Source organism: Rhinoderma darwinii, chromosome 12, assembly GCF_050947455.1.
Source record: "Rhinoderma darwinii isolate aRhiDar2 chromosome 12, aRhiDar2.hap1, whole genome shotgun sequence".
NCBI lineage: Eukaryota > Metazoa > Chordata > Amphibia > Anura > Rhinodermatidae > Rhinoderma > Rhinoderma darwinii.
In genome coordinates, this window is record NC_134698.1 from 34,798,225 (window position 1) to 34,859,172 (window position 60,948).

Consider the following 60,948-nt stretch of genomic DNA (forward strand, 5'->3'; position numbering starts at 1 on the left):
TCTGCAGTTTTTAGAAATATCCAATATGTGGCCCTAGTTTGCCAATTCACTGAAACACAGACCTCCAAAGCAAAGGAGCACCTAGAGGATTTTGGGTCTTTCTTTATATTCGAATATATTTTAGGCACCATGTCCGGTTTGAAGAAGTCTTGTGATACCAAAACAGTGAAAACACCCCCAAAAATACATCCCTCAAGGAATTTTTCAAGGGGTACAGTGAGCATTTTAACCCCACAGTTTTTTTGCTGAATTTAGTGTAACGCAGCGGTGAAAATGAAAACCTACATTTTTCCAATAAAACATAGACATTTTCAATTTTTACAAGGCATAAAGGAGAAAAAGAACCCAAACATTTGAAAACCAATTTCTACCGATTACGGTAATACCCCACATGTGGTCATAAACTGCTGTTTGGACACACGGCAGGGGTCAAAATGGAAGGATCACCATTTGGAGCTCAAATTTATCTGGAATAGTTTTTGGGTGACATGTCACGTTTGCACAGTGCCTGTGGGACCAAAACAGTAGGAAACCCCAAAAAGTGACCCCTTTTGGGAAACTACACCCCTTAAGGAATTTATCTAGGGGGTATAGTAAGCACTTAGACCCTACTGGTCTTTTGCAGAATTTATTGGAATTAGGCCGTAAAAATGAATATCAACATTTTTTTCCACTAAAAAGTTGAATATTTTTATTTCCTCAGGGATAAAAGGAGAAAAAGCACCCCAACATTTGTAAATCAATTTCTCCAGAGTACGGAAATACCCCACATGTGGTCATAAACTGGGCAGGAGCGCTATTTGGCATGCAGATTTTGCTGATTTGATTTTTGGGTGCCAGGTCGAATTTGCAAAACCCTAAGGTACCAGAGTACAGTGGAAGCCCCCAAAAAGTGACCCCATTTTGGAAACTACACCCCTCAAGGCATTTAACATTTGCCTGGACATATGACAGAGCTCAGAAGTGAAGAGCAACATGTGTATTTGAGGTCTATTTTGGTGATTTTTACAGCATTGGACCACAATTGCAGGACTCCGAGGTCAAATAGTAAAACAAATCCCCAAGTAGTGACCTCCATTTTGGAATCAATACCCCTTTAGGCACTTTAAGGGGTGTAGCTAGCATTTTGCCACCGCAGGTGTTCTTCCATTAATAATTAATGCGCAGCGAATGGTGCAAAGTGAAAATTGCAATTTTGCGCCGATATGCCATTTTAGTGCACAATATGTTGGGCCCAGTATGTGCCACCGAAGACTAATACCTCGTAAAACTGTTAAGCTGGTTGTCCCGGCTATGCCGATGCCATATATGTGGACGTAAACTGCTGTTTGTGCACGCTCTAGGGTTCAGAAGAGAGGGAATGCCATTTGGCTTTTGAAGCGCAGATTTAGCTTGGTAGTTGTTCTATTTGGAGTTTTTCTGGTATTTCAGTTTATAATGTGAGGGTATATGTAAGCTGTGCGGAGTACATCAGGGCAAAATAAGGGGGTATAATAATGCGGTAAATAAATATTTCAGAGATATGTGGTCAGTGTCGCACTGATAAATGGTACTTTATCTTATCCGCTTTTGGACACTGCACATTTTGTGTCGCCATAGTCTGAGAGACAGAACTTTTTTATTTTTCAGTCAAAAAAGCTGTGTAAGGGCTTGTTTATTGCGGGAAGGGTTGTAGTTTTTATTGGTACTATTTTGGGGTACATGGGACTTTTATTCCATGTTTTGTGAGGGGTGGCGATAAAAAAATAGTGAAAATGGCATTGTTTTTTTTTTTGGTTTTTTTTTTTGCGGTGTTCACCGTGCGGGAAAAATAACATTACAGTTTTATAGATTGGGTCGTTACGGATGCGGTAATACCAAATATGTGTACTTTTTTAACATTTTCATTTTTTCCTATAATAAAAGGCTTATTATAGGAAAAAAGTCAGTGTTTGTATTTATTAACTTGAAACTTTTGTTTTTACACTTATATTCAAATTTTTTTTTTCCCACTAGGAGACTTAAGGGGCCTGCACTTCTGTTCTTGAATCTAATGCGTAGTGCAATGCATTAGAGCGGTCAGTCATTCACTGACAGCAAGCCTATTAGGTCCGTCTGTGGGCGGGTATATTAGGCTATCGTACTTGGCAGACCAGGACACCATTATTAGGCCTCCGGTTGCCATAGCAAGGATCACGTCATGTCGATCGCTATAAACCACTAAGATGCCGCGATCGCTTTTGATCGCGACATATAAGGGGGTTAATGGCAGGGATCAGAGCTAGCCATTACAGCACGGTGTCAGCTGCAACATACAGCAGACACCAGCAGTCATCAGAACCCCGCAATTTCGTTGCAGAGTTCCGATCTGCTTGTAAACACCTCGTTGCCTGTTTTTGCCTGACACAGCCAATTTTTTTTAAATCTGCCGTGTCACTTTATGCTGTAATAACTTTGGAATGCTTTTATGTATCCAAGCGATTCTGAGATTGTTTTCTCGTGAAACATTGTACTTTATGTTAGTGGTAAAATTTGGTCGATGCATTCAGTGTTTATTTGTGAAAAACACCAAAATTCCACATTTTCTAAATTTAAATGTATTTGCTTGTAATACAGATAATAATACCACACGTTACTAGATAACATTTACCATATGTCTACTTTATGTTGGCATAGTTTTTTGAAGGTCTTTTTATTTTTTTAGGATGTTACAAGGCTTAGAACTTTAGCAGCAATTTCTCACATTTTCAAGAAAATTTCCAAAACTTATTTTTTTAGGGACCAGTTAAGTTTTGAAGTGGTTTTGAGGGGCCTATATATCAGAAAACCTCCATAAACCACCCCATTTTAAAAACGGCACCCCTCAATGCAGTCAAAACCGCATTTAGAACATTTTTTTTAACCCTTTAGGCGTTTCACAGGAATTAAAGCAAAGTTGAGGTAAAATTTACAAAATTATTTTTGCCGAAATTTCATTTTAATCCATTTTTTTTCGTGACACACAAGGTTTTACCAGAGAAACACAACTCAATATTTATTGTCCAGATTCTGCAGTTTTTAGAAATACCCCACATGTGGCCCTACTGCGCTAATGGACTGAAACACCGGCCTCAGAAGTAAATGAGCACATAGTGTCATGTCCATGGCCGCGGGCCGTCAGGCTCACTCACCTCCTGACGGCCGCAGCCATGGGTCTGCGAGCGCTGGCTCCAGTCTCCTCCTCAGGAGACGCCAGCGCTCACTTCCGCTTACCTTGGCCGGGTCCTGTAGGGTGCACCGGAGTTAAATGTCAAAATTAGCCCATGAGTACCCTGGACTATAAGAAGGGCCCAGCCCCTTCCTCCCATGCCTGAGCGTTGTTGTCGTACCCAAAGTTTGTCTAAGCAAATGGTCTCCTAGTGTCTCCTAGTGTTTCCCAGTTCCCAGTGTTCCCCGTTCCTGTACTTGTGTCCTGTAACCTGTATCCCGTGCTATCCTGGTCAAGTGCCGTGCTGAGCAGTAGTCGTGCTGTATACCACGCCTGTCCTGCTCCACAATGCCTGACGTCTACCTGCTGCCTAGTACCCAACGTGACAGACAGCACCAAACGCTGGGTTTCCCTTTGTGATGCTTTGCCAGGCCTTTACTGCAGCTGTCTTCAGTTGTTGCTTGTTTGTGGGTCTTTCTGCCTTAAGTTTTGTCTAAAAGCAAGTGATATACATGCTCGATCGGGTTGAGATCTGGTGACTGACTTGGCCATTGCAGAATATTCCACTTCTTTGCCTTGAAAAACTCCTGGGTTGCTTTCACAGTGTGTTTTGGGTCATTGTTCATCTATCTGTACTGTGAAGCGACGTCCAATTAATCTTGCTGCATTTGGTTGAATCTGAGCAGAAAGTATATCCCTGAACACTTCAGAATTCATCCGTCTGCTTTTGTCACATCATCAATAAACACTAGTGACCCAGTGCCCTTGGCAGCCATGCATGCCCATGTCAACACACTGACTCCATCATGTTTTACAGAGGATGTGGTGTGCTTTGGATCATGAGCCGTTCCAGGCCTTCTTCATACTTTCTTCCTCCCATCATTCTGGTACAGTTTGATCTTAGTTTCATCTGTCCAAAGAATGCTGTTCCAAAACTGGGCTGGCTTCTTTAGATGTTGTTTGGCAAAGTCTAATCTGGCCTTTCTATTTTTGAGGCTGATTAATGGTTTGCACCTTGTGGTGAACCCTCTGTATTTGCTCTCATTAAGTCTTCTCTTTATGGTAGACTTAGATACTGATACACCTACTTCCAGCAGAGTGTTCTTCACTTGGGTAGATGTTGTGAAGGTGTTTTTTTTCACTATGGAAAGGATTCTGCGATCATGCACCACTGTTGTCTTCCGTGGATGTCCAGGCTTTTTGGAGTTACCGAGATCACCAGTGCTCTCTTTTTTTTTTTTTCAAGGATGTACCAAACTGTTTATTTGGCCACTCCTAACATTTGTGATATCTATCTAATGGATTTCTTCATTCATTTTTTTCAGCCTAACGATGTTCTGTTTCACTTGAATTGAGAGCTCATTTGGCCTCATGTTGTGGGTTCACAGCAACAAATTCCAGACCTTTTACCTGCTTAATTGAAGATGGATTAACGAATAGCCCATGCAGCCCATTAAATAGCTTTTGAGATAATTGTCCAATTACCTTTGGTCCCTTGAAAAAGAGGTAGCTACAAATTAAGGAGCTGCAATTCCTAAATCCTTCCTCAAATTAGGATGTGAATACCCTCAAATTAAAGCGGAGTGTCTGCACTTTAAGCACATATTGATTATATAACTGTATATTCAATATGTTTTGGTAAACAGCTAAAATGCTAAAACTTGTGTCACTGTCCAAATAATTCTGGACCTAACTGTATTTTAGGCACCATGTCAGGTTTCAAGAGGTCATGTCGTGCCAAAACAGTGGAAACTCCCCCCAAAAAGGACACCATTTGGCACACTACACCCCTCAAGGAATTTAAAGGGAACATTTTAACCCCACAGGTTTTTTTCTGAATTAAGAGAAATTAGGATGTGAAAATGAAAATCTAAATTTTTTTCTAATAAATTTTCAATTTTTACAAGAAATAAGGGAGAAATGGCACACCAATATTTGAAAAGCAATTATTCCCAACAATGGCAACACCCCATATGTGGTAATAAACTGCTGTTTAAACACATGGCAGAGCTCAGAAGGGAAGGAGCGCCATTTGGCTTTTGGAGTTCAAGTTTTGCTGGAATGGTTTTTGGGTGCCATGCATTTGCAAAACCCCTGAGGGACCAAAACAGTGGAAACCCCCCAAAAGTGACCTGATTTGGGAAACTACACCCCTCAAGGAATGTATCTAGGTGTATATTGAGCGTTTTGACATTACAAGTTTTTTACAGAATTTATTGTAATTAGGCCGTGAAATTGAAAATCTACATGTTTTCTAATACAAAGTAGATTTAGCTCCGACTTTTCCATTTTCACAATAGATAAAGGAGAAAAAGCACCCCATCATTTGTAAAGCAAATTCTTCTGAGCACAGCAATATCCCACATATGTGGTAATAAACTGCTATTTGGACACACGGCAATGCTTAGAAAGGAAGGAGTGCCATTTGAAATTTGGAGCTCAAGTTTTGCAGGAATGGTTTGCAGCGCCATGTCGCATTTGCAGATCCCCTGAGGTACCAGTACAGTAGAAACCCCTGAGAAGTGACTCCATTTTGGAAACTACACCCCTCAGGGCATTCATCCAGGGGTGTAATGAGCATTTTGACCCCACAGGTGTTTCAAAGATGTTATTAGAATTGGCAGTGAAAATCAAAAATTTTATTTTTTCCAAAAATATGTCGTTTTAGCTCCCAATTTTTTTATTTTCACACGGGGTAATAGGAGAAAAAACACCACACAATGTGTTACTCAATTTCTCCTGAGTACGGCAATACCCCATGTGTGGCCCTAAACTGCTGTTTGGACACATCGCAGAGCTCAAAATGGAAGGAACACCATTTGACTTTTAGAGCGCAGATTTTTCTGGATTGGTTTTCCAGCGCTATGTCGCATTTGCAGAGCTCCCTTATGTACAAGAGTACAGTGGGAAAACCCTGAGAAGTGACCCCATTTTGGAAACCACACCCATCAAAGCATTTATCGTTTGCCTGGACATATGACAGGGCTTAGGAGTGAAAGAGCAAAATGCGCATGTGAGGCCTATTTTGGTGATTTTTGCAGCATTGACCCACAATTGCAGTGCTGATGACAAATAGTAAAACAAACCCCCAAGTAGTGTCCCTCATTTTTCAAACTGCACCACTCAATGCATTTTTTTTAAGGGGTGTAGTGAGAATTTTGACCCCACAGGGTTTTTTTTTTAATTAGAAATGAATTCTCAGGGGATGGGGCAAAGGGAAAATTGCAATTTTCCACTGATATGGCATTTTAGTGCACAATATGTTGTGTCCAATTTGTGCCAGTGAAGACAAATAACTTATAAACTGTTAAGCGGGTTCTCCCGGGTATGGTGATGCCATATACGTGGAAGTGAACTGCTGTTTGGGCACACTGTAGGGTTCAGAACGGTGGGAGCGATTTGGCTTTTGGAGCGCAGATTTTGCTTGGTAGTTGTTCTGTTTGGGGTTTTGCTGGTATTTCATTTTATAATGTGGGGGCATATGTAAGCTGTGCGGCGTACATCAGGGTATAACAAGAGGGTACAATAATGGGGTAAATAAATAATAATCCGCAGATATGTAACCAGTGTCGCACTGATAAATGGTGCCTAATCTTATCTGCTTTTGGAACACTGCACATTTTGTGTCGCCATATTCTGAGAGCCAGAACTTTTTTATTTTTTCTCCCGGGAGCTGTGTGTGGGCTTATTTGTTTTTTTTATTTTTTTTTGTATCACCATATTTTGAAGAGCCATAGCTGCTTTATTTTTTGTAAAAAAACTGTGGGAGGTCTTGTTTTTTGCAGGACGGGCTGTAGTTTTTGATGGTACAAATTTGGGGTACATGCCCAGTTGTCTATTAAGAAAGTCATTAGCATAAAGCTAAAATCGTTCATAACTCAACGTTCAAAAATGATCGTTTTTCTAAATAAAAAACACTGCTGTAATCTACATTACAGCGCCAATCACATTATGTAGAACATAGGCCACTTATAATGTGGTGACAGAGCATCTTTAACTTGAAACTTTTCTTTTTTTACAACTCTTTTATTAACTTTAAAGAGGCTCTGTCACCACATTATAAGTGTCCTGTCTCCTACATAATGTGATTGGCGTTGTAATGTAGATAACAACAGTGGTTTTTATTTTGAAAAACGATACATTTTGAGCAAGTTAGGCACAATTTTTGATTTATGCTAATTACTTTCTTAATAGACAACTGGGCATGTTTTTACTTTTTTACCAACTGGGCGTTGTAAAGAGAAGTGTATGACGCTAACCAATCAGAGTCATACACTTCTCTCCATTCATTATTAGCAGTCCAGATCGCGAGAACACGCTGTGCAGTCACATACTCCCACATTAAATTTACCGAAGTGTCTTGAGAGTGAATAGACATCACCTCCAGCCAGGATGCGATGTCTATTCACACTCCTGACAATTCAGTAAAGTTTCTGTGAATGACAGTAGAGCGTGATCTCGCGAGATCACGCTGTGTTCTGTGAGTAAATACCCAAGAAACTTTACCGAAGTGTCAGGAGTGTGAATAGACATCACGTCCTGGCTGGGGGCAATGTCTATTCACTCTCAAAACACTTTGATAAAGTTAATGTGGGAGTATGTGACAGTACAGCGTGATCTCGCGAGATCACGCTGTGTTGCTAGTACTGCTAAGAATGAAGAGAGAAGTGTATGACGTTGATTGGTCAGCGTCATACACTTCTCTTTACAACACCTAGTTGGTAAAAAAGTAAAAACACTCCCAGTTGTCTATTAAGGAAGTAATTAGAATAAATCTAAAATTGTGCATAACTTGCTCAAAATTGATCGTTTTTCAAAATAAAAAACACTGTCGTTATCTACATTACAGAGCCGATCACATTATATAGGAGATAGGGCACTTATAATGTGGTGACAGAGCCTCTTTGACTTTATTTTTGTCCCATTGGGGACTTGAAGGCATGAAGCCCTGATGGCTATTCTAATACACTGCACTACCTACATAGCGCAGTGTGTTAGAGCTGTCAGCTACTCACTGAAAGCAAACCTATTAGGCTTCGCCTCCACATGGGGCCTAATAGGCTTCCGTACTAGGCAGACCAGGAGGCCATTGTTAGGCCTCCGGTTGCCTTACCAACCATCGGTAGCCCCGCGGGTGCCGATCGTTGCCATACCAACCATAGGGTGCGATCTAACCACCTAGATGCAGCGATAGCTTTTGATTGCTGCATCTAAGGGGTTTATCGGCCGGATCGGAGCCTGGCTGGAAATAGTAATGAGTACTGCAGCCCTGCTTTCCTGAGTCTATTCTTGACTGTCTTTTTGTAGTTGCTTGTGAATAATCCGGGTATATTGATATTTTGGAGCTATTAAAGGCAAGGTCCACAATGTATCTTGCCTTCCGAAGTATCTTATCCCGGTCCCCTGCATTCATAAATTTGATCAAAATTGGTCTTGGAGGCGATCCTGATGGCCTGGCTTTTAGTGGGACCCTATGTGCACTCTCCACTAAGATAACTTCAGACAGCGAATTAGCCCCAAATTTCTCTAACAGCCAGTTCTTGACAAATAGAACACAGTCTGAGCCTTCTGAACTTTCCGGAAATCTGACCAGACGTAGATTAGCCCTACGTGACCAGTCTTCCAGATCTATGCTTTTTTACTTGTCATATCTTGGGTTCTCTTGTTTCAATACCCACATATCCTTTTGCAAGGTAGATACCGAATCCTTCACATCTGACATTCTGGTTTCCGCTGTAAGCATTCCCCCCTTAATTTTGGAAAAGTCATCTCTTATCAGAGTAACATCCAACCTGATGCCCCCGTCCCCCCCCCCATCTGTAGCGACAAATCAGCAACTGTCTCTTCATTTTTTTTAGGGTACCCAAAATATGTCAGAATCGGTGCACCCCCATATCTATATTCTGATCTTTTCTTACATCCTGCTCTGGTTCAGTTTGAGTCTTCATCAGCTCTGTTGGGCTACTATGTGACACTCCTTCTGCACCTTCACCACTTTTAACCGGAGTAACATGAGTATTCCTAGTGTTACTTGTATTTGTTGAGGAATGTGAGGGTGATGCTAAAACTTTATCCATCATTACGGATTTTATAGAAGGGCCTCCACTCATCCGTCTACTTGATGTTTCCTCTAATTTCTATCTTGGTAGCATTTTAATTAGATTTGTCCTTGCCCTTTACCCCACCCTTTTTCACTCCACCTCTTACCCTCCTTTACTCTGGTAATATAGCATGTATAACAGATATTATATAGAGCTCAGTGATCCATAGGTTTTATCAGGGCTTCAGATTGGGCAAATGATATGAGAGACATCATGGGCGGACATCAGAGATTAAGTAACAACGTACAAAAAAAACATAGGAACCTATCAGTAACATTAAAGGCTCTTGTATATACTTATAGCAGCAGCAGCATAAAATCATGAGACCAAAAGAACTTCAAAAAACTTCAGAGCTACAGAAATTGTAGATGGAGTTATATTTGCATTTACATTTGAGTACAAGTTGTATATATATTTGGATGCAAGTTGTATATATATTTGTATAAAGCTCCAATGCCAGTTCAATAAGAAAATGATGTTACAGATATATTTGGATTAGGCTTACAATTAAAGTTGCAGTGGACCTTACCCACACTAGAGGAGGGCAGGATATCCAACGTCCATTACAAGCAGACTGCCAGTGCTATAAAGCAGCATGCATCATCATCGTTCTAGGTCCCAGCCGGAGAATAGCGGAACAGGAGGCAAGGGCACCCAATTTACTTACAACTGATCTGGAGTACAGAGCACCAGGCAGGAGATATACAATGCTGATCAGGACGCTGAGCGATCAGCAACAAGAATAGGGGCAGAAGGAGGCACATCTGGCGAAAGTGAAGAGGCGCTGGAGGAAGCTTCACATGTCAGTACTCACTAGTGGAGGTGGGGGATGGGAGGTGGGGCGGACGGAGCATTGGCACGCACGTCCGCTCACATGCTCTCCCGGCAAAAACCCCTTAAGCACTTCTTTGATCGACTCAGATCCCTCCTTTCCAATTTAATTTAGAACAACAAACGGGCTACAATTTCACATTTATAAATGAGATAACACAAGTCGCGCGGGGGGAGGGGGTTTGGGGGGTGGCAGTGTGCCGAACATCTATGTATACTATAAAGCAAATCACTTGTCTAGACGGCTTTCTCTAGTACAAAATAAAGTAGTGCTCCCACATGTTCAACTGGAAAGAAGCCTACTTGGGGATGACAATCTAATATGTCTATGGTCACATCTACGTTTGCCCCAGTCAATAGATTGCTTCACTTTAAGGGGCACTGTCGGTGTCTACCAGTTTATCTCAACCCCACAAGTAACTAAAAGCCAATCCCCTCTTATACCGATAGATCTCATACCAGCCTTTGTCAATGGTAACCCCTTGCCGCTATCACTCCCCTGGTCTAAGCTCGTAAATGTAAGTGTTGTCCCTCACCTCAGAGATGCTACTCACATACCCTCTCTAATGTTGTTGGATGGAGAGCACGCCATAACCTACCTACATGACATATCTTTCAACAGTATGTGTCAACATTTTTTAGAATGCACCCCACCTCCTATGAGAGAAACTAGCTGGAATCCTTCCTTATATTGCACCAACTTCCTAAGGGATTTTTCCGGGTGTATTAAAAAATAGGAAAATTCAGTTAAAACCCTAACGAGATGGTGTAAAACCCTGTATCAGCTTAACATCATGGCCTACACTGAAGATGACAATTGTTGGAGATGTAACACAGATACCGGAACGATATCACATGTCTGGTACGATTGCGAGAAAATAGAAATCCTACTGGTGTGATACACAGCAATATCAATAAGATATATTCAACCTCCATCTCTTTATCCCCAGAATTAGTTCTGTTGTGGCTTCCCAATTCTCCCCCACGAAGAATAACTTCCCCACCATTTTGTCAACAAAAATCTATCATGAGCATACATCATACCATCAGATATAACTATCAGTAATCAAAGATCCAAAAATATACCTGATGCGCAAATAATATCAAATAGACAGCAAAAATAACAAATATAAATCTTTATTATCCCATAAGGGAAACATTACCCACAAAATACAAACGTTTAAAACACAAAAAGTTAAAAACACCCCGGATAGGAATGTCCACCATATCCCATAGTAACAGCCTTACAATGTAGCTGTAAAGGATCTGCCAGGCACTGCTTCAGGGTTAACTCCCAGAATTAATCAGTCAACACCTGAGTGTACATCCCTGAGACAGACACCAGCTTCCTCCACTCAGGCTGGCAGGCTTAGGAATGGGAGAGCCTATCGCAACCTGGCCAGACTCAGCTAGCTCCCGCCCTCGGTCTATTTAAGCCTGCTCTTCCTGTCCATCTGTGCTTGTGAATTCTTTCCTTGAGGTTTCCTGGCCCAGCTACAGCTCCTGCTACTTTTTGATCCTGCTCCATACAGACCCTGGCTTACCGACTACTCTTCTGCTTTTCGCTTTGTACCTCGCACTCTCCTGGCTTGACTCGGCTCGTTCACTACTCTGTTGCTCACGGTGTTTCCGCGAGCAACTGCCCATTTCCCTTGCTTGTGTTCCCTTGTTTGTTTGTCGTGTTTGTCATGCACTTACTGAGCGCAGGGACCGCCGCCCAGTTGTACCCCGTCGTCTAGGGCGGGTCGTTGCAAGTAGGCAGGGACAGAGTGGCGGGTAGATTAGGGCTCACTTGTCCGTTTCCCTACCCCCCCCCACCATTACAAATTCACAAGCCTTATACCTAGTCTACCCTGGTCCCTGACACCATTATGGAACCCCGTGAAACCCTGGCTCAGCAAATGCAGGGTCTCTCCCTACAGGTCCAGGCCCTGGCTCAGAGGGTCAACCAGCCTGATGCTACCTTGGTAGTTCCCCTCACCGCACCCCTTGAACCCCACCTCAAGTTGCCCGACCGGTTCTCAGGTGACCGGAGGGCTTTTCTCTCCTTTCGGGAGAGTTGTAAGCTTTACTTTCGCTTAAAGCCTCACTCCTCAGGTTCTGAGAGCCAGCGGGTGGGTATAATTATGTCCCGGCTCCAGGAAGGGCCCCAAGAGTGGGCCTTCTCCTTGGCTCCTGGCGCCCCTGAACTTTCCTCCGTTGATTGTTTCTTTTCTGCCCTCGGACTTATTTATGACGAGACTGACAGAACTGCCTTTGCCGAGAGTCAGCTGGTGACCTTACGTCAGGGTAAGAGACCTGTTGAGGAGTATTGCTCTGACTTTCGGAAGTGGTGCGTAGCTTCTCGGTGGAATGACCCTGCCTTAAGGTGCCAGTTTAGGTTGGGTCTGTCGAACGCCCTGAAAGACCTGCTAGTTAGCTATCCCTCTTCTGACTCCCTAGACCAGGTTATGGCTTTAGTGGTACGACTTGACCGACGTCTCAGGGAACGACAACGTGAACGTTTATGTGTTTTTTCCTCCGACTCCCCCATGATGCCTCCCGAAGTCCCGTTGCTTCGTTTGTCCCCTAAAGACTCAGAAATACCTATGCAACTCGGGGCCTCCGTGTCCCCTCAACAACGTAGAGAATTCCGCAGGAAGAATGGTCTCTGCTTCTACTGTGGGGATGTCAAGCATCAAGTAAACAACTGTCCCAAGCGTAAGAATGCTGCCAGAGAGCTCCCGCGTCTAAGTGATCATCGGGGAGGTCACTTGGGCGCACAGGTATTTCCCGTAAATATGAAACGTACTAAGATATTGCTTCCCTTTCAGGTCTCGTTTGGTGGTAGGTCTGCTACCGGCAGTGCCTTCGTGGATTCAGGGTCATCTACTAATATCATGTCTGTGGAATTTGCTATGTCTCTTGCTATGCCTCTGATTGATTTGCCTAAACCTGTTCCGGTAGTGGGTATCGACTCCACTCCTCTTGCTAATGGTTATTTTACACAGCATACCCCTGTTTTTGAACTCCTTGTTGGCTCCATGCATTTGGAGCAGTGCTCTGTACTATTGATGCAGGGATTATCGTACGATTTGGTTCTAGGTCTTCCCTGGTTGCAGTTGCATAATCCCACGTTTGACTGGAATACTGGGGAGCTAACCAAATGGGGTAATGAATGTTGTACGTCATGTTTTTCTGTTAATTCTATTTCTCCCCCTAAGGAGGTGAATACGCTACCCGAGTTTGTTCAGGACTTCGCTGATGTTTTCTCTAAAGAGGCCTCCGAAGTATTACCGCCTCATAGAGAATACGATTGCGCTATCGAATTGGTACCAGGAGCTAAGCTTCCTAAGGGTAGAATATTTAACCTTTCCTGTCCCGAACGTGAAGCCATGAGGGAGTATATCCAGGAATCCCTGGCCAAGGGTTACATTCGTCCCTCTTCTTCTCCGGTAGGTGCTGGCTTCTTCTTCGTAGGGAAGAAGGATGGGGGTCTTAGGCCATGCATTGACTACCGTGGCCTGAATAAGGTCACGGTAAGGAACCAGTATCCCCTTCCTTTGATTCCTGATCTCTTTAATCAGGTTCAGGGGGCCCAATGGTTCTCTAAATTGGATCTACGGGGGGCGTATAACCTTATTCGCATCAAAGAGGGGGATGAGTGGAAGACTGCGTTTAACACGCCCGAAGGCCATTTCGAATACCTCGTCATGCCCTTTGGGTTGTGCAATGCCCCTGCGGTCTTCCAGAACTTCATAAATGAGATTTTGAGAAATTACCTGGGGATATTTCTTGTAGTGTACCTTGATGACATATTGGTGTTTTCCAGGGACTGGTCCTCCCACATAGAGCATGTCAGGAAAGTGCTCCAGGTCCTTCGAGAAAACAAACTGTTTGCCAAAATCGAAAAATGTGTATTTGGGGTACAGGAGATACCATTTTTAGGTCAAATCCTCACTCCTCATGAATTCCGCATGGACCCTGCCAAGGTTCAGGCTGTGGCTGAATGGGTCCAACCTGCCTCCCTGAAAGCGCTACAGTGTTTTTTGGGGTTCGCTAACTATTACAGGAGATTTATTGCTAACTTCTCGGTCGTCGCTAAGCCTCTTACGGACCTCACTCGCAAGGGTGCTGATGTCCTCCATTGGCCCCCTGAGGCCGTCCAGGCTTTTGAGACCCTCAAGAAGTGCTTTATCTCGGCCCCCGTGCTGGTTCAGCCCAACCAAAGGGAGCCATTTATTGTGGAGGTTGACGCGTCCGAGGTGGGAGTGGGGGCCGTCTTGTCCCAGGGTACCAGCTCCCTCACCCATCTCCGCCCCTGTGCTTACTTTTCTAGGAAGTTTTCGCCCACGGAGTGTAACTATGATATTGGCAACCGCGAACTTTTAGCCATTAAATGGGCATTTGAAGAGTGGCGCCACTTCCTGGAGGGGGCTAGGCACCAGGTAACGGTCCTTACCGACCACAAGAATCTGGTTTTCCTAGAATCTGCCCGGAGGCTAAACCCGAGACAAGCTCGATGGGCGTTGTTTTTTACCAGATTCAATTTTTTGGTTACCTATAGGGCCGGGTCTAAAAATATTAAGGCGGATGCACTGTCGCGTAGCTTCATGGCCAGCCCTCCTTCGGAGGAAGATCCTGTTTGTATTTTGCCTCCAGGTATAGTCATTTCCTCTATCGAGTCCGATTTAGTCTCTGAAATTGCTGCTGATCAAGGTTCAGCTCCTGGGAACCTTCCTGAGAACAAGCTGTTTGTTCCCCTGCAATTCCGGCTAAGGGTACTTAGGGAAAATCACGACTCCGCACTATCTGGCCATCCAGGCATCCTGGGTACCAAACACCTCATTACCAGAAATTATTGGTGGCCTGGTTTGCCTAAAGACGTTAAGGCCTACGTCGCCGCCTGTGAGGTTTGTGCCAGGTCCAAGACTCCCAGGTCCCGACCAGCGGGCTTACTGCGTTCGTTGCCCATTCCCCAGAGACCTTGGACACATATCTCCATGGATTTTATCACCGATTTGCCTCCATCCCAAGGCAAGTCGGTGGTGTGGGTGGTGGTAGACCGCTTCAGTAAAATGTGCCACTTTGTGCCCCTCAAGAAACTACCCAACGCCAAGACGTTGGCTACCTTGTTTATCAAACACATCCTGCGTCTCCATGGGGTCCCCGTCAATATTGTTTCTGACAGAGGGGTACAATTTGTTTCATTGTTTTGGAGAGCCTTCTGTAATAAGTTGGGGATTGATCTGTCCTTCTCCTCTGCCTTCCATCCTGAAACCAATGGCCAAACGGAGAGGACTAATCAGTCTCTAGAACAATACTTAAGATGTTTTGTCTCTGACTGTCAATTTGATTGGGTTTCTTTCATTCCCCTCGCCGAATTTTCCCTTAATAACCGGGTCAGTAACTCGTCAGGGGTCTCTCCCTTTTTCTGTAATTTTGGGTTTAATCCACGGTTCTCCTCCGTTTCACCTGGTTGTTCCAACAATCCCGAGGTGGAGGTCGTTCATCGGGATCTGTGCACAGTCTGGGCCCAGGTTCAGAAGAACCTAGAGGCGTCCCAGAGCATACAGAAGGCTCAGGCCGATAGAAGACGTTCTGCTAACCCCCTGTTTGTGCTCGGGGATCTGGTGTGGTTGTCATCCAGGAACTTGCGTCTCAAGGTTCCGTCCAAAAAGTTTGCTCCCCGGTTTATTGGGCCGTATAAGGTCATTGAGGTCCTCAGTCCTGTCTCTTTCCGGCTGGAGTTACCCCCGTCTTTTCGTATACACAACGTGTTTCATGCCTCCCTCCTGAAACGCTGCTCCCCGTCCTTGGCCCCCTCGAGGAAACCTCCTGTTCCCGTCCTCACCCCTGAGGGGGTGGAATTTGAGGTGGCCAGGATCGTGGACAGCAAGATGGTCCAAGGCTCCCTCCAGTACCTGGTCCATTGGAGAGGATACGGGCCCGAGGAGAGGACTTGGGTACCCGCCCGGGATGTTCACGCTGGGGTATTGGTCAGGAGGTTCCACCTGCGTTTCCCCAGTAAGCCAGGTCCACTTAGAAAGGGTCCGGTGGCCCCTCATAAAAGGGGGGGTACTGTAAAGGATCTGCCAGGCACTGCTTCAGGGTTAACTCCCAGAATTAATCAGTCAACACCTGAGTGTACATCCCTGAGACAGACACCAGCTTCCTCCACTCAGGCTGGCAGGCTTAGGAATGGGAGAGCCTATCGCAACCTGGCCAGACTCAGCTAGCTCCCGCCCTCGGTCTATTTAAGCCTGCTCTTCCTGTCCATCTGTGCTTGTGAATTCTTTCCTTGAGGTTTCCTGGCCCAGCTACAGCTCCTGCTACTTTTTGATCCTGCTCCATACAGACCCTGGCTTACCGACTACTCTTCTGCTTTTCGCTTTGTACCTCGCACTCTCCTGGCTTGACTCGGCTCGTTCACTACTCTGTTGCTCACGGTGTTTCCGCGAGCAACTGCCCATTTCCCTTGCTTGTGTTCCCTTGTTTGTTTGTCGTGTTTGTCATGCACTTACTGAGCGCAGGGACCGCCGCCCAGTTGTACCCCGTCGTCTAGGGCGGGTCGTTGCAAGTAGGCAGGGACAGAGTGGCGGGTAGATTAGGGCTCACTTGTCCGTTTCCCTACCCCCCCCCACCATTACAGTAGCAGTATTGAAAATTTTTTAATATTCTAATAGAGTATCGCCTAAAGATCAGATATCTAGAATGATCAACTAGGTATGGCATATATAGTTACCATAACTCATATATGGGAATGCGAGGTCAAATCAGTGTCTAAATAGGCTATTTATTTACCTGGGGTGGACATGATGAAAAGGACCTAATCCGAGGACCACCTCGACGCGCGTTTCGCTTCCTTCGTCAGGAGGTGAGGTATGCTAGATGTTTCCCCCCTTAAGTACACCTCAAATGAGGTGATGTTAGTCGGCGCACGGCAGGTCACGCCCATCTCCACGCGCCAGACCATCCGCGTCACGGCCGGAAGTTGTACCTGGAAACCAGGACTCGTTCTCAGACCTGAAGACAACTTCCGGTCGGACACATAGGAGACCACGTGACCCGCATGCGCACCCATCACGTACCCAGTAAGTAAAACAAGAAGCATACTATTGATAGAGGAAAAGTGTCGTTTATAGTATTGGTCCATAAAAAGCCAAAGCTTATATACGTCAATATAAAATTACTTAGTGTATATCACAATATGCCTATATCAGTATTACAAGATACCATTAATACGTTCTAAATAAATAAATATCTGATCCATGACTGTACACATATTTCAATGCTACCCCTATCTTAGAAGTCTATATACATACCAAAAAACTATAAAATACTATATCACCAACTATTCCAAATATAAATATAATTAATTAATTAAAATCGTGATTTTGATTTAGGTCATAATTGCCAAGCCCTAGTATACAGTATAGTGACGTGTATATATAAGTATACAGTATAGTGATGTGTATATATAAGTATACAGTAGTGATGTGATATATAAGCATACTGTGTAGTGACGTGTGTATATAAATATATATATATATATATAAGTATATAGTATAGTGACATGTTATATAAGTATACAGTATAGTGACGTGTATATATAAGTATACAGTATAGTGATGTGTATATTTAAGTATACAGTAGTGATGTGATATATAAGCATACTGTGTAGTGACGTGTGTGTGTATATATATATAAGTATATAGTATAGTGACATGTTATATAAGTATACAGTGTAGCGCCTCCCGACCTCCCGACACCCGCAGCCATGGATCTGTGAGCGCTGGCCTCCGTCTCCCTCCTAGGAGATGCCAGCGCTCACTTCCGCTCCGTCCGGCCGGGTCCCGTAGGGTGCGCGCGCACGCTCGCGCCCGCTCTTGAAGGGCCAGCGCGCGCACATGAAAACAATGATCATTTACCCACGTGATTCCCTGCCCTATAAGAATGCCCCAGCCCTTCTGATCCTTGCCTGAGCGTTGTTAGTCTTTCCCTGTCTGTCTCGCAAATGGTCCCTTAGTGTCTCCCGTTCCAGCTGTTACCCGTGCCCTGTTACCGTTCCTGTATTCCGCATTGTTCCTGTGCCTACCCGTGTTCAAGTGCCATCTGCCACGTCAAGTGCCATCTGCCACGTCAAGTGTCATCTGCCACGTCAAGTGCCATCTGCCACGTCAAGTGCTATCTGCTCATCGGATTCTGCCCGCCACGTCTGGCGCCACTTTCCGCACCTGCCTCCATCCGTGCTGAAGCCACAGTCACCGTCCGGACTATTTCAGGTACCTAAGCATTACTGTCTGCTATCTTACTTTCACATAGACTGTGACCTGGTCAGCTGCCTCCCCGCTACGGCGGAGCGGCCTAGTGGGTCCACAAACCCAGTGTCCGTGACATACAGTATAGTGACGTGTATATATAAGTTTACAGTATAGTTTGTGTTTTATAGGATATAGTATAGTGACATGTTTTATAAGCATACAGTATTGTGACATATATAAGTATACAGTGTAGAGACATGTTCTATAAGTATACGGCATAGTGATGTGTTATATAAGTATACAGCATAGTAGGGTGTATATAAAAGCAAACAGTATAGTGATGTGTGTATATAAGTATACAGTATACTAAGGTGTATGTGTAAGTATATAGTATAGTGAGTTGTGTATATGTAAGTATACAGTATAGTGAGGTGTATATATAAGTATACAGTATAGTGAGGTGTATATAGCATAGTGAGGTGTATATATAAGTATACAGAATAATGAGATGTATATATAAGTAAACAGTAGTGATGTGTACAGTATACAGTATAGTGAGGTTTATATATAAGTATACAGTATAGTGAGGCATATATATATATATATATATATATATATATATATATATACACGCATAGTATAGTGAAGTGTATATATACAGTGGATATAAAAAGTCTACTCTACACACACCTGTTAAAATGCCAGGTTTTTGCATGCTACAAAATCAGTACAAGATGAAAAATTTCAGAACTTTTTCACCCATAATCTGTACAATTCCATTGAAAAACAAATTGAAATCATTTAGATTGGAAAAACAAAACTACTATAATGTGGTTGCATAAGTGTGAACACCCTCTTATAATTGGGGACGTTGGTTGTGTTCAGAATTAGCCAATCACATTTAAACTCATGTTAAATAGTAGTCTGTACACTGCTGCCATTATTTAAAGTGATTTTAAGTAACCCCATATAAAGTTCAGCTGATCTATTAGGATTTTCCTGCCATTTTCTTTGTTGAATGTGACAGCAAAAGGTGTGGTCCGTAAAGAGCATACAACACATCAAAGGGATCTGATTGTTGAAAGGCATCAGTCAGGAGAAGGGTACAAAAGAATTTCCAAGGAATTAGATATACCATGGAACACAGTGAAGGTGGTCATCAAGAAGAGGATTACATTTGGCACAATAGTGAAATTATCAAGAACTGGACGTCCCTCAAAACTTGATGAAAAGACAAGACAAAAATTGGTCCGGGGGGCTACCAAGAGGCCTACAGCAACATAAAGGAGATGCAGGACTTTCTGGCAGGTACTGGTTGTGTAGTGCATGTGACAACAATCTCCCGTATTCTTTATATGTCTGGGCTGTGGGGTAAGGTGACAAGACAGAAGCCTTTTCTAACAAAGAAAAATATCCAGGCCCGGCTATGTTTTGCAAAAACCTACATCAAGTCTGCCAAAAGAATGTGGGAAAACATGTTATGGTCTGATGAGACCAATGTTGAACTTTTTGGCCATAATTCCAAAAGGTATGTTTGGCGTAAAGCCAACACTGCACATCGCCAAAAGAACACCATCCCCACAGTGAAGCACGGTGGGGGCAGCATTATGCTTTGGGGCTGTTTTTCTACAGCTGGAAATGTGGCTTTTGTCAAGATGGAGGGAATTATGAACAGTTCCAAATATCAGTCAATATTGGCACAAAATATGCAGGCCTCTGCTAAAAAGCTGACGATGAAGAAGAATTTCCCCTTTCAGCACGACAACGACCCAAAGCATACGTCCAAATCAACAAAAGAATGGCTTCACCAGAAGAAGATCAGAGTTTTGGAATGGCCCAGCCAGAGCCCAGACCTGAATCCAATTGAAAATCTGTGGGGTGACCTGAAGAGGGCTGGAGATGCCCACACAGTCTGACAGATTTGGAGCGCTTTTGCAAGGAAAAGTGGACAACAATTGCCAAGTCAAGATGTGCCATGCTGATAAACTTCTACTCAAAAAGACTGAATGCTGTCATAAAGTCAAAGGCTAATTCAGCAAAGTATTAGTTTAACCCTTTAATGACCAACCTAATGACCAAGCAATTTTTTACGTTTTTCCATAGTCTCATTCAAAGAGCTATAACTTTTCTATTTTTGCGTCGTCATAGCTGTATAAGGTCTTATATTTTTTTATTATTAACAAAGAAAATAAAGTAAAATAGTTACACATATTTGGTATCGCCGCGTTCATAACGACCCCGACTATAAAGCTATTACATTATTTAACCCGCATGGTGAACGTCGTAAAAAATAGAATAAAAAAACATGCAAAAATTGCTGTTTTCTTTGAATCCTGCCTTAAAAAAAATGTGATCAAGTGATCAAAAAGTTGCATCTACTCCAAAATGGTACCGATAAAAACTACAAGTCGTCCCGCAAAAAAAAGCCCTCCTACAATTGCATCGGCGAAAAAATAAAAACTTTACGGCTCTTCAAATATGGAGACACAAAAACAAATAATTTGGAAAAAAAAAAGTGTTTTCACTGTGTAAAAGTAGTAAAACATACAAAAACTATACAAATTTGGTATCGTTGCAATCGCAACAACCCACTGAATAAAGTTATTGTGTTATTTATACCACACGGTAAACTGCGTAAATTTAGGATGCAAAAAAGTGTGGCGAAATTGCTGTTTTTTTTCTATTCCCCCCCAAAAAAAGTTAATACAAGTTAATCAATAAATTCTATGTACCCCAAAACGGTGCTATTAAAAATTACAACTTGTCCCGCAAAAAACAAGACCTTATACAGCTATGTCGACGCAAAAACAAAAAGGTAGCTCTTTGAATGAGACGATGTAAAAACGTAAAAAATGGCGTGGTCATTAAAGCGGCTCTGCCACCAGATTATCAAATCCCTATCTCCTATTGAATGTGATCGGCGCAGCAATGTAGATAACAGCAAAGTTTTTTGTTTTTTTTAAAACGATCATTTTTGCCCAAGTTATGAGCAATTTTATATTTATGCAAATGAGCTTTTCAATAGACAACTGGGCGTGTTTACTCGTTTTACCAACTGGGCGTGTATTGTGTTTTTACCAACTGGGCGTGTATTGTGTTTTTACCAACTGGGCGTTGTGAATAGAAGTGTATGATGCTGACAAATCAGCGTCATACACTTCTCATCGTTCCCACCCAGCTTCTTTCACTGCAGACACACAGCGTGACGTCACCCACAGGTCCTTCATCCTTGGCGTCGGACAGAGAAGATACATGGGCTCCAGCCGTCCGAGAGGGTAATATGCTCGTCTCTAGGGAGTTTACTATGCTTACTTGCACACGGTGATGCTGCTGCAGATTCAATTGTACTCTCTCGGACGCCTGGAGCCGATGTGTCTTCTCTCTTCCGACGCCAAGGTTGAAGGACCTGTGGGTGACGTCACACTGTGTGTCTGCAGTGAAAGAAGCTGGGTGGGAACAATGAGGTCACCCACAGGTCCTTCAACCTTGGCGTCGGAAGAGAGAAGACACATCGGCTCCAGGCGTCCGAGAGAGTACAATTGAATCTGCAGCAGCATCACCGTGTGCAGGTAAGCATAGTAAACTCCCTAGAGACGAGCATATTACCCTCTCGGACGGCTGGAGCCCATGTATCTTCTCTGTCCGACGCCAAGGATGAAGGACCTGTGGGTGACGTTAATAACCAGACGTTTGTAGCTAGAACAGTCATTTAGCACATTAACAATGTATAGAGTGCATTTCTGATTAATTTAATGTTATCTTCATTGAAAAAAACTGCTTTTCTTTCAAAAATAAGGAAATTTCTAAGTGACCCTAAACTTTTGAACGGTAGTGTATATATATATATATATATATATATATATATATACACACACCTCACTATATACTTATATATACACCTCACTATACTGTAGACTTATATATACACCTCACTATACTATATACTTATATATACAAACCTCACTATACTGTATACTTATATACACACCTCACTATACTATATACTTATATATACACCTCACTATACTATATACACCTCACTATGCTGTATACTTATATATACACCTCACTATACTGCATACACACACACACATATATATATACATACATACATACATACACACCGCACTATACTATATACTTTTATATATATATATATATATATATATATATATATATATATACACACACACACCTCACTATAATATATACTTATATACACACCTCACTATACTGTAGACATATATTCACCTCACTATACTATATACTTTTATATATATATATATATATATATATATATATAAACCTCACTATGCTATATACTTATATCTACACCTCGCTATACTGTATACTTATATATACACATCACTATACTATATACATATATATATATACCTCACTATACTATATACTTATATATACACACCTCGCTATACTGTATAGTTATATATATATACATATATATATACACCTCACTATACTATATACTTTTATATATATATATATACATATATATATATATACACACCTCACTATACTATATACTTATATATACACCTCGCTATACTGTATACTTATATATACACCTCACTATACTATATACTTACCCGTAATTTTTCTGACAATAAGACGCACCCAGGCTTTAGACAACAGAAAATAGGAAAAAATTTAATATTTTGCTACTTTTACAATGAAAATGCAAAAGATGTGTTCTGTTTCACCACATTCTGAGAGCCATAACTTCTATATTTTTTGGTTGATTGAATGGTGTGAGGACTTATTTTTTGCAGGACGAGCTGTAGTTTTCATTAGCACCATTTTTAGTTACACAATTTTTTTATCACTTTTTATTGAAATTTTTTAGCGCTAAGGTGACCAGAAAACAACGATTCTGGCATTTTACCTTTTTTTTTTTTTTTTACACCGTTCACTGTGCGAGTCAAATAATGCTATATTGTAATAGTTCGGACTTTTATGGACGGAGCAATACCAATTTTTTTTACATTTATTTATTTTTTTATATTGTGCGTGGAGAAAAATAGGAAAAGGGTTTCTTTTTAACTTTTAATATTTGTTTACACTCCTGAAAACGTATCTAACTTTTTTTTTACACATTTTATTAGTTCCCCTAGGGGACTTGAACCAGTGATCGTTAGATCGTTGGTCCAATACACTGCAATACAGGAATGAGTTACGGAAACAGCGTAACTCGCTGAGCTACACTGTTTCCGTAACTCCCATAGTAGTAAATGGCAGTTACAGAAGCAGCGTAGCATGCGAGCTACATTGTTTCCATAACTACTTTTCAATTCTATAGGAGCTACGGAAACAGCGTAGCTCAGCGAGTTACGCTGTTTCCGTATCTTGACCATGTACGCTGTTTTCGTAGCTACCGAGTTCCGAAAACAGCATAGCTCACAGTGCTATGCTGTTTCCGTAACTCCTATTCCCTTCTATGGAAGTTATGGAAACAGCGTAACTCAGCGAGCACTTGGCTGTTTCCGTAACTCCCAATCACCTAACCAGGAAGTGGCCCGAGATAGCGGAGCCAAGTAAGATAGAACAGGGTTTAGGGGGCCCCGTTCTAGAGATAGGTGCGGGTCCCAGAGGTGGGACCCGCATCTATCTGGCATTTATGACATATCATGGGAAAACCCCAATAAATGCCGCGGTCGCTATTGACCGTGGCATTTGACTAGTTAAATGGCCGGAAACAGCACATTCAATGTTTATGGCCGTTAGAGCAGCGTGTCAGCTGCAAAACACAGCTGAAACCTGCAGTGTATGGAGCGGGCTCAGCGCCTGAGCCCGCTCCAAACATCCCCTCCCCGATCCATGAAGCGCCGGCACATCATGGGTGGGGAAGGGGTTCAGTAAGGAAGCGGTCAGGGAGCAGCCGGGTCTCTTGACTGCTGACTATAAGACGCAGGGACTTTTTAGCAAGATTTTATATATACAGTGGATATAAAAAGTCTACACACTGTAAAAGTCTACAGTAAAAGTCTACTGTAATACAAGCTGAATAATTTCAGAACTTTATCCACCTTTAATGTGACCCATAATCTATACAATTCCATTGAAAAACAAACTGAAATCATTTAGGATCAGTTCGTACTTTTCGAGTTTTTTTTTATGCGGAAACCGCGTCGGAAAACGTGCCAAAAAATGTTTGAAAATGCCTCCCATTGATTTGTGGAAAAAACAGCTCGCGGGAAAAAGAAGCGACATCAATGGGAGGCAGAGAAAGCATATTTCGCTGCGTTTTTTCCCGCAGCGCTCAATGGCCGCGGGTGTAAAATCCAGCGAAAATCGACGTGCAGGCAGAGCAAAATCTGCCTCAAAATTCCAAACTGAAGTCAATGGGAGGTCAGAGGCGTAAACGCCCGAAGATAGGGCATGTCCTATCACCCCGACATTTGTAAAACAATTTCTCCCGATTACGTAAACACGCCATATGTGGTAATAAAGTGCTGTTTCGACCCACAGCAGGGCTTAGAAGGGAAGGAGCGCTTTTTGGCTTTTGGAGCTCAAATTTAGCTGGAATAGTTTTTGGGTGTCATGTGGAATTTGCAAAGCCGCCGAGGGACCAAAACAGTGGAAGCCCCCCAAAAGTAATCCCATTGGGGAAACTACACCATTTAAGGAATCTATCTAGGGGTATAGTGAGCATTTAGACCCCACATGTCTTTTGCAGAATTGATTAGAATTAGGCCGTGAAAATTGATATCAACCTTATTCCCACTAAAAAGTTGATCTTTTTCAATATCAAAAAGAATAAAGGAGGAAAAAGCACCCCAACATTTGTAAATCAATTTCTCCCGAGTACGGCTATACCCCACATGTGGTCATAAATGTTTTTTCATTAGAAAGTAATTAACCCTTTCCGAACTGATCCATGTTTTGCTTTTTCTTTTTCTTTTTTCCTCCCCGCTTTCCGAGAACCACAACTTTTAATTTTTCTGTCAATAGAGTGGTGTGAGGGCTTATTTTTTGCGGGACGAGCTGTAGTTTTCATTGGTACCATTTTTTGTATTAACGACTTTTTTAGCACTTTTTATTATATTTTTTGGTGGAGCCAAGGTGACCAAAAAACAGCGATTTTGCAGTTTAAAATTCCTTATTTTTCACAGCGTTCACCGTGCGGGTTCAATAATGGTATATTGTAATAGTTTTGACTTTTACGTACGCAGCTATACCAATTTTGTGTATTTTTTTACATTACTTTAGAGAGAAAATGTGAAAAGGGTTTATTTTTGGACTTTAAATATTTATTTAATTTTTTCCACTAATAATAACTTTTTACTTTTGTTTTTACACATTTTATTAGTCCCCATAGGAGACTTCAACCAGCGATCATTAGATCACTGATAGAATACACTGCAATACTAATGTATTGCAGTATATTGTGATTTTTACAGGCTCCTGTAAAAGCTCGATCGCTGTTTCTGTCCGTTAGTCACGGGTATCAGCTGTAATACACAGCTGACACCTGCAGCGTATAGCGCAGGCTCAGCGCGTGACATGCTCCATATATCAGCCCCCACACCATGACATGCTATTAAGTCATGGTGCGCGAAGGGTTTAATGCGCAGAGGACGGTGCAGAGTGAAAATTTTCCACCGATATGCCATTTTAGTGCACTATATATTGTGCCCAGTTCGTGCCACAAATACCTCATAAAATATTAACCGGGTTCTCCCGGGTATGGCGATGCCATATCTATGGACGTAAACTGTTGTTTGGGCACGCTGTAGGGCTCAGAAGGGAGGGAGCGCCATTTGGCTTTAGGGAGAGCAGATTTTGCTTGATAGTAGCTCTGGCGTTTTGCTGGTATTTCAGTTTATACTGTGGGTGTACATGTAGGCTGGACAGAGTACATCAGGGGCATAATAAGCGGGTATAATAATGGGGTAAATAAATAATAATCCGCAGATATGTGGCCAGTGTCGCACTTATAAATGGCACCCGAACCTATGCGCTATTGGAACACTGCACATTTTGCATCACCATATTCTGGGAGCCAGAACTTTTTTATTTTTTCACCACTGGAGCCGTGTGAGGGCTTATTTTTTGCGGGACAATCTGTAGTTTTCATTGGTACCATTTTTTTTTATCACTTTTTATTCCATTTTTCGGCAAGCAAGGTGACCAAAAACCATCAATTCTGATTTTTATTTATTTTTTACGGCGTTCACCCTGGGCTATAAATGACCATTATATTTTATTCTGCGGGTCAATACGATTACGGCAATACCAGATGTATATAGTTTTTTTTACATTTTGTAGTGTTTGCGCAATAAAATAACTTATTTATAAAATAAATAATTTTTTGTGTCACCATATTCAATATACAATAAAAAGTGATCAAAAAGTCGCATGTACGCCAAAATAGTACCAATAAAAACTACAACCTGTCCCGCAAAAAACAAGCCCTTACACAGCTTTTTTGACTGAAAAATAAAAAAGTTATGGCTCTCAGAATATGGTGACACAAAAAATTATTTATTTTATAAATAAGTTATTTTATTGCGCAAACACTACAAAATGTAAAAAAAACTATATACATCTGGTATTGCCGTAATCGTATTGACCCGCAGAATAAAATATAATGGTCATTTATAGCCCAGGGTGAACGCCGTAAAAAATAAATAAAAATCAGAATTGATGGTTTTTGGTCACCTTGCTTGCCGAAAAATGGAATAAAAAGTGATTAAAAAAAATGGTACCAATGAAAACTACAGATTGTCCCGCAAAAAATAAGCCCTCACACGGCTCCAGTGGTGAAAAAATAAAAAAGTTCTGGCTCCCAGAATATGGTGATGCAAAATGTGCAGTGTTCCAATAGCGCATAGGTTCGGGTGCCATTTATAAGTGCGACATTGGCCACATATCTGCGGATTATTATTTATTTACCCCATTATTATACCCGCTTATTATGCCCCTGATGTACTCTGTCCAGCCTACATGTACACCCACAGTATAAACTGAAATACCAGCAAAACGCCAGAGCTACTATCAAGCAAAATCTGCTCTCCCTAAAGCCAAATGGCGCTCCCTCCCTTCTGAGCCCTACAGCGTGCCCAAACAACAGTTTACGTCCATAGATATGGCATCGCCATACCCGGGAGAACCCGGTTAATATTTTATGAGGTATTTGTGGCACGAACTGGGCACAATATATAGTGCACTAAAATGGCATATCGGTGGAAAATTTTCACTCTGCACCGTCCTCTGCGCATTAAACCCTTCGCGCACCATGACTTAATAGCATGTCATGGTGTGGGGGCTGATATATGGAGCATGTCACGCGCTGAGCCTGCGCCATACGCTGCAGGTGTCAGCTGTGTATTACAGCTGATACCCGTGACTAACGGACAGAAACAGCGATCGAGCTTTTACAGGAGCCTGTAAAAATCACAATATACTGCAATACATTAGTATTGCAGTGTATTCTATCAGTGATCTAATGATCGCTGGTTGAAGTCTCCTATGGGGACTAATAAAATGTGTAAAAACAAAAGTAAAAAGTTATTATTAGTGGAAAAAATTAAATAAATATTTAAAGTCCAAAAATAAACCCTTTTCACATTTTCTCTCTAAAGTAATGTAAAAAAATACACAAAATTGGTATAGCTGCGTACGTAAAAGTCAAAACTATTACAATATACCATTATTGAACCCGCACGGTGAACGCTGTGAAAAATAAGGAATTTTAAACTGCAAAATCGCTGTTTTTTGGTCACCTTGGCTCCACCAAAAAATATAATAAAAAGTGCTAAAAAAGTCGTTAATACAAAAAATGGTACCAATGAAAACTACAGCTCGTCCCGCAAAAAATAAGCCCTCACACCACTCTATTGACAGAAAAATTAAAAGTTGTGGTTCTCGGAAAGCGGGGAGGAAAAAAGAAAAAGAAAAAGCAAAACATGGATCAGTTCGGAAAGGGTTAATTACTTTCTAATGAAAAAACATTTATGACCACATGTGGGGTATAGCCGTACTCGGGAGAAATTGATTTACAAATGTTGGGGTGCTTTTTCCTCCTTTATTCTTTTTGATATTGAAAAAGATCAACTTTTTAGTGGGAATAAGGTTGATATCAATTTTCACGGCCTAATTCTAATCAATTCTGCAAAAGACATGTGGGGTCTAAATGCTCACTATACCCCTAGATAGATTCCTTAAATGGTGTAGTTTCCCCAATGGGATTACTTTTGGGGGGCTTCCACTGTTTTGGTCCCTCGGTGGCTTTGCAAATTCCACATGACACCCAAAAACTATTCCAGCTAAATTTGAGCTCCAAAAGCCAAAAAGCGCTCCTTCCCTTCTAAGCCCTGCTGTGGGTCGAAACAGCACTTTATTACCATATATGGCGTGTTTACGTAATCGGGAGAAATTGTTTTACAAATGTCGGGGTGATAGGACATGCCCTATCTTCGGGCGTTTACGCCTCTGACCTCCCATTGACTTCAGTTTGGAATTTTGAGGCAGATTTTGCTCTGCCTGCACGTCGATTTTCGCTGGATTTTACACCCGCGGCCATTGAGCGCTGCGGGAAAAAACGCAGCGAAATATGCTTTCTCTGCCTCCCATTGATGTCGCTTCTTTTTCCCGCGAGCTGTTTTTTCCACAAATCAATGGGAGGCATTTTCAAACATTTTTTGGCACGTTTTCCGACGCGGTTTCCGCATAAAAAAAAACTCGAAAAGTACGAACTGATCCTAAATGATTTCAGTTTGTTTTTCAATGGAATTGTATAGATTATGGGTCACATTAAAGGTGGATAAAGTTCTGAAATTATTCAGCTTGTATTACAGTAGACTTTTACTGTAGACTTTTACAGTGTGTAGACTTTTTATATCCACTGTATATATAAAATCTTGCTAAAAAGTCCCTGCGTCTTATAGTCAGCAGTCAAGAGACCCGGCTGCTCCCTGACCGCTTCCTTACTGAACCCCTTCCCCACCCATGATGTGCCGGCGCTTCATGGATCGGGGAGGGGATGTTTGGAGCGGGCTCAGGCGCTGAGCCCGCTCCATACACTGCAGGTTTCAGCTGTGTTTTGCAGCTGACACGCTGCTCTAACGGCCATAAACATTGAATGTGCTGTTTCCGGCCATTTAACTAGTCAAATGCCACGGTCAATAGCGACCGCGGCATTTATTGGGGTTTTCCCATGATATGTCATAAATGCCAGATAGATGCGGGTCCCACCTCTGGGACCCGCACCTATCTCTAGAACGGGGCCCCCTAAACCCTGTTCTATCTTACTTGGCTCCGCTATCTCGGGCTACTTCCTGGTTAGGTGATTGGGAGTTACGGAAACAGCCAAGTGCTCGCTGAGTTACGCTGTTTCCATAACTTCCATAGAAGGGAATAGGAGTTACGGAAACAGCATAGCACTGTGAGCTATGCTGTTTTCGGAACTCGGTAGCTACGAAAACAGCGTACATGGTCAAGATACGGAAACAGCGTAACTCGCTGAACTACGCTGTTTCCGTAGCTCCTATAGAATTGAAAAGTAGTTATGGAAACAATGTAGCTCGCATGCTACGCTGCTTCTGTAACTGCCATTTACTACTATGGGAGTTACGGAAACAGTGTAGCTCAGCGAGTTACGCTGTTTCCGTAACTCATTCCTGTATTGCAGTGTATTGGACCAACGATCTAACGATCACTGGTTCAAGTCCCCTAGGGGAACTAATAAAATGTGTAAAAAAAAAGTTAGATACGTTTTCAGGAGTGTAAACAAATATTAAAAGTTAAAAAGAAACCCTTTTCCTATTTTTCTCCACGCACAATATAAAAAAATAAATAAATGTAAAAATAATTGGTATTGCTCCGTCCATAAAAGTCCGAACTATTACAATATAGCATTATTTGACTCGCACAGTGAATGGTGTAAAAAAAAAAAAAAAAGGTAAAATGCCAGAATCGTTGTTTTCTGGTCACCTTAGCGCTAAAAAATTTCAATAAAAAGTGATAAAAAAATTGTGTAACTAAAAATGGTGCTAATGAAAACTACAGCTCGTCCTGCAAAAAATAAGTCCTCACACCATTCAATCAACCAAAAAATATAGAAGTTATGGCTCTCAGAATGTGGTGAAACAGAACACATCTTTTGCATTTTCATTGTAAAAGTAGCAAAATATTAAATTTTTTCCTATTTTCTGTTGTCTAAAGCCTGGGTGCGTCTTATTGTCAGAAAAATTACGGGTAAGTATATAGTATAGTGAGGTGTATATATAAGTATACAGTATAGCGAGGTGTATATATAAGTATATAGTATAGTGAGGTGTGTATATATATATATGTATATATATATATATAAAAGTATATAGTATAGTGAGGTATATATATATATATGTATATAGTATAGTGATGTGTATATATAAGTATACAGTATAGCGAGGTGTAGATATAAGTATATAGCATAGTGAGGTTTATATATATATATATATATATATATATATATATATATAAAAGTATATAGTATAGTGAGGTGAATATATAAGTCTACAGTATAGTGAGGTGTGTATATAAGTATATATTATAGTGAGGTGTGTGTGTATATATATATATATATATATATATATAAAAGTATATAGTATAGTGCGGTGTGTATGTATGTATGTATGTATGTATATATATATGTGTGTGTGTGTATGCAGTATAGTGAGGTGTATATATAAGTATACAGCATAGTGAGGTGTATATATAAGTATACAGCATAGTGAGGTGTATATAGTATAGTGAGGTGTATATATAAGTATATAGTATAGTGAGGTGTGTATATAAGTATACAGTATAGTGAGGTGTGTATATATAAGTATATAGTATAGTGAGGTGTATATATAAGTCTACAGTATAGTGAGGTGTATATATAAGTATATAGTATAGTGAGGTGTGTGTATATATATATATATATATATATATATATATATACACTACCGTTCAAAAGTTTAGGGTCACTTAGAAATTTCCTTATTTTTGAAAGAAAAGCAGTTTTTTTCAATGAAGATAACATTAAATTAATCAGAAATGCACTCTATACATTGTTAATGTGCTAAATGACTGTTCTAGCTGCAAACGTCTGGTTATTAATACAATATCTACATAGGTGTATAGAGGCCCATTTCCAGCAACCATCACTCCAGTGTTCTAATGGTACATTGTGTTTGCTAACTGTGTTAGAAGGCTAATGGATGATTAGAAAACACTTGAAAACCCTTGTGCAATTATGTTAGCACCGCTGTAAACTGTTTTTCTGTTTAGAGGAGCTATAAAACTGACCTTCATTTGAGCTAGTTGAGAATCTGGAGCATATCATTTGTGGGTTCGATAAAATTCTCTCCAAATGGCTATAAAAAGAGAGTTTTCATGTGAAACGCGACAGTCTATTCTTGTTCTTAGAAATGTAGGTTATTCCATGCGAGAAATTACCAAGAAACTGAAGATTTGCTACAACGGTGTGTACTACTCACTTCAGAGGACAGCACAAACAGGCTCTAACCAGAGTAGAAAGAGAAGTGGGAGGCCCCGCTGCACAACTGAGCAACAAGACAAGTACATTAGAGTCTCTAGTTTGAGAAATAGACGCCTCACAGGTCCTCAACTGGCAGCTTCATTAAATAGTACCCGCAAAACGCCAGTGTCAACGTCTACAGTGAAGAGGCGACTCCGGGATGCTGGCCTTCAGAGCAGAGTGGCAAAGAAAAAGCCATATCTGAGGCTGGCTAATAAAAGGAAAAGATTAATATGGGCAAAAGCACACAGACATTGGATAGAGGAAGATTGGAAAAAAGTGTTATGGACAGACGAATCGAAGTTTGAGGTGTTTGGATCACACAGAAGAACATTTGTGAGTCGCAGAACAACTGAAAAGATGCTGGAAGAGTGCCTGACGCCATCTGTCAAGCATGGTGGAGGTAATGTGATGGTCTGGGGTTGCTTTGGTGCTGGTAAAGTGGGAGATTTGTACAAGGTAAAAGGGATTTTGAATAAGGAAGGCTATCACTCCATTTTGCAACGCCATGCCATACCCTGTGGACAGCGCTTGATTGGAGCCAATTTCATCCTACAACAGGACAATGACCCAAAGCACACCTCCAAATTATGCAAGAACTATTTAGGGAAGAAGCAGGCAGCTGGTATTCTATCGGTAATGGAGTGGTCAGCGCAGTCGCCAGATCTCAACCCCATAGAGCTGTTGTGGGAGCAGCTTGACCGTATGGTACGCAAGAAGTGCCCATCAAGCCAATCCAACTTGTGGGAGGGGCTTCTGGAAGCATGGGGTGAAATTACCTCAGCAAATTAACAGCTAGAATGCCAAAGGTCTGCAATGCTGGAATTGCTGCAAATGGAGCATTCTTTGACGAAAGCAAAGTTTGAAGGAGAAAATTATTATTTCAAATAAAAATCATTATTTCTAACCTTGTCAATGTCTTGACTATATTTTCTAGTCATTTTGCAACTCATTTGATAAATATAAATGTGAGTTTTCATGGAAAACACAAAATTGTCTGCGCGACCCCAAACTTTTGAACGGTAGTGTATATGCAGTATAGTGAGGTGTATATATAAGTATATAGTATAGTGAGGTGTATATATAAGTATATAGTATAGTGAGGTGTATATAGAAGTATATAGTATAGTGAGGTGTATATATAAATCTACAGTATAGTGAGGTGTATATATAAGTATATAGTATAGTGAGGTGTAATATATATATGTATGTATATGTATATATATATATATATATATATATATATATATATATATATATATATACAGTGAAGGAAATAAGTATTTGATCCCTTGCTGATTTTGTACGTTTGCCCACTGTCAAAGACATGAACAGTCTAGAATTTTTAGGCTAGGTTAATTTTACCAGTGAGAGATAGATTATATAAAAAAACAAAACAGAAAATCACATTGTCAAAATTATATATATTTATTTGCATTGTGCACAGAGAAATAAGTATTTGATCCCTTTGGCAAACAAGACTTAATATTTGGTGGCAAAACCCTTGATGGCAAGCACAGCAGTCAGACGTTTTTTGTAGTTGATGATGAGGTTTGCACACATGTTAGATGGAATTTTGACTCACTCCTCTTTGCAGATCATCTGTAAATCATTAAGATTTCGAGGCTGTCGCTTGGCAACTCAGATCTTCAGCTCCCTCCATAAGTTTTCGATGGGATTAAGGCCTGGAGACTGGCTAGGCCACTCCATGACCTTAATGTGCTTCTTTTTGAGCCACTCCTTTGTTGCCTTGGCTGTATGTTTCGGGTCATTGTCGTGCTGGAAGACCCAGCCACAAGCCATTTTTAATGTCCTGGTGGAGGGAAGGAGGTTGTCACTCAGGATTTGACGGTACATGGCTCCATCCATTCTCCCATTGATGTGGTGAAGTAGTCCTGTGCCCTTAGCAGAGAAACACCCCCAAAACATGTTTCCACCTCCATGCTTGACAGTGGGGACGGTGTTCTTTGGGTCATAGGCAGCATTTCTCTTCCTCCAAACACGACGAGTTGAGTTAATGCCAAAGAGCTCAATTTTAGTCTCATTTGACCACAGCACCTTCTCCCAATCACTCTTAGAATCATCCAGATGTTCATTTGAAAACTTCAGACGGGCCTGTACATGTGCCTTCTTGAGCAGGGGGACCTTGCGGGCACTGCAGGATTTTAATCCATTACGGCGTAATGTGTTACAAATGGTTTTCTTGGTGACTGTGGTCCCAGCTGCCTTGAGATGATTAACAAGTTCCCCCCGTGTAGTTTTCGGCTGAGCTCTCACCTTCCTCAGGATCAAGGATACCCCACGAGGTGAGATTTTGCATGGAGCGCCAGATCAATGTCGATTGACAGTCATTTTGTATATCTTCCATTTTCTTACTATTGCACCAACAGTTGTCTCCTTCTCACCCAGCGTCTTACTTATGGTTTTGTAGCCCATTCCAGCCTTGTGCAGGTCTATGATCTTGTCCCTGACATCCTTAGAAAGCTCTTTGGTCTTGCCCATGTTGTAGAGGTTAGAGTCAGACTGATTAATTGAGTCTGTGGACAGGAGTCTTTTATACAGGTGACCATGTAAGACAGCTGTCTTTAATGCAGGCACCAAGTTGATTTGGAGCGTGTAACTGGTCTGGAGGAGGCTGAACTCTTAATGGTTGGTAGGGGATCAAATACTTATTTCTCTGTGCACAATGCAAATAAATATATATAATTTTGACAATGTGATTTCTGTTTTTTTTTTTTAAATATAATCTATCTCTCACTGGTAAAATTAACCTAGCCTAAAAATTCTAGACTGTTCATGAGTTTGACAGTGGGCAAACGTACAAAATCAGCAAGGGATCAAATACTTATTTCCTTCACTGTGTATATATATATATATATATATATATATATATATATATATATATATATATATGCAGTATAGTGAAGTGTATATATAAGTATACAGCATAGTGAGGTGTATATAGAAGTATACAGCATAGTGAGGTGTATATAGAAGTATATAGTATAGTGAGGTGTATATAGTATAGTGAGGTGTGTATAGAAGTATATTGAAAAAGAAAAAGAAAAAAATGATCCAGGAATATAGCTAGGCACTCTTGGGTTGGATAAAATTTAACAAAATATTTTATTTATAAATCCAGATAATACCGGCAGTATAAATTTATACAACAACAGTTTAAAATATTTTTCTCCTGGCCAGGAAAAGAGACATATAATAGCACCCCTATGCTTCTATAATATCACCTCATAAGTATGTATGTAAACATCATATATGCATGGAACAAATTTGAGAAGATAACAATTTTCAAAGCAAAAACGCTGGGTTATGTTCACACTTGCGATTTTCAACCATATATGTTGTTTTTATCACTAAGTGGCCAGAGTTCCTATATAGAGTGGTTGGTAGTGGTGTTTTGAAGACATTCTTTTTATAAGAAGTATAAATCTCAGAATAGGAAGACAGTCCCATATGTTAAGGGGATATAATTTGCAGCATATCTTTTTCCCTCATAAGCGGATCCTTGATTTTTATGTATATCTTATGGTGATAGAGAGTCCTTTCACAGACCTGTTAAGGTCAATATGTAACATATAAATCTTATGGTGATAGGTAGTCTTTTCACAGACCTTTAGGGTCAATATGTAGCCCTCAATCTTGAGCTTTAGAGGTTTTTACCTTGAACAGCCAGCGAATGCCAGGAATCCTTGCATGAAAGCAGTCGGTCCAATAGATGGAAGGTCAAGATCTTCACAAAAGGGGCAAAATTCACCTGTATGGCCATACATTTCATTTAAGCCTCCAAATCTCCATCATCATATCAATTGAGAATTTTTTCCCCTCACCAGAATGAATTTATTATTGAAATGTTGGAATTTGTTTTGAATTATAATTGTTTTTCTTTTGATGGCAAATTCTATCGCCAGATCCGTGGAACAGCCATGGGATCCTCTTGTGCACCATCATATGCCTGCTTACATCTGGGATGGTGGGAAGAATTTATAGTATACCCACACCCCCTCTTTAGAAAATGTGCTTCCGCTTGGCTTAGATACATGGATGATGTTCTCTTATGTTGGAGGGGATCATTGGATTTGTTGGAAAGTTTCATTAGAGATCTAAATGTCAATAAGCTAAATATTCTCCTGACCTTCACTTATAGTGAAGACCATATTAGTTTCCTTGATCTTAATATCCATAGGGAGGGAAATAGACTAAAAACGACCACATATCGAAAACCAACATCAGGTAATACCCTGTTGGCAGCAAGTAGCCATCACTTTCCATCTCAAATTAAGGGGATCCCGATAAGTGAATTTCTTCGAATTCGTCGCAATTGTACTGATTTTGGGGATTTCAAAAGTGAAGCACAAGATCTGTCTTCTCGTTTTGAAAATAGGGGATACTCCAAAAAATTGATTAAGAAAGGATATAATAGGGCATCCAGACAGAATAGAGAGGAAATCCTCAAGAGAGGTAAAAAAGACGACAGTGACAACAGAGTTAGATTCATTTCGAGATATGGGTCCCATTGGGATATACTTCGAAACTTGATGATAAAAAATTGGCCACATTTGACTTTGGATAAAAAAATCAAGTCAATAGTAGGGAATGTACCGAGTATGGTCCCAAAAAAGGCCCCCACATTGAGGGATATGTTGGTGAGCTCGGAGTTTAAGAGAAGGACCCCAGGGAATGAGAACTGGCTACAAAAACGTCCAAAAGGAATGTTCATGTGCGGCTCTTGCAAATGTTGTAAGTACGTGTCAAAATCAGACAAATTTTTCGATAGTGAACACAGAAGGGAATTTAAAGTCCTTAATTTCATTAACTGTCGTTCGACTATGGTCGTCTACTCCATTGTCTGCCCATGTGGGAAACAATATATTGGTAAAACGAAGCGAGAGTTACACATTCGTATCAATGAACATGTCCGGGACATTATTAAAGGTGAAATAACAAATCCCCTAGCTGCACATTTTAAAACATATCATGCTCAATCACCGACTGGCCTAAAATTCATGGGGATCTACCAACTATTTCAAGATAGAAGGGGAGGTGATCTTAACCGAATACTTCTTCAAAAAGAAACCATGTGGATTTATACATTGGGAACTTTGAATCCTAGGGGACTTAATAATGAAATAAAATTTAATATGTTCCTCTGAGACTCTATCTCTTGGGAGCTAATGGACTTCCACTGGGATGGCTGCATTACCAGCGTCCGCAGTGGTCTCCAGTTGCTCCTTTTGGATCTTGGTATAAGTACGTTGAGCGGTCTTATCTTTGTGGTACGGTGCTCCCCCTTCGATTTTTTGTATTTTTCGAGCTACATAGCATTAGCAAACAATACAAATATATATATATACTCTTCTGAGAGCTCTATATTAAAATCGAATTTGAAACTCGTAGGTTACTTTATATATAAAAAAACTTTTCCTTGGAATCGGACATTAATGTCAACAGTGTGCCTCTGGTCTGGATGTCCCATTTCGTTTACATAATGGGACCTGTTCTTTGTAGAATGAATGTGAATGGTGTTCTCTCAATATAAAATATTCAATCAATTGGGTGAATGTAATAAAATAATATACTATCCACCCCTTGCAATCCTTTGCAGTGGGAGGGGTTGCTTATAGGTCCGCTGTGGGTGGTGGGGACTAGGGACCTAGTGCCCTCCGGGCATCCCTTGGGCATGTGATCCCTCTCCCTGCCCCCCCTAGGGTTCCTTGGCGGCTCCTCTCATGAGTAACAGCTATATATATCTAACAAAACGATCACGAGATCTAGTGGTAAAAGTGTTCCTATAGGATCCTGCCACTATATTGATGGATCATTGTTTTTGAACATTTTCTGGGTTTAGTGGGGACTCAGGTCCTGATGCCTTAACAGGTATGGGCCCTTTCTCCCTGCTTCCCCTGAAATACATTATGAATTCCATATATATATATATATATATATATATATATATATATATATATATATAAAGATAGCTGCAAATTGAACAAATTATTTGTTCAGTTTTGAAATACTGATCAATTTAGCTGATTCTTTTTGTATATAACTTATGATATAGCATAATTACATAAACTGCGTAGCAAGGGATTTCATGTTAAAAAACTTATTTCTCCATAATTCCGCCACAAGGTTTAAATAATAGCAATTTTGGCTAATTATATTCTTGGATAAATTAATATTGATAATTAGACCTAGGTAATATTAATATTCTTATGGAGGATTCATACTCAATTGGTATTATTGTTAAAACTGTATGGGGATGCAATATTGATTGCCCTCCCTATGAGAACACTAAATACATTCTCTATATATATATAAACTAATGGACAAATGTACTGTTTACTTGACCAAAAAAATGCCTCTATTTTCTATTGAAATTGATCATTGTATTTTATGAAAGATCTACATATGACTCCTATAATGCTTTTTGGATTATCCCCATGGAAGATTACCTGTACAACCATGGAACCAATGAATGAACTTTGGGATACTATAAAGGTATCATGTTTGGCAGTATCTGTCAAACGGCTCTGAAGAAATCCCGTACTGGGATGAAACGCGTCAGCTGTCTCAATCAGACAGGGCGGGTAGTGACGTCTACACTCTGCCCTGTGAATTCCTGTCCAGTGTTGGAGATACCACGTGGAAGGAGACATACGATAGGATTTTAAACTTACCTGGCTGCCAGCGTGTGATCCTGCCTTGCCGGGCCCGTGTCTCTCGGAGTGCAGTGGCGAATGCCCGTGGAGACCGAGGGGAAAAAATTCTCAATTGATATGATGATGGAGATTTGGAGGCTTAAATGAAATGTATGGCCATACAGGTGAATTTTGCCCCTTTTGTGAAGATCTTGACCTTCCATCTATTGGACCGACTGCTTTCATGCAAGGATTCCTGGCATTCGCTGGCTGTTCAAGGTAAAAACCTCTAAAGCTCAAGATTGAGGGCTACATATTGACCCTAAAGGTCTGTGAAAAGACTACCTATCACCATAAGATATACATAAAAATCAAGGATCCGCTTATGAGGGAAAAAGATATGCTGCAAATTATATCCCCTTAACATATGGGACTGTCTTCCTATTCTGAGATTTATACTTCTTATAAAAAGAATGTCTTCAAAACACCACTACCAACCACTCTATATAGGAACTCTGGCCACTTAGTGATAAAAACAACATATATGGTTGAAAATCGCAAGTGTGAACATAACCCAGCGTTTTTGCTTTGAAAATTGTTATCTTCTCAAATTTGTTCCATGCATATATGATGTTTACATACATACTTATGAGGTGATATTATAGAAGCATAGGGGTGCTATTATATGTATCTTTTCCTGGCCAGGAGAAAAATATTTGAAACTGTTGTTGTATAAATTTATACTGCCGGTATTATCTGGATTTATAAATAAAATATTTTGTTAAATTTTATCCAACCCAAGAGTGCCTAGCTATATTCCTGGATCATTTTTTTCTTTTTCTTTTTCAATATTCTTTATCAGGAATGGCACCGTGCTATATTATATTGCAATTTTGGGTATGTTTAGGTATGGTTTTGAATAACCACATCTTTTTTCTATAAGTGTATAGAAGTATATAGTGATGTGTATCTATAAGTATACAGCATAGTGAGGTGTATTGTGACGTGTTTTCCGAGGATATAGTATAACAATGTGCAGGGGCGCAGCTAAAGGCTCATGGGCCCCGATGCAGAAGTTCTTATTGGGCCCCCCCCCCCCGCAAACTCCTCATGGCCGACGGTCCGCAGCTATCAGCTGCATCGCTGGATCTCCTAAGTGACCCAACAATGCAACACTAGCAGCCGGGGCGTCACTAAGTCTGGGTTCACACACCCTATTTACGGACGTAATTCGGGCGTTTTAGCATTGAATTACGTCCGAAAATGCGTCTCAAAAGCGTTGGCAAACATCGGCCTATTCAAAGAAGTGCCTGTCACTTCTTCAGACGTAAATGGAGCCGTTTTCCATTGACTCCATAGAAAAACAGCTCCAATTACGTCCGTAATGGACGCAGCGAAAGACGCCTGCACATGCCATTACGTCTGAAATTCCGGAGCTGTTTTCTCCTGAAATCAACTCCGTAATTTCAGCCATAATGGACGCTGCCGTGTGAACATACCCTCAGGATTTAAAATGTCAGGGGAAATAGCCCCAATACATATGTGTCCGCCCAAAAAAAAATGTGTGTATAGGAGACAGCATAGCATATCTATAGGACTACGACCCTATAAACTATGGATAGGATTAGATACATTGGCTCAGCAGACAGTATCACACATGATCGGATTAGATACAGTGGCTGAACAGACAGTATCACACATGATAGGATTAGATACAGTGGCTCAGAAGGCAGTATCACACATGATAGGATTAGATACAGTGGCTCAGCAGACAGTATCACACATGATAGGATTAGATACAATGACTCAGCAGACAGTATCACACATGATAGGATTAGATACAGTGGCTCAGCAGACAGTATCACACATGATAGGATTAGATGCAGTGGCCCAGCAGACAGTATCACACATGATAGGATTAGATACAATGACTCAGCAGACAGTATCACACATGATAGGATTAGATACAGTGGCTCAGCAGACAGTATCACACATGATAGGATTAGCTGCAGTGGCCCAGCAGACAGTATCACACATGATAGGATTAGATACAATGACTCAGCAGACAGTACCACACATGATAGGATTAGATACAGTGGCTCAGAAGGCAGTATCACACATGATAGGATTAGATAGTGGCTCAGCAGACAGTATCACACATGATAGGATTAGATACAGTGGCTGAGCAGACAGTATCACACATGATAGGATTAGATACAGTCGCTCAGCAGACAGTATCACACATGATTGGATTAGATATAGGGCCCAGCAGACAGTATCACACATGATCGGATTAGATATAGGGCCCAGCAGACAGTATCACACATGATAGGATTAGATACAGGGCTCAGCAGACAGTATCACACGTGATAAGATTAGATACAGGACTCAGCTTGCTGACATTGCGGCTCCAGCGTTGGACCCAGGAAAGGTAATTTTGCTTCTTTATGTGTTACTGATTATTTTTGTGTGTTTGTGTTTTTTTACAGGTTCGGTTGTTGGACTTCGGATACGAGGACTTCAATGACGGCGTTTTTTTTTATTCTCAATAAAATGGTTAATGAGGGTTGTGTGTGTTTTTTTATTTCAATAAAATATTTTTTCTATGCGCTTGCATCTTTTTCAACTTTATTATCACCGCCTTAGTAATGGCCGCTGGCTGATTGACAACCTCCATTACTAAGGCGGGGCTTAATGTTAGCCGGTGCAGAGGCCAACACTAACCTCCATTATTACCCCGGTACCCACCACCACCAGGGGTACTGGGAAGAGCCGGGTACGAACCAGTACCCGACCATCTGCAGTGATGGTTAGGCACTCGGGAGGCCGCAGGCCGGTAGTATTAGGCTGGGGAAGGCCAAAAACAGTGGCACCTACCACCCTGGTAATGCTGCCTGCTGCTGCTGTGTTGTATCTGGCTGGTTATGAAAATTGGGGGGGGGACCCGACTTCGTTCTTTCCAATTATTATTATTTATTTTTTAAATGACGTGGGGTCCCCCCATTTTTCATAACCAGCCAGATACAATAAAGCAGCAGCAGCCTAGCATTACCAGGGTGGGAAGGGCCACTGTATCTGGCCTTTCCTCTCCTGATAATACCAGCCTGCGGCCATCCCAGTGGCCGACCATCACTACAGATGGTCAGATACTGGATCGTACCCGGCTCTTCCCAGCACCCCTGGTGGCGGTGGGTGCCGGGGTAATAAAGGGGGTTAGTGTTCGCCTCTGCATCCGCTAACACTAAGCCTCGCCTTAGCAATGGATGCTATCAATCAGCCGGCGGCCATTACTAAGGCAGTAGTAATATAGTTTAAAAAACAAAGACATAGAAAAAATATTTTATTGAAATAAAAAGAAAACCCACACAGCCCTCATTAACCATTTTATTGATAATAAAAAAAAAAGCCGTCATTGAAGTAGTCCTGGAATCTGCCGTAGTCCAACGACCGAACCTGTAAGAAAACACAAAAAAAACGATTAGTAACACATGTGTTAGGCTTAGATACCGGGGCCATGTGTGATACTGTCTGTGGGACCCTGTATCTAAGCCTACCACAAGGTAGGCTTAGATACAGGGTCCAGCAGACAGTAATCTTATACAGTATAAGATTACTGTGTGCTGGGGCCCTATATCTAAACCTCCAGTGTGGTAGGCTTAGATACAATTGCGACCGCTGCGACCCCTATAGCCACGCCAGTGAGAACCACCATAGCGTTTAGTGTCACGTGTAGGAGGTCTTGGTCAACAAATGAAGATTTGCTGCATGGGTGCAACTCATTTCTATTTTGATATTATTGCAGTCAATGTGTATGTATTTGCCGGTATCCCACTTGTGCGCTTCTCCTCCCGCCGTCCCTAATTTCTCACGCAGTGAATAAGTCTCCCTCCCCCGAACACACCCCGGCTGCGGTGATGGTCCGCGTTACCATGGCTACCAGGATATATAAAGAGCTTGGTCTCAAGAGGCCGGGTCTTCCCACAGCGGGGGACCTGGAGGACGCCAGGCTAGCTCCACACCGGGACAGTACAGCCTTTATTCCCTCAGCCTATGATGCTCCGTCCCCGGGACCTCCGGCGCAGCTCCGGCACCCGCACCTTTCTGGACGCCATGCACGGCGGTAAGGTGCACCTGGCCCGTTTCGTGCTGGACGCTTTGGATCGCAGGATTATAAACTCTCCCGCGGGCGATCAGTGCCGCACCCCGCTAATGTTCGCCGTGGTTCTGAGGGAAGCCGAGCTCCGAACTCGCTTTGTACGGCTGCTCCTCGACAAAGGGGCGGATGTGAACGGGCAGGACGAGGCTGGGCGCACGGCTCTGAGTCTAGCCTGCGAGCTTGGACACCTGGACGCGGTGAAGCTGCTGGTCCAGCACAGCGCAAACCCGGAGATCCCAGACCGGGACGGGAACAGGGCGCTCATGTACGCGGCTTCTTGCGGTCACAGCGCGGAGCTGCTCTTCCTGCTCCGATCCTATAAACGCTTCGGGCTCTGCCTGGACGCCACTAACAGAGAGGGAATAACTGCTCTGGATGCTGCCCGGATGGCCGGCCACTGGGAGTGTGAAAGAGCCTTGACCGGGCGCAGCGGTCGTAGCCCCGACTCAAGAAACGGAGAGACACCAGCCCGCAGCCCGAAACCCTTATCCCGACAGATGCTGGAGCGCTTCTCCCGGCCCTTCTCACACCGCAGGGAGGAGGACGGGCCGCAGTCCCGGGGGGTCCTCATCCGCTCCACTAGTTGTTCTCCCGCCCACACGGAGGACAAATCCCTCCCGGAGAAAGAAGCTCTGCGTATACCGGAGCTGGTTATCCAACGTGCGCACAGCTGGGACGGGCCGGTCACAGGGGGAACATTACTGTGCAACCGCCTGCTCCGCCGGGTTACGTCTCCGGACTTCTGCCTAGGACTGTCTGGGGATAATCTGCCCTTTTACCCCGGAGACTTAAAGATGGGGAGGAGGGACAGCAATTGCAGCCGGAGCCAGCTTATACCAAGGAGCAGGCAGGCCCTGGCATTGTGATACCTGCCAGAAATAGAAGAGGGTCTGCCAGCAAGCGGGGCATGATGACTCCCCTCAGAGGGTTGTTATGTGTCGCCACTGACCAGCGCCTGTAGATTATGAGGCGGAGGACATTTGGCGGGAGATTTAGTGGTCACATGACTTTTTCGTGACTGACAGACGCCAAATGTTACGGATGACCAAACAATGTGTGGTGGTCACATGACTTTTCCTTCTTTGAGAGCTGACATTTCTCGTTATGTATGGACTGTCACTTGACTGAAGCTTCTTGTATATATGTTATATGACATTTTCTGTGGCAAAACGGCACCAATATCTTAGGGTCCATATACCACCAGCCCAGAAGAGAATAGGAGGACCACTACAGTGATGATACAGGGCTATCTCACCATGCTATATTGTATATAGATTCTGAATATTATGTCACTATCACATACAGGGAGCCCTGCCCAGGACATCCATGCCACACTGCTGCGTATCTAGTAAGAAGTTTATAAAATATTTGCAGATAAAAATCAGAAAGGCAAGAATGGGAGCTCATGTGTCAAATTCTCAAAAAGTCTATGTACAAACACAATTGCACAGTTTATATAGATATTATCTACATCAAAAGTTGAATAACTTTATAAATACATAATATCACTTATCTAGTACGTATCCTGAGTTACAGCATGTGTTCACAGTTCTGCTGGTTGTCGTTGGAAACAGTCAACAAGCTTGTTGACATGCATCCTAACAGCTTTGCTAAGTTCCTATAATGCAGAGTGGCAATTAGTACAGGGGTGGAGATGTATCAACATTGTTACCAAAGAAATAAAATGCAGTAGTTGCCCATGGCAACCTATCAGATTCCTCTTATTTTCCAGAGGGCTTTTGTAAGATGAAAGCAGCAACCTAATTGGTTGCCGTCAGCAACTACTTGACTTTTCCTTTGCACCAATTTTTATATATCTCCGCCAGCATCTGGAGTGAAAATTACACTGTATAGATTGTAAATCACCCGATGAAGCTCTGCAGAAGGAGTGGTGGGAGATTTCAGCTCTGAAACCTGGAGAATTGTGAATGCAGTAAATGGACTAGCTCAGGATCTGTATCAGTTACCATTGTATTTACAGTTACGTGTTATGTTTAATCGCTAAAATACTGTTCAAAGGAAAACATGATTTAAAGGATTTTTTAGGGTTGTGAAGACAAAGACTTTCTAAATATAATAAACTATGGAATATACCTGCATAGCAGTACCCGTCCATTCCTGTGATGCAGCTCTCTGGGTTCACCCAGCTGGTGCTCTGTTTACTTCTATACATGACATCAGCATGGCATTCGTACTTATAGAGAGGTGGCACAGCAATAAGATCCTGTGATATCACTGATGTGTTTTAAAACACGTCGTAAGGCGCTGATCGCTAGAAACCCCTCTAAACCGTACAGCTGCCTGGTTTTGATCCTGGACGCTGGTGGAGAACAAACTAAAAATGTTATCCCCTGACAGCCATTCATGTTATTAGAGAGGGACCACACGTGAGCATCCTGCTCTCCATCGCGTCAGGGAACAAATGTGTGTCAGGATCAGTGGGGGTCTCAGCGTTTAGACCCCCGCCAATTAGTATTTAATAGGATGTTCTATTGATATAATAAAATAAACAGGTGTTTTATGACATGTTTGTCTTCCAAAACACGGCACAGGGGTGAGCGCCATAATTCCACGAGTCCCGACTTGTCCATGTGTTTGTAGCAGCTGCTGTCAACATTGGTGACGGTCACTATATTATTAATATGCACAGAAAAGTCAGATCAATGATAATAAGGGTTTGTGCACACAACATATTTCACATGTAACGGAGGCGTTTTACACCTGAAAAGACGGCTCCAATACGTCGGCAAACATCTGCCCATTGCCTGCAATGGCTTTTACGATGTTCTGTGCAGATGAGGTGTCATTTTACATGTCGCTGTCAAAAGACGGCGCGTAAAATTACGCCCGCATCAAAGAAGTGCAGGACACTTCTTGGGACGTAATTGGAGCCGTTTTTCATTCACTCCAATGAAGAACAGCTCCAAAGACGCCGTGAAAAACGCGAGTACTTGCAAAAACTTCTGAAATTCAGGAGCTGTTTTTGCGCTGTCATGTGAACATACCCTAACCCTTCAACGGTGTTAGAGGACTGACGAGAAACAACCACAAAAATGATATATGCGCACAAATTAATTTTTTAAAATTGTTTCAATACTATTTTTCAAAAGGTACAATTGAAAATACAACCAATGGAAAAAAAATATTACAGCTCAGTCATATATCTGACATCATCATTGAAATGAAACCTAGGAATAGATGATGATTGTAATAACAAGGAGTCCTCAGCTCGAGGACTGCACACAGATTCATTTTCATGAAGATGTTTTTTGCATTTTCACCCGTACATCTAGCCATACCAATATGAAGAGTTCTGATATTTCGTGAGATCCGAATACTTGCCAGGAATAGGAAATACGCTAATATATCATTCCTAAAAATATAAATAATTTTCTTTCCTTTCTAGGGCTGGATTCACACGAGCACATTACGTCCGTAATGGACGGACGTATTTCGGCCGGAAGTCCCGGACCGAACACAGTGCAGGGAGCCGGGCTCCTAGCATCATAGTTATGTACGACGCTAGGAGTCCCTGCCTCGCTGCAAGACAACTTTCCCGTACTGTAATCATGTTTTCACTACGGGACAGTAGTTCCACGCAGAGGCAGGGACTCCTAGCGTCGTACATAATGCTCCCTGCAGTGTGTTCGGTCCGGGACTTCCGGCCGAAATACGTCCGTCCATTACAGACGTAACATGCTCGTGTGAATCCAGCCTTACTGCTACGATAGTAAATGCTACAACTAGCATTGTTCTGACCAATGGAAACCGATCATTTCTGGTACCACAAACGTAAGAATTATCATTAGTGATCGTAAAATTGCACGTATTCTTGTTATTTTTCATGTTATGATCAGTTTTAGGAAGTTCACAAATTTGTCCTTTTGAAGAGGTGCGGCTATCACTAAGGCGTCACTATCGTACCTAGGCTTTCCTTCACCCTGGGCAAAAGTTTCAGTTTGAGGCCCTAGCCCTTTATATAAATACCACGGCCAAGGAATAGCAGCTTTTTAGTGCCCTTCCCTGGCACGTCAGCCCCCGTCTAGCTACACCCTGGGCTAATGTGGAAACATTTTTATAATTCGAGCCTAGTCAGACTCCGTCCACACGCAGTGCAGGTGCTTATGTCTGTGTATTATGTGGCTCCAGACAGCTTTCTTATCTACAATATGCAGTGCAATTTCTCGAATCCGGCATCTGATAGTGCAGAAATTCTGATAGTCCAGCACTCATATCCAGTGCAAGATAAACTGGAATCTCCCAAGTTCAGGAAAGTAAGCTGAGATATCCAATTCTAATTTTAGATTTACAATAATTTGGGTTGCCAGATTCTAAAAATGTTACTGCATTAATGTTTAGTAATGTAAGGTGTCACTCGCTGTAGTAAAACTGGTTAACATCATGAACCCCACTATTAAGACGGGAGGCCTAGAATTGTCAATGGTCAACGTGTCAATGGTCCAGCCTAAGACCAGGTATCTCCAAGAATTTTATTGGTGCCTAAGGCGGGATTCACACGAACGGGTCGTTCCCGAGCCCGAGTGCCGGCCGGTAAAATCGGCCATTCTGCCCGGCCGGTTTGCATAAAGTTTTGCATCCGTGCCGGGCCGGGCAGATCCGGACAGTGACATCAGCGGCAACTCCTGAAGGGGAATCCCCATGTGTTCGGGGATTCCGCTTCAGGAGTTTCCCCTGATGTCACTGCCCAGATATGGACAGAGACATCAAGCGCTCTGTCCAGGAGCGGAATCCCCGAAAACACGGGGATTCCGCTCCTTCAAGGAGCTAAAGTGCGGCTAGCACATAGCAGAGCGGGGAGATACCTCCCCGCTCTGCTATAGTGGCGTCGCTGCAGTAGTAGCAGCAGCAGCTGCTAGCGGCGCCATCGAAGGTGTCGCCGGGCCAGGGTGATTTTAACAAGCAGGGGAAGGGAGCCAGCGCAGCGCTCCCTCCACCTGCTGTACACCCCGGCCCTGCCACACAGTGTGCAGCGATGCCATTCGTCAGAATGGCATCAACTCCTCCTCCTCACATGCACTCTGCGCTGTGAGGAGGAGGAGATAGAGCGCAAGCGCCGGGAAACCCGGCCATCACTCGGAACGCACCCGGGCGAAGATAGAGCATGTCCTATTTTTTGACGGCCGGATTTCCCGGCCGTTAAAAAATCGGTCGTGTGAATAGCCCCATTAGGGGTCTATTATTCCTAATGCAGCCGGGTGCCGGCCGATTTATGAACGGCCGGCACCCGGCCGTGAAACCCTGCCGTGTGAATGAGGCCTTAAACTAAATGTTTTTATTTTACTTAAAGGGGTTTTCCAGCCAGTATAAATTGATGGCCTATCCTCAGGATAGGCCATCAATAGCTGATGGGTCGGGGTCTAACTCCCGGGACCCCCGCTGATTAGCTGTTTTTAAAGGGGGTGCGGCGTTTGTACGAGATTCATTTGTACTTGCTCACTGTGAAGCGTCGACACAGATGTAATGTAGTGAAGTGAATGGGAGAAAAGGCTGAAACAACTGTGAATCACCGCTGAATGCGTGTCAACGATTCACAGTGAGCAAGTAGAAATGAAGGAAGCAGCGCTTGTACGAACGCCGCACCTGCTTCAAAACAGCTGATCGGCTATCAGCCAACCGATCAGCTATTGATCGACTATCCTGAGGGATAGGCCATTCATTTTTACTGGCTGGAAAACCCCTTTAACACTAGCTATCAGTCCTTATTATAGTAAATACATTCACTGTTTCTTCTGGTTATTTGCATTATGTACAACACGTGTTCCTTTCTTTGTATTTTACTATTTAGGGCCTGTTCACATCACCGTTCATTTCCGTTCCGTTGGAGGTTTCCGTCGGGTGAACCCCGCAACGGAAAGTGAAAGCACAGCTTCCGTTTCAGTCACCATTGATCTCAATGGTGACGGAAACATCGCTAATGCTTTCCGTTCGTCACCATTCCGGCAGGTTTCCGGTTTTCCGACGGAATCAATAGCGCAGTCGACTCCGCTATTGATTCCGTCGGAAAACCGGAAACCTGCCTGAAAAAACGCCCCTAATACGCCTACAAACATCTGCTCATTGCTTTCAATGGGAATTACGATGTTCTGTTCCCACGAACCTTTATTTTACGCGTCGCTGTCAAAATACGGCGCGTAAAATGACAGCTCGTCAAAAGAAGTGCAGGACACTTTTTGGAGGCGTTTTTTATTGACTCTATTGAAAACCGCTCCAAAAACGGCCGTAAAAAACGCGAGTTAAAAAAACAGCTCCGTAATTTCAGACGTATTTGCTACTGCGTTTGAACATACCCTAAGGGTCCATTGAGACGTTGTGGTTGAGGTGCAGTTAGAACCCCATCGGAAAAACCTAATTTGAAAACCGCATGCCTTTTCACCGCTATTTGATGCGTTATTCGATGAGATTGCGGTAGAAACGCAAACACATTGAAAGACACTCCGAATGGCAGTAAAAACACATGCGGTTTTCGGATCCAGTTTCTCGATGGGGTACTAACCGCTCCTCAATGTGTGAATGAACCCTATGGGCCAGTTCACATGGAGTTTTTTTACGCGGAACCCGTGTGGGAAAAAAACGTCTTGCGGTGAAAAGAAGCTACATGCCCTATCTTGAGGCGTTTTTCCATCTCAAAAACCCCATTGAAATCAATGGTAGACGGAAATAAACGCGTTTTTGACGCGTGTTTTTGACGAGATTTTTTACGCTTTTTGCCGCGATTTTCAATGCGTTTTTCGGCAAAAAATGCTCCCTGATACTCCATTTTTATGTTGAAGAGATAACTAAAAAAAACGCAGCAAATAACGCGTGTGGTGCAAAACCACTTAAAAAAAACCGGAGCTGATGTTTCCAGGAAAAATTTTCTGCCTGCAAAAAACTCTGTGTGAACATACCCTAAGGGTATGTTCACACGCTGAGCCAAAAACGTCTGAAAATACGGAGCTGTTTTCAAGGGAAAACAGCACCCGATTTTCAGAAGTTTTTTGAGCAACTCACGTTTTTCGCGGCGTTTTTCGCGCCGTTTTCGCCCCGTTTTTTCGGCCGTTTTTGGAGCTGTTTTCAATAGAGTCTATGAGAAAACGGCTCCAAAAACGTCCCAAGAAGTGTCCTGCACTTCTTTTGACGAGGCTGTAATTTTACGCATCGTCTTTTGACAGCTGTCAAACGACGACGCGTAAATTACAGGTTGTCAGCACAGTACGTCGGCAAACCCATTCAAATGAATGGGCAGATGTTTGCTGACGTATTGGAGCCCTATTTTCAGGCGTAAATCGAGGCATAATACGCCTCATTTACGCCTGAAAATAGGTCGTGTGAACCCAGCCTAAGGCCTCATGCACACGACCGTATTTTTTCCCACCCGTAAATACTGGCGTAAATACGGGTCCGGTGTCACATGTATTCCACCCGTTTTGCACCAGTATTTACGAACCCGTGCCCGTAAATATGGGTCCGGTGTCACCCGTATTCCACCCGTATTTACGGGCACGTTTTTGGCGGCAAAATAGCACTGCACTAATCGGTAGCCCCTTCTCTATCAGTGCAGGATAGAGAGAAGGGACAGCCTTTTCTGTAATAAAAGTTAAAGAAATTCATACTTACCCGGCCGTTGTCTTGGTGACGCGTCCCTCTCTTCACATCCAGCCCGACATCCCTGGATGACGCGGCAGTCCATGTGACCGCTGCAGCCTGTGATTGACCTGTGATTGGCTGCAGCGGTCACATGGCCTGAAACGTCATCCAGGACGTCGGGCCGGATGTCGAGAGGGACGCGTCACCAAGGCAACGGGCGGGAGACCGGACTGGAGGAAGCAGGAAGTTCTCGGTAAGTATGAACGTCTTTTATTTTTATTTTTTACAGGTTTATACTGATCGGTAGTCACTGTCCAGGGTGCTGAAAGAGTTACTGCCGATCAGTTAACTCTTTCAGCTCCCTGGACAGTGACTATTTACTGACGTCGCTTAGCAACGCTGCCGTAATGACGGGTGCACACATGTAGCCACCCATCATTATGAGAGCTCCATAGACTTCTATGGACTGTCCGTGCCGTTATTACGGCCTGAAATAGGACATGTTCTATCTTTTTCAACGGCACGGGCACCTTCCCGTGAGAAAATGGGAAGGCACCCGTCGCCAATAGAAGTCTATGAGCCCGTTATTACGGGTCGTAATTACGACCCGTAATAACGGGACTTTTTACGGTCGTGTGCATGAGGCCTAAGGCTGGATTCACTCATACTGTTTTCGATGCAGTTTTTTAAACCAAACACAGGCGTGGATACAAAAGAGACAAGTATACAAGTGCTTCCTTTATACTTTTTCTTATTTTTTGGATCCACTCCTGGCTTCGGCTAAAAATAAAAAATTGCGTAAAAAACTACGTAAGGCTCCGTACAGCACAAAGGCACATTATTACTTCACCATAAAATACACAAATCATCACTTATGAATGTCAAATAGCAATTGCAGCACTATTATTGTGGTTTCTATGTACTTTTTTTATGTTCCAGTTTTCTTCCATTGAAATCAGTAAAGGAACTTCACTAGGACAGGAGATTCATCTATAGTGTCCTAGGATAAGTTGGTAAAATAGTACAGATTGCTTGACATTTATTGAATGCACGTGGCATAACATATTTGGTCCAATTCGCTAGGCATATTAGCCACTTTCTTTCTTCCATATGCCACTTCGTGGATGATGTACATTTGCACCGTGTCTTTAGTAAATTTGATATATTTTACAACTCTGATTTAATACAGAGGGTTTTTTTTAATGTCAGTCATACGGCTTTGCTTCTAGGGGAGAATACCTCAGTAAGGGTATGTTCACACAGGGCAGAAAACGCTGCGTAAAAGCACAACGGCGTATCCGTCCTGGGACCCGCAGGAAAATCCGGGCGAAAAACGCACCAAATTGTGGTGCCGTTTTTCGTCCGAGTGCTCCGCCGTGGAAAACAGTGGTTAAAAAAAAAAAGAAAGCTGACAATACTTACCCCCGGACATTGTCATAGCGTTGCGTCCATCTGTTCTCCATGCAGCCCGGACTCCTGGAAAGATGCTGCCGCCCATGTGACCACTGCAGCAGTCACATGGGATAAAACATCATCCAAAAAAGTCTTTATGACAACGGCTGGGGGTAAGTATTACATATTTTATTCATTTTAAACAAGAAAAAGATGTTTTAGGTGTCTTATGATTTGCAATTTTTGCAGCGGAACCGCAGCTTTTCCGCCACAGAAATCGCAACATTTCCTATTTGTTGCAGGTTTCACCTCCCAATTGAATTCAATGTGGTAAAAAACATTTTTCGCAGCGTGTGGATGAGATTTGTTCATATCTCATTCGTTCTGCTGCTACTGTAATTCTGCAGATTTTCAGCAATGAAATCCATTGCGTAAAATCTGCAGTGTTTATGCTACGTGTGAACTTACCTTAATACGGCAGGACACAGAGTATGGCGCCTTAGGGACTCTGTCTATGTATAGGGTCCATGCACACCAAAATATCTATATGTGCTATGCTATAGAAATTAAATTACCTTCATTTAGGGCTTATTCAGACGAACGTATAATACGTCCGTGCTACGCGCGTGATTTTCACGTGCGTCGCATGAACCTATGTTAGTCAATGGGGCCGTTCAGACTGTCAGTGATTTTCACGCAGCGTATGTCCGCTGCGTAAAACTCACGACATCTATATTTGCCCGTTTTTCGCGCATCACGCACCCATGTTAACCTCTCAATAGGCATCTAGGAATGTATCGCCCTTGGTAGATTAAGGGCTTATTCAGACGAACGTATAATACGTCCGTGCTACGCGCATGATTTTCACGTATTATACGTTTGTCTGAATAAGCCCTTAATCTACCAAGGGCGATACATTCCTAGACGCCTATTGAGAGGTTAACATAGTGTCTTCCCTGCACACAGGTGCAGGGTGATTAACCCCTTAAGGACGCAGCCTCGTTTAAGGCTCAGAGCCCATTTTTCAAATCTGACATATTTCACTTTATGTGGTAATAACTTCGGAATGCTTAAACCTGTCGAAGCGATTCTGAGATTATTTTCTCGTGACACATTGGGCTTCATGTTAGTGGTAACATGTGGTTGATATATTCAGTGTTTATTTGTGAGAAATAGCAAAATTTAGAGAAAATGTGAAAAAATTTAATTTTTCTGAATTTAAATGCATCTACTTGTAAGACTAGACAAAATAGTTACTAGTTCACATTTTCCAAATGTCTACCATATGTTTGCATCGTTTTTTGAACATCCTTTTTTTTCTAGGGCGTTACACGGCTTAGAACATAAGCAGCAATTTCTCATATTTTGAATAACATTTCAAAAGCCTTTTTTTTTTAGGTATCAGTTCAGTTCTGTAGTGGCTTTGAGGGGCTTATATATTAGAAACCCCCATAAAACACCCGTTTTAGAAACTAGACCCCTCTAAGTATTCAAAGCATTTAGAAAGTTTATTAACCCTTTGGGTATGTTCACACGGCAGCGTCCATTACGGCTGAAATCAGGGAGCTCTTTTCAGGAGAAAACATCTCCTGAATTTCAGACGTAATGGCATGTTGCCGGCGTTTTTCGCTGCGTCCATTACGGACGTAATTGGAGCTGTTTTTCTATGGTGCCAATGGAAAACGGCTCCAATTACGTCCCAAGAAGTGACAGGCACTTCTTTGACGCGGGTGTCTTTTTTACGCGCCGTCTTTTGACAGCGGCGCGTAAAAAAATGACCGTCGGCACAGAACATCGTAAAGCCCATTCAAATGAATGGGCAGATGTTTGCCGGCGCATTGGAGCCGTATTTTCGGACGTAATTCGATGTTAAAACGCCCGAATTACGTCCGTAATTAGGGTGTGTGAACCCAGCCTCTAGGTGTTTCACAGGAATTTAAAGCAAGTAGTGGTGAAATTTACAAATTTTCAATCTTTTTTTATTACATTTTTTTCTGTAACACAGAAGGTTTTACCAGAGAAACGCAACGTATTGCCCAGATTCTGCAGTTTTTAGAAATATCCCACATGTGGCCCTGGTGTGGTAATGGACTGAAACACCGGCCTCAGAAGCAAAAGAGCACCTAGAGGATTATGAGGCCTCCTTTTTATTACTCACCATGAACGGTTTGAAGAGGTTCTGTGGTGCCAAAACAGTGGAAACCCCCCAAAAGTGGCCATATTTGGCAAACTACACCCCTCAAGCAACTTCTCGAGTGGTATAGTGGACATTTAGATCCCACAGGTTTTTTGCTGCAATTTGTGGAATTAGGCTGTGAAATTGAAAATCTAATTTTTCCAATAAAAGGTAAGAATTTTTAATTTTGACAAGGAATAAAGGAGAAAAAGCACCCCAACATTTGTAAAGCAATTTATCTTATTTATATTACGGCGATACCCCACATGTGGTCATACACTGCAGGTTGGACAAACAGCAGGGCTCCATGTAGATTTTGCTGGATTGGTTTCTGGGCGCCATGTCACATTTTCAGAACTTCTGAGGTACCAGTACAGGGTAAACCCCTTTAAAGTGACCCCCATTGCAGTTTTCATGGGGTGCATGCAACTTTTTGATCAGGTTTTTATTCTATTTTTAGGTGGCGTGGTGACTAAAAAACAGCAATTCTACTATTGTTTTTTTATGCCTTTTTTTTTACAGTGTTCACCGTGCGCTATAAATGACATTCACTTTATTCTGCGGGGCGATACGATTACGGCGATACCATATGTTTATAGTTTTTTTATGACTTATGGCATTTTCACACTAAAATACTTTTTATAAAAATTCATTTACTTTTTGTGTTGCCTTATTCTAAGAGCCATAACTTTTTTTTTTTTCCACCGTGCGAGGACTTGTTTTTTGCGTAACTAACTGTAGTTTCGATCAGTACCATTTTTCGGTGCATGCGACTTTTTGATCTCTTTTTATTCCATTTTTTGGGAAGTGAAGTGACCAAAAAATTGTGATTCTGGTATGGTTTATTATTATTTTCGTTTATGGCGTTCACCACGCGGCATAGATAATGAAATAATTTTGTAGTTCAGGATGTTACGGATGCGGCGATACCAATTATGTATAGTTTATTTATCTATTTGTTATTAATAATAAAGGACTGATAAGGGAAAAATTTGGATTTTTACTTTTACTACTTTTAGAACTTTTATTTTCTTATTTTTAGGGCTTATTCAGACGAACGTGATAGACGTCCACGCTACGCGCGTGATTTTCACGCGCCTCTCACGGACCTATATTAGGCTATGGGGCCGTGCAGACAGTCCGTGATTTTTGCGCAGCGTGAGTCCGCTGCGTAAAACTCACGACATGTCCTATATTTCTGCGTTTTTTGCGCATCACGCACCCATTGAAGTCAATGGGTGCGTAAAAATCACACGCACCACACGGAAGCACTCCCGTGGGACGCGTGTGATTCGCGCAACAGCAGTGAAAATTATGAATGAAACCAGAAAAGCACCACGTGCTTTTCTGTTTACAAACATACAAACAGTGTCATAATGATGGTGGCTGCGCGAAAATCACGCAGCCGCGCACCATATGATCATGACACACGGAGCTGTTAAGTGCCTTTTGCGCGCACAAAACGCCGCATTTTTTGCGTGCGCAAAACGCACATGCTCGTGTGAATCCAGCCTTACACAACTTTTTAACACTTTTTACTTTGTCCCACTAGGGAACTTGAGGGCAGGAGGCCCTGATCGCAATTCTAATACTCTGCACTACATGCGCAGTGCAGTGTATTAGAGCTGTCAGCTACTCGCTGATAGCAAGCATAGTGGGTCCAGACTTTGTAGATGGCATTATTAGGCGTCCGGTTGCCATAGCCACCATCATCGACCGCTATCATGTAGTGGGCCGTCACTGTTGGTTTAACGCCTAAGAAGCCGCGATCGCTATTGAACACGGCTTCTAAAGGGTTATTCAGCGGTGACACCGCGATCGGTCCCCGCTGTAGGAGCTGCGGCAACTGCTGTACGAGCTGTCACAGCTCCTGCATGTGTCGGGAAGACGGCCGAAATGGCCGTTCCTCCCGTGACGTACTATTCCATCATGGAGAGCGAACGCTATGGTTACCATGACGGAATCAGTGGCGTAACTACCGCTATAGCAGCCGTAGCGGCTGCTACGGGGCCCGCAGCATGGGGGGCCCATGTCGCCCGCCGGCACGGGCCCCCACCATGGCCGGAGGCTCCGCTAGCAGCCGCTATGGCTGCTACAGTGTGACGCCACTGAACACTACGGCAGAGCAGGGAGGTATCTCCCCGCTCTGCCATTAAACAAAAGACATGTATCCCCTATCCACAGGACAGGGGATACATGTCTGATCGCTGGCATTGATAGGGAGAACGGGGGACTGAAAGTCCCCTGAAGTTCTCCATGACAAACCTCGGACTACCGGGGTCTGTGCCGGCAGCTCCGTAGAAATGAATGGAGCGCCGGTCGCGCTTGTGCGCATGCGTGACCAGCGCTCCATTCATTTTTATTGAGCTGCGCAGATGCCGGAAGTCAGAGGTTAGTCATGGAGAACTTCGGGGGACTTCAGTCCCCCATTCTCCCTATCGCTGCCAGCGATCACACATGTATCCCCTATCCTGTGGATAGGGGATACATGTCTTTTGTAGGACACGCTGTAGGTCACATTTCTTTGGGAGGGGGGGCGCTGTATGGCGTTCCCTACAGGGGGGGGGCGCTGTATGGAGTTCCCTACAGGGGGGGGCGCTGTATGGTGTTCCCTACAGGGGGGGTGCTGTATTGCGTTCCCTACAGGGGGGGCGCTGTATGGCGTTCCCTACAGGGGGGGGCTCTATGGCGTTACCTACAGGGGGGCTGTATGGCGTTACCTACAGGGGGGGGGCTGTATGGCGTTCCCTACAAGGGGGGCTGTATGGCGTTCTCTACAGGGGGGCCTGTAAGGAACGCCATACAGCCCCCCTGTAGGGAACGCCATACAGCCCCCCCCTGTAGATAACGCCATACAGCCCCCTTTGTTGATAACGCCATACAGCCCCCTTTGTAGATAGCGCCATACAGACCCCCCTGTAGATAACACCATACAGCCCCCTCTGTAGATATCTACAGGGCGTTATCTACAGGGGGTTGTATGGCGTTATCTACAAAGGGGGCTGTATGGCGTTATCTACAGAGGGGGCTGTATGGCGTTATCTACACGGGGGGCTGTATGGCACTATCTACAGAGGGGGCTGTATGGCGCTATCTACAGAGGGGGCTGTATGGCGTTATTTACAGAGGGGGCTGTATGGTGTTATCTACAGAGGGGGCTGTATGGCGCTATCTACAAAAGGGGCTGTATGGCGTTAGATACAAAGGGGGCTGTATGGCGCTATCTACAGAGGGGGCTGTATGGCGTTATCTACAGGGGGATGTATGGCGTTATCTACAGGGGGGCTGTATGGCGTTATCTACAGGGGGGCTGTATGGCGTTATCTACAGGGGGGTTGTATGGCGTTATCTACAGGGGGGTTGTATGGCGTTATCTACAGGGGGGGCTGTAAAAAAGGCACTATCTACAAGGGTGGGGTTGTGTGACACCCAGGGGAGGGGGGGCCCAGTCAAAAGTTTGCTATGGGGCCCAGTCTTTCCTAGTTACGCCCCTGGACGGAATAGTACATCAAGGAGCGCGAACTGGTTAAATAAGAGAAAAAGCACTGCTGGGAAAGTGTGAGAGAAGGCAAGAGTGTGAAGACTGGTCTACTGCTGAACAGACCTGATATATACAGAGGGGTGAGAGCTAACCCCTGCAAAGGGCCGGACTGTGTGCTTTATACTTGGACTTTTGTTACTTGAAACGTTTCTTTCTGTTCTAAACTTTGTGTATGCTGATGAAACAAGCTACTGTTGTGTTTATTGAATTTTCCTGCTTGAAAGAGAAATAAAGCTTCTAAGTCCTGTTTTACCCCTTAATGACCGCTGATAAGCCTTTTCACGGCGGTCATTAGTGGGCTTTATTCTGATGCAATAGCCTTTTCACGGCCCTTCATCAGAATAAATTAACAGAGCAGGGAGCCATGAAATCTCGCTGCTCTCAGATACCAGAGGTAGCTGAGGGCTGGGGGCGTCCCTGCTCGAACCGGTGAGATCGATATTAGTATCGATCTCACCCGTTTAACCCCACAGATGCGGCGCTCAATAGCGAGCGATGCATCTGAGTAGTTTTGGAGAGAGGGAGAGAGCTCCCTCTAATCCCACTGACACCCGGCGATAAGATCGCCGAGTGTCTGTCTCTGATGGCAGCCGGGGGCCTAATAAAGGCCCCCATGTCTGCCTGTAGTGTATGCCTGCTAGGTCATGCCGGCAGTAATACACTGCAATACAAAAGTATTGCAGTGTATTATAAAAGTGATCGGCGGATCGCATATTAAAGTCCCCTAGTGGGACTAGTAGTAAAGTTAAAAAAGTTTAATAAAGTTAATTAAAAAAATGTAAAAAAAAAATGAAAAACCCAGTTTTTCCCCTTACAAAATGCTTTAGGGTATGTTCACACGGCATGGTCAAAAACTTCCGTAATTTACGGAGCGGATTTGAGAAAATGAGCCTGTGAATTTCAGGCATTTTTGAGGCGTAATTCTGGGTGTTTTTTTTCCAAGACGTCATTTGGCGCGTTTTTGCACGCGTTTACGCCCGTTAATAGAGGCGTATTTTGCGCGCATATTTTTAAGCGTTTTTTAGGCGTCTTCCATGCGTAGCCAAAATCCAACCCATTAGGGGCTGTACTTGTATTCCAGGCCTATAAAAATGCGCACCCCACATCTCCAACTTCACTTTTTCCCCTAATCAGTGGTTGTTTGGTGTTTTTAAACATGAATTCAAGCATCTTAGAAGGGCCATCCCAGCAGGACCAGCAGGGAGACCAAGATGGAGAAAGGCGCATAAGAGTGCGGCGCCGCCATATGGGGCTGTTGATGCATATTTTACTTAATGTCATGCGCCGAAGAAGGATTCGTCAGGTGGGTTTGGCCAAGAATGTATTGTGTTCAAAATGTTTTGACAATGGAGGCTGTTGCACATTATAATGGACCATATGGTCACACTTTATGTTTCACAGGAGCATGAAAGGCGGCGAAGATATTGGGTGCACCCCATAAATGTGCTGCGCACTGAAAGCGGACACATTGGGCAGCTTTATGAAGAGCTAAGACGGTGAGTTTGTTTTGTGTTGTTTTAAACGCCAGTACATAGATGATATCTGTTACCCAAACCTCCCTTACTAATGCTCGTTTGAGGTCCAATTGTGTCGCCAGGTGTGTTGCATGAGCCTACAATTGCTGCAGCAGACAGCGTTTCTCATTAGAAAGTCACATGTGTACCCAGTTCGGCCTAATTTGTTCATTGCCAGCAGTGGCTCTTAGCCTATATATTGTTGCTATAGTTTACCTCTCATTTACCATTGATACCTGCTTAGACCTATATGTACTTTTCATTTTATTCCAGCTGGTGCCTACATGTGGGTCATTTTATCAACAATCATGCTTTTATGTTGCACATGCTATGTTCTTGTATTTGACTTTTTCAACTCTCTTTGTAAGGCAACCTTAGTTCTCTATGTTGTTCCCTTTTGCGTCTCAGGATGTTTTTATATTGTGTCTGTCTCTACAGGTTTCCTGAAAAATTTTATTCCTTTGTGCACATGTCGATCCCGGCTTTTGACAGGCTGGAGGAGATTCTAGCGCCCCACCTTAGGAGGCAGGATACCAGCATGCGGACGGCCATTCCTCCTGTTGAGAGGCTGCTGATCACGTTGCGGTGTGTTTGTATATGTTTGAATGCTTGTTTTCAACATTGTGCTGTATTGAGGTTAGGAATGTACTGACAACTCATGTATGGTTTAGTAATATGTTTGCTAGAGTAATGTTGTTGTTAATTGTAAGGAGTTGTTTCTAATGTTTTTTTTTTGTTTGTTTTTCAGATTTCTTGCAACAGGGGAGAGTTATTCATCCCTGCACCTGCAATTTCGTGCTGGCAAATCCACCATCAGTGGAATCGTCAGGTGCACATGCCGGGTGATCTGGTAGTATTTGCAGCCCATTGCAATGCCCAGTCCGACTCGTGAGATTTGGTTGCAGGTAGCAGCAGGCTTTCAATCTGTGGCCAATTTCCCCAATTGCATAGGCGCCGTCGACGGTAAGCACGTACGTGTGCAGCAGACACCGCGGTCAGGATCACATTACTTCAACTACAAGAAGTATTTTTCTGTGGTCCTGATGGCGGTGGCTGATGCATCGTACAAGTTTGTTGCTATTGACGTCGGCGCATATGGAAGCACTGGGGACTCCCGGGCGCTACTGACATCCCATTTAGGGAGACACATACTGGCAGATCAGGTAACTCTACCTTCTCCCCAACCTCTTCCGGGTACCACGCATCCAGTCCCCTTCGTTCTGGTATCGGATGAGGCTTTTCCACTGATGCAGAACCTGCTGCGCCCATACCCACGGAGGAGACTAGATGCCTGGAATGTCTTCAATGAGAGGCTAAGCTGGGCACGACGCTTCGTGGAGTGCACCTTTGGGATCATGGTTAGTAAGTGGAGGGTCTTTTCCTGTGCACTTCAGTTGGATGTTTTCACAGTTGATGGGGTCATTAAAGCTGCCTGTGTTCTTCACAACTATGTTCGGGATCAGGAGCGTGGTGACGTGGAGGTGGAGACACAGACAGCTTTCCGTGACCCCCACATCAACTGGAATTTAGGGAGACCATCCAACCGTGGAGTACAGGTGAGAGATGCCTTCACTGACTACTTCATGAGTCCCGAAGGTGCAGTGTCCTGGCAGGATTCCAGCCACAGTGAACAGCAGCCCATCCTGGAGTAGGTGAAAGACCACGTTTCGGTTTTGGGGAAGAACATTGTGTGTACGGATCAAAAATACCCCCCTTAGTAGACACTATGTGTTGGAACAATGTGGCATGGCGGAAGCCGCGTACAAACGGATGAAATCTGACAACTGTTGGTAGTGACAATCTGCAGTAATGGTGTAAATATCCGAGCACATACAAATATGTGTGTTGTCAACTCGTCAGAGAATGTTACTTTTCTTGCTTTGTCCATGTGTCCCTTTGTGTTTGTGCTAATGTTGTTGGTTGTGAGTGAAAAATGTTCCAGGTAATAAAACTAATGAAAAACTTTACTTTGCGCATAACTTTGCATTTCAGCAATTACAGCATTGCATAAAATGCTAGATCAAGCAACACTAATAAAACAAGGTTCCAAACATCAAGAC

At 42.8% G+C, this 60,948-nt stretch overlaps 1 protein-coding gene and 1 long non-coding RNA gene across 2 annotated transcripts; both read left to right on the forward strand.

Annotated features, from left to right (window-relative positions):
- Positions 1 to 21,827: 21,827 nt before the first annotated feature.
- On the forward strand, positions 21,828 to 59,403 carry LOC142664760 (uncharacterized). Its single transcript, XR_012851367.1, has 3 exons — positions 21,828 to 21,910; positions 58,776 to 58,870; positions 59,327 to 59,403. It is a non-coding gene; the product is annotated as an uncharacterized LOC142664760 (long non-coding RNA).
- On the forward strand, positions 42,414 to 44,777 carry ANKRD63 (ankyrin repeat domain 63). The gene has a single exon (XM_075844838.1). It carries the CDS (start codon positions 42,573 to 42,575, stop codon positions 43,542 to 43,544), a length of 972 nt encoding a protein of 323 aa, XP_075700953.1. The 5' UTR covers positions 42,414 to 42,572; the 3' UTR covers positions 43,545 to 44,777.
- Positions 59,404 to 60,948: the final 1,545 nt, after the last annotated feature.

What these genes read in the sequence shown, in the direction of transcription:
- ANKRD63 (XM_075844838.1), top strand. Translation starts at nt 42,573, where the DNA reads ATGATGCTCCGTCCCCGGGACCTCCGGCGCAGCTCCGGCACCCGCACC.